The sequence below is a fragment of the Tachypleus tridentatus genome, chromosome 7 (genome assembly GCF_004210375.1).
Source record: "Tachypleus tridentatus isolate NWPU-2018 chromosome 7, ASM421037v1, whole genome shotgun sequence".
Lineage (NCBI taxonomy): Eukaryota > Metazoa > Arthropoda > Merostomata > Xiphosura > Limulidae > Tachypleus > Tachypleus tridentatus.
In genome coordinates, this window is record NC_134831.1 from 145,127,378 (window position 1) to 145,199,466 (window position 72,089).

At 34.0% G+C, this 72,089-nt stretch overlaps 1 long non-coding RNA gene and 1 pseudogene across 1 annotated transcript; one reads left to right on the plus strand and one right to left on the minus strand.

Moving 5' to 3' along the window:
• Nucleotides 1-24,087: 24,087 nt before the first annotated feature.
• Nucleotides 24,088-56,586, plus strand: LOC143258155 (uncharacterized). Its single transcript, XR_013032164.1, has 3 exons — nt 24,088-24,187; nt 41,924-42,037; nt 56,278-56,586. It is a non-coding gene; the product is annotated as an uncharacterized LOC143258155 (long non-coding RNA).
• A 3,242-nt stretch (nt 56,587-59,828) lies between these two features.
• LOC143258292 (U6 spliceosomal RNA) lies at nt 59,829-59,927 on the minus strand (annotated as a pseudogene).
• Between the last annotated feature and the right edge of the window lie 12,162 nt (nt 59,928-72,089).

Consider the following 72,089-nt stretch of genomic DNA (forward strand, 5'->3'; position numbering starts at 1 on the left):
GAGCTACATGTACCAGTGTATGTTGTTTTTTATTTCTTATAGAGCTACATGTACCAGTGTATGTTGTTTTTTATTTCTTATAGAACTACATGTACCAGTGTATGTTGTTTTTTATTCTTATAGAGCTACATGTACTAGTGTATGTTGTTTTTTATTTCTTATAGAACTACATGTACCAGTGTATGTTGTTTTTATTTCTTATAGAGCTACATGTACCAGTGTATGTTGTTTTTTTATTTCTTATAGAACTACATGTACCAGTGTATGTTGTTTTTTTATTTCTTATAGAGCTACATGTACCAGTGTATGTTGTTTATTAATTCTTATAGAGCTACATGTACCAGTGTATGTTGTTTTTTATTTCTTATAGAACTACATGTACCAGTGTATGTTGTTTTTTTTTTATTTCTTATAGAGCTACATGTACCAATGTATGTTGTTTTTTTTTTTTATAGAGCTACATTTACCAGTGTATGTTGTTTTTTTTCTTATAGAGCTACATGTACCAGTGTATGTTGTTTTTTTTTTATTTCTTATAGAACTACATGTACCAGTGTATGTTGTTTTTTTATTTCTTATAAAGCTACATGTACCAGTGTATGTTGTTTTTTATTTCTTATAGAGCTACATGTACCAGTGTATGTTGTTTATTTATTTCTTACAGAGTTACATGTACCAGTGTATGTTGTTTTTATTTCTTATAGAGCTACATGTACCAGTGTATGTTGTTTTTTATTTCTTATAGAGCTACATGTACCAGTGTATGTTGTTTTTTTATTTCTTATAGAGCTACATGTACCAGTGTATGTTGTTTTTTTATTTCTTATAGAGCTACATGTACCAGTGTATGTTGTTTTTTTTTTATTTCTTATAGAACTACATGTACCAGTGTATGTTGTTTTTTATTTCTTATAAAGCTACATGTACCAGTGTATGTTGTTTTTTATTTTTTAGAGAGCTACATTTGCCAGTGTATGTTGTTTTTATTTCTTATAGAGCTACATGTACCAGTGTATGTTGTTTTTTATTTCTTATAGAACTACATGTACAAGTGTATGTTGTTTTTTATTTCTTATAGAGTTACATGTACCAGTGTATGTTGTTTTTTATTTCTTATAGAGCTACATGTACCAGTGTATGTTGTTTATTTATTTCTTACAGAGTTACATGTACCAGTGTATGTTGTTTTTTATTTCTTATAGAGCTACATGTACCAGTGTATGTTGTTTTTATTTCTTATAGAGCTACATGTACCAGTGTATGTTGTTTTTTTATTTCTTATAGAGCTACATGTACCAGTGTATGTTTTTTTTATTTCTTATAGAGCTACATGTACCAGTGTATGTTGTTTTTTTATTTCTTATAGAACTACATGTACCAGTGTATGTTGTTTTTTATTTCTTATAAAGCTACATGTACCAGTGTATGTTGTTTATTAATTCTTATAGAGCTACATGTACCAGTGTATGTTGTTTTTTATTTCTTATAGAGCTACATGTACCAGTGTATGTTGTTTTATTTCTTATAGAGCTACATGTACCAGTGTATGTTGTTTTTATTTCTTATAGAACTACATGTACAAGTGTATGTTGTTTTTATTTCTTATAGAGCTACATGTACCAGTGTATGTTGTTTTAATTTTTATAGAGCTACATTTACCAGTGTATGTTGTTTTTATTTCTTATAGAGCTACATGTACCAGTGTATGTTGTTTTTTTATTTCTTATAGAACTACATGTACAAGTGTATGTTTTTTTTATTCTTGTAGAGTTACATGTACCAGTGTATGTTGTTTTTATTTCTTATAGAGCTACATGTACCAGTGTATGTTGTTTATTTATTTATTACAGAGTTACATGTACCAGTGTATGTTGTTTTTTATTTCTTATAGAGCTACATGTACCAGTGTATGTTGTTTTTATTTCTTATAGAGCTACATGTACCAGTGTATGTTGTTTTATTATTTATAGAGCTACATGTACCAGTGTATGTTGTTTTTATTTCTTATAGAGCTACATGTACCAGTGTATGTTGTTTATTAATTCTTATAGAGCTACATTTGCCAGTGTATGTTGTTTTTTATTTCTTATAGAGCTACATGTACCAGTGTATGTTGTTTTTTATTACTTATAGAGCTACATGTACCAGTGTATGTTGTTTTTTATTACTTATAGAACTACATGTACCAGTGTATGTTGTTTTTTATTTCTTATAGAGCTACATGTACCAGTGTATGTTGTTTATTTATTTCTTACAGAGTTACATGTACCAGTGTATGTTGTTTTTATTTCTTATAGAGCTACATGTACCAGTGTATGTTGTTTTTTTATTTCTTATAGAGCTACATGTACCAGTGTATGTTGTTTTTTATTTCTTATAGAACTACATATACCAGTGCATGTTGTTTTTATTTCTTATAGAGCTACATGTACCAGTGTATGTTGTTTATTTATTTCTTACAGAGTTACATGTACAAGTGTATGTTGTTTTTTATTTCTTGTAGAGCTACGTGTACCAGTGTATGTTGTTTTTTATTTCTTATAGAGCTACATGTACCAGTGTATGTTGTTTTTTATTTCTTATAAAGCTACATGTACCAGTGCATGTTGTTTTTTATTCTTATAGAGCTACATGTACCAGTGTATGTTGTTTTTTTATTTCTTATAGAACTACATGTACCAGTGTATGTTGCCTTTTATTTCTTATAAAGCTACATGTACCAGTGTATGTTGTTTTTAATTTTTAGAGAGCTACATTTGCAAGTGTATGTTGTTTTTTATTTCTTATAGAGCTACATGTACCAGTGTATATTGTTTTTTATTTCTTATAGAGCTACATGTACAAGTGTATGTTGTTTTTTATTTCTTGTAGAGCTACATGTACCAGTGTATGTTGTTTTTAATTTTTAGAGAGCTACATTTGCAAGTGTATGTTGTTTTTTATTTCTTATAGAGCTACATGTACCAGTGTATGTTGTTTTTTATTTCTTATAGAACTACATGTACAAGTGCATGTTGTTTTTTATTTCTTGTAGAGTTACATGTACCAGTGCATGTTGTTTTTATTTCTTATAGAGCTACATGTACCAGTGTATGTTGTTTATTTATTTATTACAGAGTTACATGTACCAGTGTATGTTGTTTTTTATTTCTTATAGAGCTACATGTACCAGTGTATGTTGTTTTATTTCTTATAGAGCTACATGTACCAGTGTATGTTGTTTTTATTTCTTATAGAGCTACATGTACCAGTGTATGTTGTTTTTTATTTCTTATAGAGCTACATGTACCAGTGTATGTTGTTTATTAATTCTTATAGAGCTACATGTACCAGTGTATGTTGTTTTTATTTCTTATAGAACTACATGTACCAGTGTATGTTGTTTTTTATTTCTTATAAGCTACATGTACCAGTGTATGTTGTTTTTTTTATTCAGTGTATTGAGCTACATGTACCAGTGTATGTTGTTGTTTTATTTCTTATAGAGCTACATGTACCAGTGTATGTTGTTTTTTTATTTCTTATAGAGCTACATGTACCAGTGTATGTTGTTTATTAATTCTTATAGAGCTACATGTACCAGTGTATGTTGTTTTTTTATTTCTTATAGAACTACATGTACCAGTGTATGTTGCTTTTTATTTCTTATAAAGCTACATGTACCAGTGCATGTTGTTTTTATTTCTTATAGAGCTACATGTACCAGTGTATGTTGTTTTTTTTATTTCTTATAGAGCTACATGTACCAGTGTATGTTGTTTATTTATTTCTTACAGAGCTACATGTACCAGTGTATGTTGTTTTTATTTCTTATAGAACTACATGTACCAGTGTATGTTGCTTTTTATTTCTTATAAAGCTACATGTACCAGTGCATGTTGTTTTTTATTTCTTATAGAACTACATGTACCAGTGTATGTTGTTTATTTATTTATTACAGAGCTACATGTACCAGTGTATGTTGTTTTTATTTCTTATAGAGCTACATGTACCAGTGTATGTTGTTTATTAATTCTTATAGAGCTACATGTACCAGTGTATGTTGATTTTTATTTCTTATAGAGCTACATGTACCAGTGTATGTTGTTTTTTATTTCTTATAGAGCTACATGTACCAGTGTATGTTGTTTTTTTATTTCTTATAGAACTACATGTACCAGTGTATGTTGTTTTTTATTTCTTATAAAGCTACATGTACCAGTGTATGTTGTTTTTATTTCTTATAGAGCTACATGTACCAGTGTATGTTGTTTTTTATTTCTTATAGAGCTACATGTACCAGTGTATGTTGTTTATTTATTTCTTACAGAGCTACATGTACCAGTGTATGTTGTTTTTATTTCTTATAGAACTACATGTACCAGTGTATGTTGCTTTTTATTTCGTATAAAGCTACATGTACCAGTGCATCTTGTTTTTTATTTCTTATAGAACTACATGTACCAGTGTATGTTGTTTATTTATTTATTACAGAGCTACATGTACCAGTGTATGTTGTTTTTATTTCTTATAGAGCTACATGTACCAGTGTATGTTGTTTATTAATTCTTATAGAGCTACATGTACCAGTGTATGTTGATTTTTATTTCTTATAGAGCTACATGTACCAGTGTATGTTGTTTTTATTTCTTATAGAGCTACATGTACCAGTGTATGTTGTTTTTATTTCTTATAGAACTACATGTACAAGTGTATGTTGTTTTTTATTTCTTATAGAGCTACATGTACCAGTGTATGTTGTTTATTTATTTCTTACAGAGTTACATGTACCAGTGTATGTTGTTTTTTATTTTTTATAGAGCTACATGTACCAGTGTATGTTGTTTATTAATTCTTATAGTGCTACATGTACCAGTGTATGTTGTTTTTTATTTCTTATAGAGCTACATGTACCAGTGTATGTTGTTTTATTTCTTGTAGAACTACATGTACCAGTGTATGTTGTTTTTTAATTCTTATAGAGCTACATGTACCAGTGTATGTTGTTTTTTATCTCGTATAGAGCTACATGTACCAGTGTATGTTGCTTTTTATTTTTTATAAAGCTACATGTACCAGTACATGTTGTTTTTATTTCTTATAGAGCTACATGTACCAGTGTATGTTGTTTTTAATTCTTATAGAGCTACATTTGCCAGTGTATGTTGTTTTTTATTTCTTATAGAGCAACATGTACCAGTGTATGTTGTTTTTTTATTTCTTATAGAACTACATGTACCAGTGTATGTTGCTTTTTATTTCTTATAAAGCTACATGTACCAGTGCATGTTGTTTTTATTTCTTACAGAGTTACATGTACCAGTGTATGTTGTTTTTTATTTCTTATAGAGCTACATGTACCAGTGTATGTTGTTTATTAATTCTTATAGAGCTACATGTACAAGTGTATGTTGTTTTTTATTTCTTATAGAGCTACATGTACCAGTGTATGTTACTTTTCTCCTTATTTGTTTTATAACAAAATGTATCAGCAAAATGTATTTTATTATTTCATGTTTACTGTATCGATACATGTACCAGTAAATATTATTTCCAATTTCGTTTTTTTATTGTACAGCTAAATGTACCAGTGGATATTATTTTTTAATTGTTATTTATTGTACAGCTACATCTACAGGTGGATGCTATTTTCTATTTGTTGTACAGCTACATATACCAGTACATGAGCTTCTACTAAGTTTTAATATCTAACACACACTGAGAACTTCTACTAAGTTTTATTATCTAACATACACTGAGAGCTTCCACTAAGTTTTAATATCTAACACACACTGAGAACTTCTACTAAGTTTTAATATCTAACACACACTGAGAACTTCTACTAAGTTTTAATATCTAACACACACTGAGAACTTTTACTAAGTTTTAATATCTAACACACACTGAGAGCTTCTAATAAGTTTTAATATCTAACACACACTGAGAACTTCTACTAAGCTTTAATATCTAACACACACTGAGAACTTCTACTAAGTTTTAATATCTAACACACACTGAGAACTTCTATCGAGTTTTAATATCTAATACACACTGAGAGCTTGTACTAAGATTTAATATCTGACACACACTGAGAGCTTCTAATAAGTTTTATTATCTAACACACACTGAGAGCTTCTAATAAGTTTTAATATCTAACACACACTGAGAACTTCTACTAAGTTTTAATATCTAATACACACTGAGAACTTTTACTAAGTTTTAATATCTAACTGCCTTTTTGGGCATCAACAAAGTTTTAATATCTAACAGTAATTAAGGGTATATATTAAGTTTTAATATTTACCAGTAATTAAAGGTTACTGCTAAGTTTTAATATCTAACAGTAATTAAGGGTATATATTAAGTTTTAATATTTACCAGTAATTAAAGGTTACTACTAAGTTTTAATATCTAACAGTAATTAAGGGTATCTACTAAGATTTATTATATAACACTCATTTGGAGTTTTTACTATGTTTTAATATCTAACAGTAATTAAGGGTATCTACTAAGTTTTAATATTTAACAGTAGTTAAGGGTATCCACTAAGATTTAATATATAACACTCATTTGGAGATTTTACTATGTTTTAATATCTAACAGTAATTAAGGGTGTCTACTAAGTTTTAATATCTAACAGTAATTAAGGGTATCTACTAAGTTTTAATATCTAACAGTAATTAAGGGTATCTACTAAGTTTTAATACCTCAGTGTAATGTAAGGTATCTACTAGCTTTTCATATTTAATTGTTTTTAAAGGTATCTACTAAGTTTTAGTAATTAACTGATATGAGAAGCAATCACTAAAGTACAAAATGAAACTCACATGTTAAACTAAGTATTTCTCTTAAAGACAAACTAATATTTGGAATGTCTACTAAGTTGTAAGTGCGTCATTGATGTATTAATATCAGACTCTGAAACAGAACTGTCAACTTATTTCTAACATTATACATACAACATACATCATATTGTATAAAATATAATTTTAAACTACAGATTAAATCTCATATCAAATAATAATACACAAACAAAAACCCTCACGGTGTAAATAATTAAGCAGTATCACACCAAAGATAATAAAAGTAAATATATTAATCAAAATAAGAATCTTGCAAGTTAATCTTACAATATGACAGTAATCACAGTGGCTGTTAACTGTGGCTTTTGTATTCTACTGACACCAATCATGGTGGCTGTAAACTGTGGAGTTTGTATTCTACCACCAGTAATCACGGTGGCTGTTAACTGTGGTGTTTGTATTCTACAGCCAGTAATCACAGTGGCTGTTAACTGTGGTGTTTGTATTCTACTGACAGTAATCATGGTGGCTGTTAACTGTGGTTTTTGTATTCTACTGACAGTAATCACGGTGGCTGTTAACTGTGGTGTTTGTATTCTACTGACAGTAATTACAGTGGCTGTTAACTGTGGTTTTTGTATTCTACTGACAGTAATCACGGTGGCTGTTAATTGTAGTGTTTGTATTCTACTGATAGTAATCACAGTGGCTGTTAATTGTAGTGTTTGTATTCTACTGACAGTAATCACAGTGGCTGTTAATTGTAGTGTTTATATTCTACTGACAGTAATCACAGTGGCTGTTAATTGTAGTGTTTGTATTCTACTGACAGTAATCACGGTGGCTGTTAACTGTGGTGTTTGTATTCTACTGACAGTAATCACAGTGGCTGTTAATTGTAGTGTTTGTATTCTACTGACAGTAATCACGGTGGCTTTTAACTGTGGTGCTTGTATTCTACTGACAGTAATTACAGTGGCTGTTAACTGTGGTTTTTGTATTCTACTGACAGTAATCACAGTGGCTGTTAATTGTAGTGTTTGTATTCTACTGACAGTAATCACAGTGGCTGTTAATTGTAGTGTTTGTATTCTACTGACAGTAATCACAGTGGCTGTTAATTGTAGTGTTTGTATTCTACTGATAGTAATCACAGTGGCTGTTAATTGTAGTGTTTGTATTCTACTGACAGTAATCACAGTGGCTGTTAATTGTAGTGTTTGTATTCTACTGACAGTAATCACAGTGGCTGTTAATTGTAGTGTTTGTATTCTACTGACAGTAATCACAGTGGCTGTTAATTGTAGTGTTTGTATTCTACTGACAGTAATCACAGTGGCTGTTAATTGTAGTGTTTGTATTCTACTGACAGTAATCACAGTGGCTGTTAATTGTAGTGTTTGTATTCTACTGACAGTAATCACAGTGGCTGTTAATTGTAGTGTTTGTATTCTACTGACAGTAATCACAGTGGCTGTTAATTGTAGTGTTTGTATTCTACTGACAGTAATCACAGTGGCTGTTAATTGTAGTGTTTGTATTCTACTGACAGTAATCACAGTGGCTGTTAATTGTAGTGTTTGTATTCTACTGACAGTAATCACAGTGGCTGTTAATTGTAGTGTTTGTATTCTACTGACAGTAATCACAGTGGCTGTTAATTGTAGTGTTTGTATTCTACTGATAGTAATCACAGTGGCTGTTAATTGTAGTGTTTGTATTCTACTGACAGTAATCACAGTGGCTGTTAATTGTAGTGTTTGTATTCTACTGATAGTAATCACAGTGGCTGTTAATTGTAGTGTTTGTATTCTACTGACAGTAATCACAGTGGCTGTTAATTGTAGTGTTTGTATTCTACTGACAGTAATCACAGTGGCTGTTAATTGTAGTGTTTGTATTCTACTGATAGTAATCACAGTGGCTGTTAATTGTAGTGTTTGTATTCTACTGACAGTAATCACAGTGGCTGTTAATTGTAGTGTTTGTATTCTACTGACAGTAATCACAGTGGCTGTTAATTGTAGTGTTTGTATTCTACTGACAGTAATCACAGTGGCTGTTAATTGTAGTGTTTGTATTCTACTGACAGTAATCACAGTGGCTGTTAATTGTAGTGTTTGTATTCTACTGACAGTAATCACAGTGGCTGTTAATTGTAGTGTTTGTATTCTACTGACAGTAATCACAGTGGCTGTTAATTGTAGTGTTTGTATTCTACTGACAGTAATCACAGTGGCTGTTAATTGTAGTGTTTGTATTCTACTGATAGTAATCACAGTGGCTGTTAATTGTAGTGTTTGTATTCTACTGACAGTAATCACAGTGGCTGTTAATTGTAGTGTTTGTATTCTACTGACAGTAATCACAGTGGCTGTTAATTGTAGTGTTTGTATTCTACTGACAGTAATCACAGTGGCTGTTAATTGTAGTGTTTGTATTCTACTGATAGTAATCACAGTGGCTGTTAATTGTAGTGTTTGTATTCTACTGACAGTAATCACAGTGGCTGTTAATTGTAGTGTTTGTATTCTACTGATAGTAATCACAGTGGCTGTTAATTGTAGTGTTTGTATTCTACTGACAGTAATCACAGTGGCTGTTAATTGTAGTGTTTATATTCTACTGACAGTAATCACAGTGGCTGTTAATTGTAGTGTTTGTATTCTACTGACAGTAATCACAGTGGCTGTTAATTGTAGTGTTTGTATTCTACTGACAGTAATCACAGTGGCTGTTAATTGTAGTGTTTGTACTCTACTGACAGTAATCACAGTGGCTGTTTATTGTAGTGTTTGTATTCTACTGACTGTATTCATTACTTGGTGCCTATTTTAGATAACAATTTACTCTTCCAACAAGGTTTTCTGCACTTTCTATTACTTCCATTGTCTGTTCTCTGTGGTTCTGATCTTTGTTTTGATTATCTGCAGAGAAATGTACTATCTAACTGTAATGAAATATATCTTTAATTCTTAGTGTGTAGATTGATGAGTGTGTAGAATATTTAATGTTATAATATTATTCTATGATAATATAATAATGTTATTCTATGTTATTTTAACCAAACATAAGGTCAGCCAAACAGTGGAAAATAATTGACAATATAACTAATACACTGACTCAATACAATATTACTAATGCCCTGACTCAATTCAATATAACTAATACCCTGACTCCATGCAATATTACTAATACCCTGACTCCATGCAATATTACTAATACCCTGACTCCATGCAATATTACTAATACCCTGACTCAATACAATATAACTAATACCCCGACTCAATACAATATTACTAATACCCCGACTCAATACAATATTACTAATACCCTGACTCCATGCAATATTACTAATACCCTGACTCAATACAATATTACTAATACCCCGACTCAATACAATATTACTAATACCCTGACTCCATGCAATATTACTAATACCCTGACTCAATACAATATAACTAATACCCCGACTCAATACAATATTACTAATACCCCGACTCAATACAATATTACTAATACCCTGACTCAATACAATATTACTAATACCCTGACTCCATGCAATATTACTAATACCCTGACTCAATACAATATAACTAATACCCTGACTCAATACAATATTACTAATACCCTTACTCAATTCAATATTACTAATACCCTGACTCAATACAATATAACTAATACCCTGACTCAATACAATATTACTAATACCCTGACTCAATACAATATTACTAATACCCTGACTCCATGCAATATTACTAATACCCTGACTCAATACAATATTACTAATACCCTGACTCAATACAATATAACTAATACCCTGACTCAATACAATATTACTAATACCCTGACTCAATACAATATTACTAATACCCTGACTCAATACAATATTACTAATACCCTGACTCAATACATTTTGAACATGTTATTAACCCAGGTAATTAAAATGTAAAACAAACATTTTGGAAGTTGATGTCCCAGACTACTAAAAGTGCATAACTTTATCAATAAGAAAAAACCATAGTTTCCTCAAGAGCTTTTAAAAGGACTAAAACATAGAAATATCATGAGGATAAAATTAACAGATTATGTAAATTTACAAAGGGTGAAGACAATGTTTTTGAATCTTGTGTTTCAGATATTGTTGTAATTTAAAGATAAAGTATTTCTTTTTTAAACTTGTATGAATTGAGGAACTGTAATTAACAACAGTAAAACAATAATTGTATCTCAGTGAGTTGGGGTTGACGTCACACTAGCTTTGAACATAACTTTTACATGCTCATCAACTCGGTAAGTTCTCCTGTTAGCTGGAATTACTGAATGAAACTTATACACCTTGATGAATGTAATTATACACACACTTTTAATTATAATTATGTACACACTTTTCTCTACATTAAAATACTTTTGTTTGTGAGTTTTCAGCCCTCTCATCAGAACCTTCATCAGACAATAAAACAGTTGAAATTTGATTAGGGATTGCAATGTGATGTTTAAAGCATTGAAGAGACTATTTTTACAATATTTTGTTGTTATACAAATTTATTCCAATTTTACTAAATAAGGATAAGTTAATGTGGAAATTCTGTGATCTCAAAAGAAATAGCTTGTTTTGGGACAAAACTGTATTGGGCTATCCAATGTATTCACCACAAGGAATCCAACCCCAAAATGTAGCTGGGGATGCTAAATATATCACAGTATAAAGCACAATATAAAGACATAATTTTAAAAATATACCAATGAGTTAAACTTTGAACAAATTAAACAGACGTTTGCATTTAGGGGTCTTTGTTTCTAGTTCATGATAAATCTCTATATTGTCAAGAATAGCAGAGCTATCAATAACAACATTTTGTGGTGTGAATCACGGTTTGTTTTTACTAATATTTCAAGTTTGTACTATTCTTTCAATTTGCAAGTGGAATATTTGTTTTATTATTACATAAGTTCAGCATAATTTCAATTCATAATATTTTGTAAATCCTATGAAGCACACTTCTTTAAATATTTCTCTGAGGAATACAGTAACAGATGGTGACCAAGAGGTGCTGTTCTGCAATAACATTACAATGAGAAGGAAGACATGTTTAAAAATAATGATAAAATTAACCTACCAGGATAACTTCTGTTTGAAGTGGGAAGAAGATAAGTTCTTCTTCCTATAAGTTCTTATAAGTTGATAAGATGTACTAGTACTACTACAGCTGCTGATGTGGATGACAAGATGTACTAGTACTACTACAGCTGCTGATGTGGATGACAAGATGTACTAGTACTACTACAGCTGCTGATGTGGATGACAAGATGTACTAGTACTACTATAGTTGCTGATGCTGATGACAAGATGTACCAGTACTACTACAACAGCTGATGTTGATGACAAGATGTACTAATACTACTACAGCAGCTGATGTTGATGACAAGATGTACTAATACTACTACAGCAGCTGATGTGGATGACAAGATGTACTAGTACTACTACAGCAGCTGATCGTGATGACAAGATGTACTAGTACTACTACAGCAGCTGATCGTGATGACAAGATGTACTAGTACTACTACAGCAGCTGATCGTGATGACAAGATGTACTAGTACTACTACAGCAGCTGATGTTGATGGCAAGATGTACTACTACTGCTACAGCAGCTGATGTTGATGACAAGATGTGCTAATACTACTACAGCTGCTGATGTTGATGACAAGATGTACTAGTACTACTATAGTTGCTGATGTTGATGGCAAGATGTACTACTACTGCTACAGCAGCTGATGTTGATGACAAGATGTGCTAATACTACTACAGCTGCTGATGTTGATGACAAGATGTACTAATACTACTACAGCTGCTGATGTTGATGACAAGATGTACTAGTACTACTATAGTTGCTGATGTTGATGGCAAGATGTACTACTACTGCTACAGCAGCTGATGTTGATGACAAGATGTGCTAATACTACTACAGCAGCTGATGTTGATGACAAGATGTGCTAATACTACTACAGCTGCTGATGTTGATGACAAGATGTACTAATACTACTACAGCTGCTGATGTTGATGACAAGATGTACTAGTACTACTATAGTTGCTGATGTTGATGGCAAGATGTACTACTACTGCTACAGCAGCTGATGTTGATGACAAGATGTGCTAATACTACTACAACAGCTGATGTTGATGACAAGATGTACTAATACTACTACAGCAGCTGATGTTGATGACAAGATGTACTAATACTACTACAGCAGCTGATGTGGATGACAAGATGTACTAGTACTACTACAGCAGCTGATCGTGATGACAAGATGTACTAGTACTACTACAGCAGCTGATGTTGATGACAAGATGTACTACTACTACTACAGCAGCTGATCGTGATGACAAGATGTACTAATACTACCACAGCTGCTGATGTTGATGGCAAGATGTACGAGTACTACCACAGCTGCTGATGTTGATGGCAAGATGTACGAGTACTACTACAGCAGCTGATGTTGATGACAAGATGTAACAGTACTACAACAACTGCTGATATCAATGACAAGACATACTAGCACTGCTACAGCTACTGATATGAATGACAAGACATACTAGTGTTGCTACAACTACTGACAAATCTACTCATTCCATCAAATAGAGGAATGAGGAAAAAGAATGTTAAGCTGTATGAATTCTTTACAATTCTTTAACTTTACAAAAAAAAAAACTTTATTATTATAAGGACCTTGAGATGGAAGATTATACATGCTAACAAAGGAAAGTAATGAACTACAAAAACCTACTTTTAGTCAGGTAATTTACATTGGAAGCACTTGTAAAATTTGTCTTATCACTTGAAAAGTTGAAAGAAAAAGAAATTCTTTAATAAATCTTCATTTTCTCACATCCAAAACTATAAATAACAAATGTTCTCCTTCATATCATTCTATAATAAAACTGTTCCAGTAGTGCTACAAATAACAGGTCATTATAATAAAACTGTTACAGTAGTGCTACAAATAACAGGTCATTATAACAAAACTGTTATTGTAGTGCTTCAAATAACAGGTCATTATAATAAAACTGTTACAGTAGTGCTACAAATAACAGGTCATTAAATTTTGAGAATAAAAAATGTTCTTGGTCAGCACAAAAGATGCTAGCTTGTTACGATTTTTAAAAGAAAATAAAGCATTTAGACAACATGAAAGATAGAACTTTACATTTATATTTTTAAAAAGAATAGAAAATGCCACATCACGTTATCAGTGTTAAAGTATTTACATACAAAATATATTTAACACAAATACAAGTCAAACACTATCAAATGGAAGGTTTATTAAATCAGTTGCTAGCCCCGTTGCTAGGGACATTTCCCCCAATTCTCCCCTCCCCGATGCTGGGAACATTTCCCCCACTCCTTCCCCCCGTTGCTAGGGAAATTTCTTCCACTGCTTGACACCGTTGCTAGGGACATTTCCCCCACTCCTTGCCACCCGTTGCTAGGGGCATTTCCCCCACTGCTTGCCCCCCGTTGCTAGGGACATTTTACCCACTCCTTCCCCTCGTTGCTATGGAAATTTCCCCCACTTCTTGCCCACCGTTGCTAGGGACTTTCCCCAGTGCTTGCCCCCCCGATGCGAGAGAAACTTCTAACACTGCTTGTCCCCCGTTGCTAATGGCATTTTCCCCACTCCTTCCCCCCGTTGCTAGGGACATTTACCCCACTTTTTCACCCCTATTGCTTAGGAAATTTACCCACTGCTCCCCCCGTTGCTAGAGAAATTTCCGCCACTCCTTCCCCCCGTTCCTGGGGAAATTTCTTCCACTTCTTGCCCCACGTTGCTGGGGACATTTCCCCCCGATGCTAGGAACATTTCTCCCCCGTTGCTAGAGAAATTAATTCCACTGGTTGCCCCCCGTTGCTAGGAACATTTACCCCACTCATTTCCCCACGTTGCAAGGTGTCATTTCCCCACTCCTTCCCCCCGTTGCTAGGAAAATTTCCCCACTGTTTGCCCCCCGTTGCTTGGGAAATTTCTTCCACTGCTTGCCCCTCGTTGCTCGGGAAATTCCTTCCATTGCTTGCCCCCGTTGCTAGGGACATTTTCCCCACTCCTCACCCCCATTGCTAGAGACATTTTACCCACTACTTCCCCCTGTTGCTAGGGAAATTTCCCCCACGTCTTGCTCACCGTTTCTAGGGACTTTCCCCAGTTCTTGCCCTCCGTTGCTAGGGAAATTTCTTCCACTTCTTGCCCACGTTGCTAGGGACTTTACCTAGTGCTTGCCCTCCGTTGCTAGGGAAATTTCTTCCACTGCTTGCCCCCGTTGCTAAGGGCATTTCCCTCATTCCTTCCCCCTGTTGCTAGAGACATTTTACCCACTCCTTCCCCCCGTTGCTAGGGAAATTTCCCTCAGTCGTTGCCCTCCGTTGCTAGGTACATTAACCCCATTCCTTGCCCCACGTTGCTAGGGAAATTTCCCCACTGCTTGCCCCCGTTGCTAGGGACATTCCCCCGATGCTATGAACATTATCCCCCTTCTTTCCCCCTTGTTGCTAGGGTTATTTTCCCCACTTCTTACCCCCCGTTGCTAAGGAAATTTCCATTACTGCTTGCCCCCCGTTGATAGGAAAATTTCTCCCACTCCTTGCCACTCGTTGCTATGGTCATTTCCCCCACTGCTTACCCTCCGTTGCTAGGGACATTTCTCCTAGTCATTCCCCCCGTTGCTGGGGAAATTTCTTCCACTTCTTGCCCCACGTTGCTAGGGAAATTTCCCCAGTGCTTGCCCCTGGTTGCTAAAGACATTTCCCACACTGCTTGCCCCCGTTGCTAGGGCCATTTCCCCCATCCCTTCTCCTCGTTGCTAGGGACATTTCCCCCACTCCTTACTCCCGTTGCTTTAGAAATTTCTTCCACTGCTTGCCCTTCATTGCTAGGAAAATTTCTTCCACTGCTTGCCCCCCGTTGATAGAGAAATTTTCCCCGTTGCTGGGGCTATTTCCCCCACTGCTTGTCCCTCGTTGCTAAGGAAAGTTCTTCCACTGCTAGTCCCCGTTGCTAGGAATATTTCGCACACTCCTTCCTACAAGTTTTGTACACGTAAAATCAGTTGTGTTACTAAAATGTTTGTACTAAAATTATTTCTGTGAGATGCAGAAATCTGTCTGATTCAGATCTATGAGGAGTTGGAGAATGAAGTGATTTTCAGGTGAAGAATTTAAAAATACATCTGTCTATTGCAACTTTCCAAATGCATATATAAATTTTTCAGTATCCCTATATATTGTGTATGGTATTTTCTTTAATACGAACTATTGCAAAATTAGTAATACACAGTAATGCAAGTTAATAACTTGACATCAAATTCATAATACCATGTGTCATGGCATTCTATACAAGGTTGTGGCATACACATTCTCATTACTAGTAATATTTTTCTAATGTGCAGTTCAATCCACATAATGATGATGAATTAATTTATTTATTCAGTAACATTTGCAACAGGCTACATTCACTGGTAGGCCTACCATGACAAATAGCATTTTAACAGAAACTTTTAAATTAATGTTACTTGTAGAGTTTCCTCTAATCAACTGATAATAAATGTAATAAAGTTGCAAACTCACTTACTAATTTTATAAGTAAACTTCAGATGATTAGACTTGATATGTAAGCGTATCATATATTTTCTACCTGCTTTTTTAATAATGTAGAAATTTTAAAAGCATTTCATCTGTTTAATTTCCATGCTGTTTTAGCATAAATACATGACCCGGAAAACCTTTAAGTTAGCCGTTTTTTTGTTCTTTATAGCAGAATTCTTATTTGACTAAGAGGATGTTGTGGTTTACATCACTTAAGTGTAACAAGGGTAAATAATACAATGCTCATTATTGGAACAGTAGATGATGTTCTTTATGTTACAGCCAGTGCATATTATCATAGAAAAACAACCACATGTCCCCAATAATCCCATTTTGTGACATTCACTCACCTACATGCTCTATTGATTTAAAAGTTAATGGTAGTAACTTTTTACAGGTCCAACAGTGGCACAGAGGTGTGTCTGCAGACTCACACCACTAGAAACTGGGTTTTGATACACATGGTGGGCAGATAGCCCATTGTATAGCTTTGTTCTTAATTCCAAACAGTTAGTTAATCAATCTTTATACAGTTCCATTGGAAGATGGATTAAGGGCTGTTCTGTTGGCCATTTTGATTTCAAAGTGTTTACAGCTTCCTATAAGCAAGGCTAATTTAGCATTCTATATGTTACTTCAAAACAAATTCACTAATGAGTTTCTTTGCTAGTTTTTGCTGCCTAGTTAGGAATTATAATGCATGCTTATGATAATTTGGTGAAATAGTCTATCAAAACCATAGTGTATTTATTCCCACTGTTTACTTTGTGGTCAATGTCTAAACCCATCAACAGAAGCTCTCTCAAAAAGATTCTCAGCACCCATTCCAGTAGAAGTGTTCTTTTACTTTCTCTAGTGTTTTCTCAACACTTAATTGTCCAGCATATCAAAAGTTATGGAAATAGCAGAGAGCTAAAAGTAGGCCTTATTTTATAGTGGGATATTTTTATTCACGACATAACAACACCTCTTTTAGGTAAAATAATTTCCACTATGTCAGTAAATCTATTTTTTTGGGCTGTATGGAATGACTGTTTGCCATAAGAGGTTTTTTTTGCACTGTTATTGACTCATTGGATAATTTATTTCAAACTTGTATCTTTTACCTATAAGCCTTCCAGTTAAGCATTAGATCACACTCGTTTTTTATCATTTTGGATATTCCAATTTGGCTATATTATGTTGTACTTTACATCAATCATCTTTACTGTCTCATGATTCCCTATTTTCACAGTGTTTATGTTATTCATTACTAAATAGTTTATAGAATAATTACCAGTGTTTTTATGGTACTGTTCATGGTGATGCACAAAATTAAAGAGTACTCCTTGTGTATCTGGAGCCATCTTGCTATCTGACTTTCTGGTTACAAACCTTTACCAGCTTCTTCAATGTTGCATGATCTGTCTGTAGTGCAAACGTTTGTCCATGTAGATAATAATAAAAAACGACTTACAGCTCAAACAATACTTGGTAATGTTCTCTGTACTTAACTTTTTTTCTTCGGTATTCATTTTGGTAAAATAGAGAACCACGTGCTATTTTCCATGTTGTATTTTTGAGATCAGTTCCAAGAGTTGGGTCTGCCGTCTTCTTAAGTTTGCTAAATGCTTGTTTACAACCAGCAACCCAACAAATATTATTTGATTTTCAAGTAATAGGTGTAGAGAACATACTGTATCAAACTTTGGTATGGTTGTTGTTAAATACAAAGGTACACAACGAGCTCTCTGAGCTATGTTCATCTCAGGTATCAAAAACTGGTTGTTGTTTTTTGTTGTTTTTTAAAAGTTATAAGGCTTCAGACGTTCTGTTAAGCCACTGGGGATGCTATGTGTCAAAGAATAACTTTACATGAATGATGTTAATAAAAGCATACATAATCTATAAAAAAGTCTTGCATCATGTAGGTTCCTAATATTGGTTGTTTCTAAAGAGATTCAGTCTGGAATGGGTCTGTAGATACTACTTCTCTGATGGTTATGTTGATAATTCATCTAATGGTAAAACAATTCACACTTATTGAGATTCAGTTTAAAGTTTCCTTTCTTCAAATGATCAAAAACTTTCCTCAGCCAATCATAAGAATAATCAAGTCGACCGATGTGTGATTATATCATTCAAGTAGATTAGTACGGTGTTAAAGTAGTTCAGAGGGAGAGCACAATCTATTAATCATTAAAATGTAGCAGGTGAATTATGTAATCCAAATAGTAACACAATGAACTGTTACAGTTCATTTCCTCTTTCTTCTCTGAACTTAATTTGCTGACTTGCACTTGCCAATATCCAGTTTTAAGATCCAATGTTCAAAACCATTTTAATCCAGATAAAGCACTTAAAGTAAATTTAATCCTTCATAGCAAGGAGACATTCTTCATTCTAACTTATTTTGCTTTTAATTATTCACAAAGTATCTTGTCGATCAACCAGTTTTCTTCACAACTACAATAGTTGTTATCCATTGAATGATCATTGGTTCTATTACTCCTTTCTTTGTATCTTCTATCTCTTTGAATGTCTTAACCTGTTTTACAAGTGGAAATCTTGTAGTTAATTAACATATTGGAACTGCATTTCCAGTGTAAATCTTATAAAAAGTTTCCATTGTTCAGGTTAAGTCATAAGGTACAGTTCAAAATGTATCTTGATATTCTGTGAGCAAATCATATAAAATGTGGTATGAAACAATTATAAGACCTCCACACCTCTTGTGAGGCAGTGAGCTTTTGTTTTGTGGGGATTTAACATCTGATTTATTTCTACATCTTGTTTTAAAGGTGACAACTTCTGATTTTCTTTGGTGTGGAATAGTATACTGCCTTCACATCTTGGAATATCCCTTTCATACATGACTAATATTTTATAGCTGTTGTATTTATGGTAATAATGGTGACACATTTATTCCTTAGATGCACAAGAGATTTTTTTTTACCACTGATGACCCTTCCAGACATACTGGGGTGTTTTGTTCTAGCTTCTTTCAGTAAAGGTAGCTTCCAACTTTCTTGTCACGACAGCATCCTGCCGAGATTCTTAGCAATAAACTTAAGAGCTTATGGACTGTTCTTTTCGTTGTTTTATAATGAATTTATCATCTCATTTGAACTTTACCCTGTAGTTTAGTTAATCCCAGTTTTTTCTGTATCTGGTTAGTTCTTTATTGTTTCTTTGACCTAGTTTGGTTGAACCTCATCCTTATAGTGCTACTTCCCTGATTTTCTAAAAGCTATTGATTCCTCAGAGTCCAGCTGTAATAGTCCTGTTTCCCACATTTATAACAACCTCTCTTTTCTGAACTCTCATGGAATGCGTTTTTATTCCATACAAACCTTTGTCTGCAATTCTTAGCAATATGTCCTTTCAAGTTACCTTTGAAATTTCTTATTGTCTTAGAATTAATTCTTCTTGTACTCTATAACTAGTTGTACTGCTTATAACTTCAGTTCTTCTAGACTATTGTAAGGGGGGAATTAATATTTAAATACTATTAGATATGATGATCCTATAACTTCTAGAAGGTGCCTTTAGTTGTTTGTCTGTGACTTTAATGAATTAAAATTCTATCACAAACTGGATAGCTTCTTTTAGAAACCTACAGCTACTTTGCTGTAGTCTGATTCTCATAGCATGTTATGGAATATATAAATTTGTCATGTGGCAACAAAATCATTATTTTACTTGGAGCTTTCCAGTAAGATAATTTTGTATGCCTTTACATCGTATATTTGCAAGTTTGCTCCAAAACTTTGATTTGATTGCTTAATATAATTAAACTGTACTTTTAAATGAGCAGTAAGATTAACTGCTTGTTCTTCACTATTCCACCCATTCACTCTGGAAAGTATTTCAAACTGATCCTGATATGTCTCTCATGGTATCTTTTAATCATAGTTCATTGATCTCTCATTTGAGTGATGTTCATAAAATTGCCAAACAAATTATAGTACTAGGTTTAGCAGTAACATAGCTAGAGTAGTCCAGAAAGGTCCAGCAGTTACAGATGGTATAGCAGTGATTGCAGTAACGGGTATAGACCAAATAGTCTGTCCAATTCCATATTGTATAATAAATGACATTTTAGGTTGGAGTTCTTCACCTTTACCAGTAAAAGGTATGGCTGTATGGTTTGATCTCTATTTACTAATTCATCTTCTGAATATTTTAATTTTTCATTGATATCTTTTTCTACTTGGTTGATCTTGCTATTAGAAATTTTCTGTACATCATAAATGTGTTTTGTACACCATTGAAGTTTTTTGCATTTCTTCAGTATTGTTGTTACAGCTTTTTTGTACTTCTTCAATTTATAATCCCTCTATACAACTAATAGTTTCATATATCTCATCTACAGTCATGTTCAGTTTAAGTTTTAATTGCCCAATAAACATTTTGTCTCTTCAACTTATGTCTCTTTCTTTTAGTTCAGACTTTTCTCTTTCTTCTTGATCTCCTTTTAATTTTCTTTTTCTTGATCTTTGGTTAAGGTTCTAGCTTCTTGTGCTTGTTTTCCTTTTCCTTGTTTCATCATCTATTGAACAATGTGATCTCACTTTGTGCTCCGTTATCATTTTAAGTTTAGTCAAAGTCCTGTAATATTTTCACAAAAATTGTGGCTTTATTAGACAAGGAACAGCACCTTTATTAGAGAGAATCTTCCTTTTGTACAGAGGTAGACCTTGATGTAAACTCTTGAAATTTAAATCTCGTAAGACTAAGGAACATTGAGCGATCCGTTTTGTTTATTGTTTGGTAATATATAACGGTGAATCCGTTGTACGTTACAAAAAAAAAAAAAAATTAATTTATTTCTTTAATAACGTTTCCTGTAGGTTACGTCCATTGGCAGGCCTAATTTCATTAGTAAAATTTCAACCGAAACTAATGATCGCCTTACTTGCTTGTAAACATATTTGCAAAATTTTCTCGATGATCGATCTAAAACAAATATTAACTCACTGACTGGCTTTCTAACTGAATTACAACGAATATACACAATATAAATCCCTGTCTGAAGCCCTGAACTAAATAAAAAATGCATTTTATTTCGACTAATTAATCAATTCAATCACTCATATTAGTGTTTTTATACAATCCACTTTTCCCTATACTTTAAAGCTGACCCTGCATGGCCAGGTGGTTGAGGCACTCGAGTCGTAATTCGAGGGTCGCGGGTTCGAATCCCCGTCACACCAAACATGCTCGCTCTTTCAGCCGTGGGGGCGTTATAATGTGACGGTCAGTCTCACTATTCGTTGGTAAAAGAGTAGCCTAAGAATTGAAGGTGGGTGGTGATGACTAGCTGCCTTCCCTCTAGTCTTACACTGCAAAATTAGGGACGGCTAGCGCAGCTTTTGTTTCTTCTTCTAATTAATAACCTTTTTCTTTCTGATAAAAGCGGTAACATTATCAGATTAACATGTCTTTTCTACTCCTCAATCAGTGTTGTAGTCGATAGCGACACCTAGTAATAACTTACACAATGAAAAATAAACCACGAAGAATAAAAGTCGCATACATCAAACAAACGTTATTTAACATCATAACCGCAAATATTTTCAACGTTAACCCCACAGTCTTTGTTTTAACGTATCCTCCTATGAAAAACAAGAAAAATAAAAAGGTCAACAATTAAAGAAAAGCGAAAATGTTGTTTCTTTTAGCAAGGGCTTACAATTTCAGCAAATTCTTTACCATCTTTGAAGTCGCATAGAATCACAGCAGGTCTACTAGACATGTTGAATATCACGGATAATTGCTAACTTTTAACGAACATACGTGCACCGGATAAAGTCCATGTAGACTTGTAGCAAGCCTATGCGTAATACAATGTATAGAATCAACTTTTGAATACCTTGTGTTATTGCTGCGGTAATATATGGCAATTGATGAAGAAAAATAATGGAGGCGCTATAAACACCATCGCAAAGGGGTTTTCCTAGTAAAACATCCTTGGTGCTTTTTCGTGCTGGTGTGAACTGCTGTGTGATCGATATTTAGCGCTTAAAAATCCTGGGTATGTCTAAAAACTAGTAAAATTGTTAATATTAAGTTTTCTTTTTGAAGACATGTAAAACCTCAAACCCTAAGTTATCAAAGAACTTCCAAATAGTGTTTCCAGACGTAAAATACTGCTCTTAGCATAGACGTTCGCAGACATTTTTCGGGCTTGGTTTGTTTGTTTGTTTTTTGATTTCGCACAAAGCTACTCGAGGGCTATCTGCGCTAGCCATTCCTAATTTAGCAGTATAAGACTAGGGGGAAGGCAGCTAGTCATCACCACCCACCGCCAACTCTTGGACTACTCTTTTACCAACGATTAGTGGGATTGACCGTCACATTATAACGCCCCCGTGACTGAAAGGGCGAACATATTTGATGTGACAGGGATTCGAACCCACGACTCTCAGATTACGAGTCGAATGACTTAACCACATGGCCATGCCGGGCCTTTTCCAAGGGACAAGTGTCATCTCCCATGCAAACGTCCATGGTTCTTAGCTTTATATTAATAAACCAATAACGTTACTGACAATCTCTAATTTCAAACTTTGCACGTGGTTACAAGATGAAATTCTGTAAAATAGGTAAATATAATATAAAATGCACTAAAAGCATTTTGTCGTCAACAAAAATTCCTGAAACTAGTAAATTTACTTGCTTTCACATAAGTGTGCATTTCAAAAGTAATCGTGAATGGATATACACATCTACATTTTAAGAACTGGCTCAACGATGTTTGTTTCCCAAGAGACAGACACCTGAAGTTGTGATTGAAATTTTGACTCTTACTCAACTTTTAACTTCTAATTTTATGTAACATATATGTATATTCATATCAAAATTAAATTCTGGACTGAATGCTTAAAAAAACGTTACAACTGCATTGCGGAGAATTGTTTGTTTTGGAATTTCACACAAAGCTACTCGAGGGCTATCTGTGCTAGCCGTCTCTAATTTAGCAGTGTAAGACTAGAGGGAAGGCAGCTAGTCATCACCACCCACCGCCAACTCTTGGGTTACTCTTTTACCAACGAATAGTGGGATTGACCGTCACATTATACGACCCCACGGCTGGGAGGGCAAGCATGTTTAACGCGACGCGGGCGCGAACCCGCGACCCTCGGATTACGAGTCGCACGCCTTACGCGCTTGGCCATGCCAGGCCCCTTGCGGAGAATAAACTGTTCGGTTTACACCCGTCTCCTTCAAACAAATACTTTTATCCAACCCGTATTTCACGAGAGATATTTATACAAGATTGCGTTGTTTGCAAAACAATAAGAAAATAGAATTCAGAATTTCACTAAATATCAAGTGTCACAGAAGAAAAAAAAATCTATATAAGAAATGAACACATTTTTTTGATAAGTTTCAAGCCAGTTAAGGCATTTCTTAAGAAGTCTGTAGCTTGGATTCTTATATTTCATTTCGATTTTGTGAGGCTTGCTTCAGAATAAATATGATTTGGGTGCTTATCATTCTCATCAAATATTATGCATGACGAGCTTTGTATTCCTGCAGAGAAACCTATCGAGCTGCAGTGGAATTGACAGCTTGGTTTGACGTCATCACTTTCGTATTTTACGCAGGCAGGGTATGGCAACGTTAAGAATAAAAAAAACAGGTCAGTTTTGCTGACGTCATATATATAGTTGTCTTGAGGTGAGTTTGTTCGTTAAGTATATCAGACTGGGAATCAGTTTGCCCAATAATACTGAACTACAGCTAGTGCTCAGAGCTAGCTGAGTTGCTCTGTTCCATTTCAGGTAAGGATTTTGCGTTGCTCTTTAGAACATTTTGTATATGATTTGTATTTAATCTCTCTTGCATTGTTTTATAAATATAATGGTCTTATAATCAAATTACGTACCCGAAAATTTCGCATGTATTTGTAAAATAATTGTATATGCACATATATACATTTTACAGTGTTTTCTGCAGTGTACTTTATTAGCACTTCATTCAAAGTTACCTGCTTTAAATAAATAATAATAATTTGAAACTATTAAAGTTTTCCATGCAGTAACCTCTTTTCGTTTAATTGCCTAATTTAAATGGTTTATATTTTGAACACGATTGTCATGAAGTGAATATATAAAGTTATATAATATGTGAGTAGTTACTGAAAGTATCCCATGCCACTGGCACAGCGACATGTCTGCGGACTAAAACGCAAGAAACCAGGTATCGATACCTATGATGGGCAGCGCACCGATAACGGAAAGTGTAGTTTTGCGCTTAACTGTAAACAAGGTCGCGGGTTCGGATCCCCTTCGCACTAAAGATACTTTTCCTTTCAGATATGGGGGCGTTATAATGTGACGGTCAGTCCCTCTATTCTTTGGTAAAAGAGTAGCCCAAGAGATGACTAGCTGTCTTCTCTCTAGTCTTATACTGCTAAATTAAGGACGGCTAGCGCAGATAGCCTTCGTGTAGCTTTGCACAAAATTTAAAACAAACCAAACTTTAAACAAACGAACAACACTAAAAGTAAAAAATAAACGTATTTTAAATATGTAGATCGTTGGTTAGTATAATACTCTTTTTTTGTTTTCTTTCTTTAAAGCGTACAAACGATCTATCAATAAGTAAATGAAATCTACAAAAATGTGAACCAATTCTTAATTCTTTTGCACGTAGTTATACATTTCAGAATACAGCAAATAAAACAACAGCACGTATAAACACCATTATTCCTTTTTGTAAAATCCCAAGATCTCTCAAGTGAAGGGTATTCATAACAAAAGGGTGTACTTACCTGTTTTTACCCACACAACGAACTGCAATGCAAAAAACAAAACAATATTTATGTAAATATCTTTTTTATATTGCAAGTTGTGAGGAAAAGAAAAGGTTTACAAAAACAACAGTATATTTGATTGAAACTAATATTCAGTTGCGAGTATTGTAAGATTAACTGGAAGCTAGACGTCTGTTTTATTACGTGACTATTGATCATTAAAAAATTGACCATCAAATCAAGCAACATTTTTTGTTTCTCTTTATCTTAGCGAGATTCTTGACTAGATTTATTATTAAGTTTTTTGTTGTTATTTGAATAGCGCGCAAAGCTATTCGAGGGCTATCTGTGCTAGACGTCCCTAATTTAGCAGTGTAAGAGGGAAGGCAGCTAGTCATCACCACCCACTGCCAACTCTTGGGCTGCTATTTTACCAACGAATAGTGGGTTTGACCGTTACATTACAACGCCCCCACGGGTGGAAGGGCGAGTATGTTTAGTACGACGGGTATTCGAACCCGCGAGCCTCAAATTACGAATCGAACGCCTTAACCCACCTAGCCATGCCGGGCACCGGATTTGTTATTAAACCTCAAAACCTAGTTCACCATGGGCAGTTGGACCAACACAAATATATCACTCATTCTTAATTTAAAATTTGCCAAAGAATATATCGTGAAGTTCAATTTGTTTTTTCATATCGATGATATAGCTGCCCGTGGTTTCAAATATTGTTGGTAAGGTTGCAGCTACTAATCTGTCAAATGTGAAGAAAACGTGAAATGAAATCTTCATACATACTTTGCCTAGTAACAGTACACATCACATGTGTTTGTATGGAATAGGCTATCTGTGTTCTGCACACCACTAGCCTTGTAACTCCATAGATGTTCTGATGTGCCACAAGGGAAGCGGGAGGGGATGGTGGTGAAAATAGAATGGAATTCGACATTAGAAGTCGGTGTTTTACGCTTCAAATTACATATCAACTTATTGTTTGGGAGAGTGTTTCTGTGCAAGTTAAGGCTTATCTCACGCATTCATGCACTCTCCTCAGAGTTATATTTGGATAACTATCCTGAAGGGCTGAGTGAAATATATGGTTAAAAAAGAAAGTAAACAATTATATCTAGATTCGCGTAGACTGAGTGTGATTGAAATAGCCACTGTGTACAACCAAGTAAATCACTTCAGTGTTAACACTAACCAGTCAATTTGAGTTTCCGCTTTGTTATATTGATTACTTACATGAGCTTGTTTTCATAATGTAGACGCATTTAGAAAATAACTTCAGAAAATATTTAGAGTGTAGTTTAAATCGAGTTCTGTCTCGTGTATCTCTGAGTGTTTGTTGGTACAACGTATTAAAGTACAAATGTAATATGAAAAACTCATAAAGTTCTGTAAAGGTATACTGTGATAATATCCAAAATTTAAACGCAAAGGGTGAAGTGAGAGGCCTCCCAGCGATCAAATAGCACAAACACAAAATATAAATTACGTGAATATTTGGTATCAGCTAAACAAAACCAAAATTCATTACATATGTGTGTAGCTGCAAAATTATAATGTTTTTGCGCAACGCTACACAGTGGGCTGTCTATTTGCGCTCTCCTCACCACGGGAAATCAAATCCCGGTAGTTAGCGTTTTTGAATCCATAAACTTACGGTTAACCTGCTGGGGGACACGAAATTATAATAGGAAGATAAATTCTAAACACTTTTGAATATACGTGTACTTAAGATTATGTACTCTTTAAATAACCTTAATTTAAATCTCGAATTTTAAAAATTCTATGTACAGGTTATTTTCGTTCAAAATTTGCAACAAGAATTAATTTTATTTTCAAACAATTAATTACAAAACTAGGGCGGGGCTTCAACTCACCCAGTCCCATATCTAGTTACGCCCATGACACAATAATTCTTTTAGAATTATCAAGGACAAAATGCAGTGGCATCACTTGAACATGTATAAAGATGTACTGTGATGTATAAAAAGCATGATGTGTTCTTTTGGTATAATCTGAACATGCATGCGTAAAGAGTTACTAACACACTGGTCAGGTGGTTTAAGGCGTTCGACTCTTAATCTGAGGGTTGCGGGTTCAAATTCCCGTCGCACCAAACGTGCTCGCCCTTTCAGCCGTTGAGGCGTTATAATTGATGGTCAATCCCACTATTCGTTGGTAAAAGAGTAGTTCAAGAGTTGGCGGTGGGTGGTGATGACTAGCTGTCTACTCTCTAGTCTTACACTGCTAAATTAGGGACGACTAGCGCAGATAACCTTCGTGTAGCTTTGCGCGAAGTTCAAAACAAACAAAACTAACAGGTATCGTATAAAAGTAAAAAGGCTGCCTGGACGATGTTTTGTAGAGCTTGGTTTTATTCGTCTACAGCTGTATGGTACATGAAGACATGGTACACACTGAGCTTGGAGTTATACAGAAAATATTTATATTGGCGGACAAATATTAAGAGTGGTACTGGTTACTCCTGACCTTCTCTTGATATACAGCTATATTTGTATGCAACACCTAAAATATTGTGTGTTCTGGTACGATATGAAAGTGTGCGTGTATTTGTTTAGGTACACGCATTGTAGACAAGTGAAACCTAGAGTGGTGTTTGGGTGTTAATGACAGTACTAGGTTTTTACTATAAGATGTATTAAATTAAGACTTTTTCAAAACATAAACGTATCTTATACACGTGAAGATATGCCGTTGATGCTTAATAATGTTGTGAGACAATGGTAGTTAGATTCGCTACTTGATGTCAAGCCCCTAACAAGTGCCCCATATATCTTTAATACACAAAGATTCTAATTGCAAGAAGATACATATGACGTAAATAACCTTACCTCTTACATCCCAAGCAACAAAATCCATTTATTACTTCTACATATTCGAATTGACTAAATCTTTATACGTATAACACTTTAAAATATTAAGTTTGTTAGCTTTACTTACTATCAACTAACTACAACTAAAACATTCTAACTCTTTTTCACACACAGTCCTGATAGTTTTATTGCAACATGACCTTAAATAGTTGCTTACCTTAATGAGGGAGCGAATGCCAAATATACAACGATATTATTTCACGTTATAAACTATAGCACATTAATGCCATAGAAACACAGCTAATATAAAAATGTTTTTTATATATACATTTAACATTTTTGTGATGTATCAGTTCAGTTGAAGGTTGTTTGTTTGTTATTTGTTAAGCAAAAAGCTTAACCATGGATATCAAAACCCGGTTTTCAACATTAAACATCTTCAGACTTACCGCTGTGGTACTGGAGAGCACAGCACTCCAGCTATCATCAACATTAGCCAGAAATATAATATAGATAAGAATCTGGTTAAACATCATCCATTAATTATCTTGTTCAATAATTTATTTATCAGAAAGATGAACAACAAACTGTAAGATATTCCACTAAACGCCATTACCATTTAGTGAATTCTATACTTCGAAAGTTCCCACAGATATGAAATTCATGAAGCGTTTTATTAAGATTACCTAAAAAAACACAAATATATATATATGGCGTGTATAAAGTTTACTGTTTACCTTTATTATACATACCTAAACAAAATGTACACATAGTATATACATTTTATATGTTAGAGTTTCAGCACTGACAAAAATATTCATTTTACTTTTGTTCATAACTAATCATTACATATATTATTTCAATAGGACAGAACGTTCAGGTTTTAGGGCTATTCAACAAGACGAGACAGTTGGGTTTGCTTTGTATTTCAGTTTTTAAGTTGTAATTTGCATCATTTCATCCCACGCTACAAAATAAATACCACAATCAGTTGAAAGTACTAGTTGTCCGTATGCTATTCTGTCCAAAAACACACATACAAATTTATTATTCTGATTTTTCCACCATCTCTTTAACTGGAATGATGGGTCGTTAAGTAAAACAAATCAGAGGTGGAACGAAAATAATTATTCGTTTTTTTGATAAAACTGTTGAAGCTGTACAACAAGCAGTGACTATTTCAAGCCCATAAATGAACACAGTTCAGATCTTAAAATTATTTTAATCGTATATCTCACGAAACAAGTAATTATGATACATACGAATTCAAGTGAGCTTTTGATTTCGTAGCTACCCTTAGTATGTGACTGTGAAAATAATGCGGTTCTTTTACTTTCATGTGTCTAGAAAAATACTCGTTGTAAAACTATATATAACATGAATATTATTGAAACTTTTTAGAATAGATGGCAACTGCCTGCTCTGGAGACGCAAGTTTCGAAAGTCTTCCGCGTTTCGTCTTCAGGTCTGAGGATCAAAGACGGAAGACATTCGAAACGTCGTCCTCTGCACTTGTGTCTCCTCAACAGGCAGTTGCCGTCCATTCTACAAACTTTCATCATGAATAATCTGCCTAAACAATCTATCAAAGAATGAATATTTTTGGAGAAACCTTTATTTTTCTCCCATCACTCCATTAAGAATATGGCTGCACTGAGAATTAATTGCACTTTCTGAGAATGACTTGCTTCTGCTAATACAGTGTCTCGCCACGGTCAGCACGTTTAACAACTATATATTTAGATCACACCGTATTCCCAGTCATATGATAGTGTAGTTGTGTTCCTGGAAAATTAGGAATGGAGAGCTATGTCAAAGTTTTTGTGCAAAAACGAGATAAGACACAAACAAATTTGTATAGCAACGTACGAAGGAGATACAAACTTTGGCTCACCAGTCATGACTACCTTATAAAATATATCAATGCATCCGGAACTTGGAGTTGAGAACTCGGAGACAGAAAAAAATCATACGTAGTACAAAAAGCTGAAAGATCCGATTGAAATGTACTGTTATTTATGCTATCACAGTAGCATCTGCATTATTTGTTAGAAGCGCTGTTGATTTATGTTGTTGTTTTGAATTAAGCACAATGGGCTATCTATGCTATGCCCACCACGGTATCAAGAGCCGGTTTCTAACAGTATAAGTTCGTAGATATACCGCTGTGCCACTGGGAGGGGGCTGCTGATTGATCTTATGGGCCAACTCTGGTGATTAAATATGTAATTTATACCAGCACTTGTGTTTGACCTAGTTCTCACATGGGTAATAACAGGATGTTAGTCCGTACTAAAGAATCCAAACCACTCATGTTAGGTGCAAGCAGTGGCAAAACTTCAAGAGGAAACGCTAAAATTGGAGGCAACAAGCCCATAAGAAGATTGGATGAGATCTTCAATGAACTTATTTTGACAAGTGTGCTGCAGAACAATAAAGAGAGTTTACTATGCGTTATAACTCTCAGTTGTGTCCTTAGAAAGTATCAAACAAAATACGTTGCGTCGTCATTTTGAAACCCAACGTGAATCGCAAGAAGAAAATGGAGCATAAAAATTAAATTACAAAAAAGAAATGTCTGTACCAAAATTTGCATGAAAAGCCTCATTCGAAGCAAGCATCCGCATATATTACAGTACGAAAAACTTCAAACATCTGGAGAACAGTGGTTTTTGCCAATTCTCGCTGATATAGTCACAATTTTGTTTGGTAAAGCAGAGGCAAACAAATTAGAAGTTATTACGCTTTAAAATAACATAAGAATGAATACTAGTAGAGCGCCTTCGTACAACTGAGGCTTTTACACTTCAAGCAGACGTTAGCACAGAAGATTTGAGGTCCATTTAATGGCTTAAGTATGTCGTATATGGAAGAATGACATAATCGAAGACATTTTGTTCTGTTTCCTTCTTTATAGCCAGTAAACAGAAGAGGAGATTTTTGATGTACTGAATTGGTTTATAATATTCCATGGAATCGTCTTGCAATATTTTTCACTCTTGGAGCTCCATCAAGAGAGTGTTACAAACCTTGATTGAAAAAAACAAACTGGTACCATCTGCCTGCGAATATTGTATGATTCACAAGAAACAGTTGGCTGTAAAGGAGCTGGGCTCTGAGCTTCATGACATTTTACAGAATGTGACGTTCCTTATGAACTACCTCAAAGTTCCTCAGCTTTGTGCACACATGGTTCTAAAGCTGTTAATAAAGAAGAATTAAGTAGCATGTGGTTTTGTTTATAAAGAGGTAACATGGCCTTTGTAAGGAAAGGGGCTTGAAAGACTGTTTACCCTGCGAGAGGAACTGTTTGCTATATGTTTCAGATTGTACAAGCAATACAGATTTTGGGTATTTTCTGTGTGACATACGTAAGGTGTTACTTCTTGCCTATCTCAAGGATATTTTTACAAAGTTAACTGCACTGTTTGTTTCATTACATAGAAAAAACTTTGAGAGCATGATGCTGAATGACTTCGTTATTGGGTTTGTAAGGAATATTTCATTCTGGAAGGGGAAAAAATGATGGAATTTCGAGATGTTCCTTTGCCTTAAATACTTTTGTCCAAATATTAATATTGAATCTCCCATCCATATTATTAAAAGTTATCTGAGACCAGTTTGTGAAAAGTTTTACTTCCTTTTTCCCGAACCTTGACCCCACGCAGCATGAGTTGGCCAGAAATTGATTCTACATCCAGGCTAATGAGATCAGCTTGTTTAATACTGAGGTGCAGCAACTGATCCATCTGTCATTGGATGATAGTGGTAGACTTTATTTGGACTGACAGAGTACTGATTGAAAGTGATGAAAGCGGAAATGTATACAGCAGTACCGTGACGATCACTAAACATGGTGGCGCCCTTTACAGCAATCTTATCCTTAGACTTGAGATGCACCGTTTAAACTATTTTATCAAAATTTGGTAAAAACACCTAGGCCAGTGGTTCTTAACCTTGTTGGAGGTACTGAACCCCGGAAGTTTCGTATTTGCATTCACTGAACCCTTCGTAATTTGGAAACAATAAAATATGATTTTTTTTTTCGAATTCAAAACATAAGTAGATATTTTATTAGTGCACAAAATGAACCATGCATCAGTTTCACACAATATCACTGTGTTCAAAGAACAAAACCAACATAACATGAATTTCACACAAAATCAAAAACATAACTCAATGAATATTTACTGTAAATCAATGCGACTTTTGCTGTTGCCTTTCAGAGACAAGTTCAAAAATGCGCGGCTTCACCTTGGCAAGTGCCACACTCATATCATTTTCGCAACAAAGTCTGTTCCTTTTCTTCGTTTTTATGTCTACCATCTTCGTAAAGGATTGCTCACAAAAATACGTTGTAACAAACGGTATGAGTATCTCAAGGGCTTTCTTAGCAATAAGAGGGTACGCTACGATTTGGTGACACCAAAACGTTAAGAGCGTTGTTGTTTTGAAAAGTTGCTATTAAATCTGGCTCTGCTGAAGTTTAATGATTTCGTCGAGGTATTCATCATTGACATCTGGTGTCTTAACACTAAACGTGAACGGCTGTCTCACCCATGCTGGATATGACTCACTGGTGGAGAAGCATCCGTCGAGAGACTTTGCGAGCTCATCTAAGTGCATGGCAATTGCTTGCTTCAGTTCCCCGGGAACAGAATTGTCTCCGATTTCAGATACATCTTCGATCTTACTTACACAGTCGTCCAGCAGGGGAAAGTTTGCGAAGTTATCATTCTCTGTTCGTCGTTTCCATAACAGTAGCTTTTTTTGAAAAGCCTTCAGGTTTTCTTCTGCTTCGATGATGTTGACTCCACTGCCCTGCATCTGTTGATTGAAATGATTGATTGAGAGCATTGAAGATATCGGCCATGTTTACCCCAAAATGAGAATGAACTCAGATTTTTCGAAGTAATCTGCATGACAATGTTGGTGCTCTCGCAAAAAAAGAGCTAATTTCACATGCAATGCAAAAACACGATTCAGCACCTTTTTCCAGGATAACCACCAAACGTTAGAATGGTACAGAAGTACCTCGAATTCAGAGCCCATTTCATCACACAGCTCTTTGAAAATGCGGTGCTTAAGGGCACAATTTCGCACAAAGTTCACACGCTCCACTACAATTTTTAATACTTCTACCAGTTTTGAAGGCAAGGTTTTTGTTGCCAACGAATGCCTGTGCAGAACACAGTGCGTTACAATGATGTGTGGCTTTCACCAGTGCACCAAAACCAGAGTTTCGTCCCAGCATGACTGGAGCTCCGTCCAAACAAACTGCAGAAACCATATCCCACGAAAGATCGTTGTCGCTGAAGAAGTCATCCACAAGTTTCTTCACGTCGGCTGCCCTAGTTGTTGTTGTAAGAGGCTTACAAAATAAAAAATCTTCTTTTATCTCGTCGTTCTTCACATACCGCACGAATACAACAAGCTGGTTTAGATTGGAAACGTCGGTGGTCTCGTCGAGATGAAGGCTGAATTTTGCTGGGTTTGAAATCAGATCTGCAACTACTTGAGTCAAGATGTCATCGCTTATGTCATCTACTCTGCTGCTGATGGTGTCATTTGAAAGAGGAATTTGAGATCACTTATTTTCAGCAGCTTTTCCCAGCATGATATTCGCGAACTTCAACGCAGCTGGTTTTACGAGTGCTTCACCAATGGTGTGTGGTTTGTCCTGCTTTGCAATCAAGTACGATACTGTGAGGATTGGTTTGTCGATTGGTACAAAGCCGAGAACAGGCAAAGTAGCCTTTTCATTGAACCTGGCTCTCTTTACCTTGAATTCAGCAAACGTTGTGTTCTTGTATTTCCCATCTCCATGCAGCTTCAGGGAGTGTTCTCTTAGTTTTGCTGGTGTTAGACTAAAATTGCTCATCTTGGCACTGCAAATCATGCACTGAGGACGCTGACTTTCATCATGTTTCGTTATACACGTGAATCCGTGTTGTACGTATTCGTCCGACCTCTTTATGTTTTTGCTCGACATAGTTAGTATGAAGGGATGGAAAGATTAGGAAAAAACTCACAAATGACGCACGATTACTACAGTCACAAGTCGACTGCTAAGCGCACGAAGTTCCCTGCAGCACAGATATTAAGGCCAAGTGATGTGACGTGATCAGCCAATGATGGCCAAGTGGAGCATGACGTCAGGAATCATACGAGTGGGGTGAACGGAACGGACACACACACAGTGTTTGTGTCTTGACCTCTGCTGAACTCCTGAGACTGACTCACCGAACCCCTGGGGTTCGATTGAACCCAGGTTAAGAACCTCTGACCTAGGCTCACATGTCACATTAAATAGTGTAATATTGACGGACTAACTTGTTTTCTTAATAATAGAAGTACACTTTCTTAAGTTGATAAGATCGCATGAGAATCTGTTAAACAATATGCAAGTGATGGCGTTTTACTGCATTACTTCATTCAAACAAAATCACTAATTTAGCAGTGTAAGACTAGAGGGAAGACAGCTAGCCATCACCACCCACCACCAACTCTTGGGTTACTTTTTTACCAACGAATAGTTAAATTGAGCGTCACATTATAACGCCTCCATGGCTGAAAGGGCGAGCATGTTTGAGCTGACGGGGATTCGAACCCGCGATCCTCAGATTACGAGTCAAGTTCCTTAACCACCTGCCCATGCCGGGCCCACAGTGTGGTAAAGTTTTTCATTGCAAGTGAAAAAGTTTCATACTTTAAATGGTAAATTTTAGGAATACAAAGGCTGGAAGATTTAAGTTATTTTTGTTTTATCACACAACTACCATAATTTAAGTTCTACAAATTAAAGCTTTGAAATACAAAGTTTCTTAATATATTTGTTCTCTTTTTCAACAAGCCATTATTTTCAGTTAGGCCTATAACTAAAAACGGTTAAATCTACCTGTATGTTCCAAAATAAAATAATACAGGATTTAGAAACATGCGTGCCAATATTTTATTCATGAATTAGAGCCTTAGTCTATGAATATTATAATACTTTCTGGGTATATTATAACTAAACGTTTTTATTGATTTGTTCTATTATTGTTGTTTTTGTCTTTCTCATCAGTATGAGTAAGTAAATTAGATTTTAAAAGTGTATTCAGATTTCCCAAAGGAACAAAACCCGCTGTGAATCTCACCCTGTGCCTTACATTTAGATAAGATAGGATTCTAAACAGTTCATCTAGTTCTGTATAAACGTAAGTTTAACGATATACTTTATTCAATTGATAAGTTTATCGTGTTGCGAAAGACAGAAAATTCGAAATTTACCTTTGTTCTTATCTCTGAGGAGGGATTACAGGGCTGTGTTTTGTTTTAAGGTAAACAGTAGCGCTTCTGTAGAACTTAAGTATAAGGTTTCTCTGGGCCGCTGTTTAATCTCTAGACTCATCTTCAAAAGTCAGAGGTTACAGGATTATATTAAAATGCTGTCTAGCATTACTATAGAAGAAATTATATACCTGCACGATTCTAAAGGTTAAAGTAAACAAACAATCGTATTATGCAAAAATAAAAGAACAAATAAATTCATCAACATGAAAATACTTTTATTTGGGAATAAATAGAATTAGTATTGAAATTGTATACCGGATTTCTGTGTACCAGTTGACATCTGAGCAGTTTAAAGAGATTATGTCACTACAATGGTTTTCTTTAGTTACTGCCTTCTTTTACGACTTTAAAAGATTTGCTTCCAAACAATCAAATTATAAAAGTCGTAGTTTTGCACCTAATTACTTTCTTTTTAGTGAACCTTGCGCAAGAATACCAACTAATGTTTGTGTAACTAGTTTTACTAAGGGCCTGGCATGGCCAAGCGCGTAAGGCGTGCGACTCGTAATCCGAGGGTCGCGGGTTCGCGCCCGCGTCGCGCTAAAACATGCTCGCCCTCCCAGCCGTGGGGGCGTATAATGTGACGGTCAATCCCACTATTCGTTGGTAAAAGAGTAGCCCAAGAGTTGGCGGTGGGTGGTGATGACTAGCTGCCTTCCCTCTAGTCTTACACTGCTAAATTAGGGACGGCTAGCACAGATAGCCCTCGAGTAGCTTTGTGCGAAATTCAAAACAAACAAACAAACCAAACAAACTAGTTTTACATAAAATGTTGTGCCCCGGTGGAACGAAGATAGGTTTACGAACGTACAACGTTAAGATCCGGAATTTGATTCTATGTAGTGGATATAAAAGATAGTTCAGCGTGTCTTTGCTAAAAAGAAATAAACATACGTAAAGTGTTTATGCTTCGACAGTAAAACCGAGTTAAGACTTTTTTTCGCCCAGTCGCATTACGCATGCGTGAAGTAACGTGTTTTCTTTATCATTCATGCTGTAAGAGATTAAGTCAGAAAAAAATATCGAATTTCCACATATAGTGAAAACGAATTTTTATTCTTTTAAAGAAGGTCGAATCACCACAACTGAAAATCTATCACTATTTAGTAATAGTGTCTTAACAAACTACATAGTTAACTTTAAAATATCCTCAAACAGTTTGAAATGACAGAATTATTGTCAGCTTACATGTTGAGCTTCAGTTATACAACAGTATGTATGCGGACTTACAACGCTAGAAACCGGTTTTCGATACCTATGGTGAACAGAGTATAGATGGTCAAATGTACAGCTTTATGCTTAATTCAAAACAACAACCTACAATATATATAATGATTATAATGATATCCCACATTATATATAAGTTTAATGCTTGAGTAATAATGTATGATGGGATTGTACTAAGCCAACTAAAAAAAAAAAAGACATGTTTCTTTTACTTCCGAAGTCTTAAAACAATTGGGACTTGCTGTGGGCATTTTTTTTTCTTTTAAAGTTACCTTTCATTACTCAGCTTAATATTGGGTATAAAAGTACTCTACAAGAAGGGTGTTTATTTCAATCTGCCAACTTTATAGTGTAAAAATGACGGATTCACGAAACAATGAATACGAAACGAAAACAACACTTATTTTCGGTAGTTGTTATTAGATGAATCAAGCCCTTCCATGTCTGGAGTAAAAACTGACCGAGACTTGTTCAAAGGATTTACGACTGACTTACTTGTCGTAAGGAACTAGATCTCTTCTTGGGCTTTTAACTTGAACCATAAATACATAACAGTTTTATTACAATAAAAAGTATAGTACGAATAACACACAAAGCCATACAATGTTTAACACACCAATCCAATCTCAGCACAGAGTTTGAACAAGAATTGACAGGCTAAAACTTGGAGCAAATTAAAAGGCTTTTTTAAAACCTAAAACGATATACTTTCATCTTGTTTTAATCATCTCATGTAATGATGTGTAGATATTCTGCGACACTTATAGACAGCTATAATCGTTTGTTGTTTTTTAACATATAACTAGGCATCCCTTGAACTGCAATATTTATGCTCAGAAACCTTTCACTTACCTTAAAAATATTTAAAGATATGAGTAATACATCGAGTTAATAACAACGATGGTAAAGATGAGCTTGTTAAAAATTATGTCATTCGGTACGTTTATTTAGGGTTTGAACCACGTGACAGTGAAACGTGTTTTGCAAATAAACAAAGGAAGGGGTTGTTTTTATTTATTTATTACCATTTTAAAAGTATTATTATAATGAAGATGCACTTTTTAGGATAGCCTAATATCCGCGTTGAGAAAAGGGTGACATCAAAAACTTGTTAATCTAGAGGGTAATTTATTCAAAGTTACATTTAAACAGGTGTGAGGGGCTATTTGACCATCACTTGAATGCAACACCTTCAATATTGACATCTTTCTAATGTTATCATATTTTTCTAACTTGTAACTATTTTCTATGTAGCCTCTTCTTTTCAGTTTTTTATATTTTAGTATTCGAATTGAGCGTATTAGGTCTTAGGCATAAGAAATTGTACTCAAATATTAGTCTAAGTTATAGAAGATGTTTCACATATTTTCTATCAATTTGAATGGCGAATATAAAACACTGTAAGGTGATTTTCATAACGTTTTTAGACTTCCTGTTAAAGTATATGTGATAGGTACACTGTCGACTTGTCACCACTGAGTCAGCGCTATGCCTATCGGTATACAACGTTAAATTCTATGGTTAGATTTCCTGCTGCAGAGCTGGCAGCTTGTCTCCACTATCACTTATTTTTAAGATGCTGATCCAGTTCAATAATTACATTTATAATACAACTATAGTTATCTAGAAATAAAATTCTCTCACCACAATGTTTTCCTTTCATCTATACATTGTTGTTATATCTACAAACCTTTTAAATAGGAGCAAAGATAGGAGGTCATCAATAGTCAAGTAATGTTACTTTTATCTTAACTTATATTTATTTGGGAATAACGAAATTAATCTATATAGTAATCTATATTGTATTAATTTATTCAGACCATTAGTAGTATACACATATGTGTATATGTGTGTGTGTGGAGGTGTGTGTTGTGTATGCACTAAACTATGTATTCATCCAAAATGACTTCCTTAATGTGGTTACCACAATATAAAAATATGTATTTTTTTATTAATTTGGTTGGCTTTTCACCAGAGTACAAGTCATTGTAGCAGAGATACATATGTTACATATAAATATGCAGATTAAGCATACATTTACTCATAAAAGTTACACAAGACAGGAAAACAAACGTTACCATTATAACAAACAGTAAAAAATCTACTTTAGTAGGGAATTGTTCACAAATATACACATATGCTAAGAATTTGAAGACTACGTGGGTCACAAACTATTCCTATGGAAACTTTAACTGTATATAGCTAACATTTATCATTCGAGTTATTTAATATGATAATAATACCAAGAAGCAGAAATGTGAGTTGTAAAATAGTTCTTGTTACGTAGTTTGATCTTAATATAAGCAAGTTTAGGTTGTACTTTTTCTAACATTTAGAAAAAACTTTGATAATCAAACTAACTTTTAATTGCCACAGCTAGATGAACCGACAAATTAGGGGATTTATAAGTGATTTGCAAACTGCCATTGAACCAAATCAAAATGCGTTCCGTGTAATAGTACTTCCGAATTGTGTGTTTCTGAAACTAGCAACAAAAGCAGTTACTAAAAATAATTTATTTTATTAAGAATATCAATGACTGTCAAGCAGCTCCATCTAACGCCAATAACCGTGAATTATAGTTAATCAAACAGAAGCCAAATAAAGGGTCTACTTTCAAGTTGGAAATCATTAAAAATATACTTGATCTCGACGTGTTGTTGTACACAACCTGAGACGCAATAATTCTCTGAAACAAAGAAGCGATTAAAAACATTAAAGAAAAATTAATCTTAAAACCCTGAACTTTTATACTATCTCACGAATTTTGGCCTTGAAAAAAATTCAAAATTTTGTCCACAGATATTCACAAAATTGTTATTGTTTCATAAAACAAAAACAGGTATTCTGTGGTTGGTGAAACCGAATTATGTTATTCTCATACAATGCAATTTTTGGAAAGTCTGTTATGCTTGGACACCATTGGACAATAGAGTTAATAGATGGAATGAGGATCTAAGTTCTAAAAGAAGCACTGGAAAACCTAGCGTAAGTGCATGAAAGAATTGTCGCTTCAGTAACTGCATCGCCAGCATGCTGGAGGACTTTGGTTTCCTCACTTGACAAGTGATGCATCGCCAGCATGCTGGAGGACTTTGCTTTCCTCACTTGACAAGTGATGCATCGCCAGCATGCTGGAGGACTTTGCTTTCCTCACTTGACAAGTGATGCATCGCCAGCATGCTGGAGGACTTTGTTTTTCCTCACTTGACAAGTGATGCATCGCCAGCATGCTGGAGGACTTTGGTTTCCTCACTTGACAAGTGATGCATCGCCAGCATGCTGGAGGACTTTGGTTTCCTCACTTGACAAGTGATGCATCGCCAGCATGCTGGAGGACTTTGGTTTCCTCACTTGACAAGTGATGCATCGCCAGCATGCTGGAGGACTTTGGTTTCCTCACTTGACAAGTGATGCATCGCCAGCATGCTGGAGGACTTTGCTTTCCTCACTTGACAAGTGATGCATCGCCAGCATGCTGGAGGACTTTGGTTTCCTCACTTGACAAGTGATGCATCGCCAGCATGCTGGAGGACTTTGGTTTCCTCACTTGACAAGTGATGCATCGCCAGCATGCTGGAGGACTTTGCTTTCCTCACTTGACAAGTGATTCTTCTATAAAACGGAACACATTCTCCTTTTAATTTTGTATTTTTGGGATACTGCACAGTATCTTGCGGAACTACTGAACTGTCTTTATCTGGTCATTATTGTGGTTGCTAAACTCCACACTCTGAGCTTTTAGTTGTAGAGATACAACAAATCTGCATTTACACTCAGTGTTCAGCTCTTCAGGCAGATCTGAAGATCATAACAAGGAAAGACCTGCTGCAATTTCAGAGCGCGTGCTATCAATCTGTTTAAAAATAGACAAGGACTCTTGCAGACATATATTGACACTGAAGTTCTTGGAGATCAAGTAAACGTGTTGTACATCTGATATTATGATAATATATTATATTATGATATTATGCAAACTAAAAAGCATTTCACCATATGAGGCTATCTTTCATCATTTAAAATTCATTATGTGAAATAATATATGAAAGCATTTATAGATGCCATATATATATATAGTTACAACTGAAACTATTTTTAGTGTTCACCAACTCTTAAAGATTTTGTAATCAAACGGTATGTTATTCCACAGAAAATGGTTCTGTCAATAGCAATAGACACAACAACAAAAATTACCTCTGTTTATCTTCTAGATAATAATAGTACATGAAAGCATAATTTTAAACGCATACGAGTATACAGAGTATACCAAACGTGTTTATCCAAAAATAAAATTTCACCTAGTTGTAACTAATGGTTTCGAGTTTCTCATTACCAGATGCACGTCAACCGCATCAGTAACAAAATGGCGTCGACGTAAATTATAAAACAATTATAGTGCTAAGTTTGAAAGGATATGCGTGTTCCGCAGCCAAGATTTTTTTCTGTACTCGCAGCATGGAGTGGAGCTGTAATTTTGTACACCGTAACTCAATAACGTTAGTTAAGGCTGTGCAAAGATTTGACGCCATTGCTTTAATCCTTCTTCTTCTATGCCCTATTATTCTTGGATGAATAACAATGCTATGTAAAAATCACAATAAATTCAGAAAACTTGATTCTTAAAGCAACTCAATGACAATAGTTTTACGCTGTATTAAGTTTTTATAACATATCAAAAAGGGATGATTAAAGGAACTGTTGCTACACAGCTAACACTGTAACAATATACATTGAGTTCAACGTTTTGTTTGCCTTTGTGTCTTTTATTTAATATGTAAATATGTGACAAATTAGGACGTTCAAGAATTAACTATGTGAAATCCCTAGTGTCAATACCATTATTTTGCAATTCTGTTTGAAAAAAAAACTTCTGAAGTATTTCAGAAGTAATTAAAGAGAACTTATTACCATTTTTTACCTCAAACGTTTCAATGTAAACTTTTCTCAGGAGTAGAATCATCACTGTACTGTTAGCAATATAAATGTGTAACAGCTTGGAACTAGTTGTTATTTTTACTTGTTGCAAAATGCTCCATAAGAAAGATTTTTAAAAACAATACTTTCATTCATCTTAATTTTAAAACTTAATCAGTTATGTTTAACTTTTTGATAGGAATAAAGCGCTTAAACGACGTTGGTTACTTAATGTTCTGCATTCGTTCTTGTTGTTTTAACACAAAGCCACACAATGAACCAACTACGCTTTACACACCACGAGAAATCGGACTACGTATTTTATCGATATAAGCCTTAAAATGTACCGTTGGGCCACCATTAGCCAAAATCAGTCTAATGATATTATATACTGTTTATTCAGAGGTTAGTAAATGACTCCCATCTTTTTTCATTTGCAGACCAGGATTTCTGCATGGGAAGAACACAAACTAAATATATTGGAAAATCAGTAACTATGTTCAACACTCTTTCAAGATGTGGTAAATGAGGCCAGTTTTTTCTTCACTTATAAAGTTAGTTGTTGTTCTGATGAAAATACTTTTCAAATTATGTTTTATGCATTAGGAAAATTTTCAATTCTGGTTTATTCCGAAAAAATATATCCTTCTAAAGTTACGCAAATGAACAGATAATAATTTCCTTATTGAGATATTTGTTTTGTGCTATTCAAGGATGTAACTTTTGGTATACAACTTTCTTTCATCGAAACTGTTTATAAAATACCTTCGAAAATTTAACAAACTATTACCATTTTTAAAAGGTTTTAACCCTAATACTAATAGAGTCGTTTAGAGATAATTTTACCTTAAATTTACCTAATTTACCTTGTCGCTAAATGGGCTAAATGGTCAGAGCAGAAATCCCTAGAATTCGCGTATATTAACCACAGGAAAGTAGCTAGCAACATTAGCCATTACAACAAAAATGTCATGGATTGACCGTAACTTTCATAAAGAGCTCCTAGCTGAAAACGTGGAGCGAATTTAGTGGCACCACGTCTCTAACCCATAATCAGACACACTAACCACTTGACCAACCCATCCCTCTGAATCCATTGCTTAACATTTTCATTTTGAATTTCAATTTAATTTAATGTTAGTCACCAGAGTTACAAAGAAGTGATAGACACAATGACTACAAATATTCCACATTTGGTCAACGATAAGTGAAAGACTGTGACAATGGACTTTCGACAAATCTATATGTTATTCTGGATTATGTATAGATCACTATACGGCTTATTTCCAACAAACTATACTGTCAACAACAAACTATCAGTACGTTACACAGGTCATCCGATATCTCAATGTACGTATGACTTGTTATTGTTTTTTGAATTAAGCACAATGCTACACAATGGGCTATCTGTGCTCTGCCCACCACGGGTATCGAAACCTGGTTTTTAGCCTTGTAAGTCCGCAGATATACCGCTGAGCCACTGGGGGACACGTATTACTTATGATAGTTTTTGTCGGTCTATTTAAAATAGACTGTGCCACTTTGTATGGCTGTATTTAAGATGAATTGTCCTATTGTTTAATATATATAAACGATAGTGCCGACTGATCTTGTCAAAGTTTTGGGCAAGTTTCTTAATTATTGTGTAACTGATTACGATAATGTGTCCATTACGTATATGAATGATTTTATCAGTTGACTCGGTATCAACTGTCTTAATTTCTATAATGTGTTGGAATGACTGATAGCTTAATTTACAGTAAACTGTTCAATGTTTTTTGTGTGTGTGCAATGGCTGCATCGGTTGGTCTACGACAAAATATTAAATTACACAAAATATTGATCAATGGCAATATTAATAAGTGTTTGGTAAACTGTCTTCTTGATCAATGACTGTACAAGTAGATTTAAGATTATACATCGCTCAAGTTGTGTATGAATAATTATTCCACTGAATGAAACTTATAATGAACTACTCTGTGGTTCAGTGTGAGTAAAAAATTACCCGCTGATTTACAATAAACTGTCCAACGTTTGTATGAATAAGTGGCTGCGTTAGTTAAGTTAAATAAATTATCATATTTTCCAATGAATCTACGAATGACTGTACCAGCTAATTTACAATAAACTGTCCTGTTATTTGTTTTGTGTGAGTGTATGAATGAACGTAACAATTTATTATCGTTTTTTTTCAGTATGCGTTATGTGTGGACGACTTCATCAACTGATATATGATAAACTTGTTTATTTAACTAATTTATTATCAACTGTTCGTTTATTCAGTTACAACATCAGTTTTTCTGTTAATTTTGTATTAACTGACTTATGATAAACTCTGTATTTATTCAGTAAGTATATAAGTTACAACATCAGTTTTCTGTTAGTTAAGGACGAAGGTTATGCTTTTACCGCTGTATGCTTTCTTGTTTGTTTGTGTATTTGTCAGCAAAATTTCTAGTAAACGGCGAAATGTATTTAGACGAAAGTTAGTATACATTTGGACTACGACCAAATTTAGAAGTGATTACTTTTTGGAGGGTCAAAGTCACAAAAATAAAAACTCTTATCTGATAACTTGGGGAATGAGTTTTTCTCATTATTTTCCTCTATAACTTAATGAAAAATGATCGGATTTTGAGGAAACATGGTGGACATACGGACGCATTTTCCTATTATCTGAGAGCCGAATATCATCAGTGCTACAGAGTGTCCCTCTAGTTATAAACTAAGTGTGTTCATTCAGTAGATATATAAGTTACTACACCAGTTTTTCTGATAAGTTGTATCAACTGATTTATGATAAACTGTTTTTATTCAGAATACGTATCTGTAATTTTATCACTTGACTATGACATGATATCATACTGTTATATATATATAGAGAGGGATAGATAATGAGGTAGAATTTACTTTGCTGCAAATGTAATATAGTTAATGTTATAAGGTTGGTACTAATACTATTTAAAACAGTACAAGGATAAATGAAATACTTTAAATAATTCTTTGTTTCAGAGCAAGACGTTAGAAGTTAAACTTATTTGAAACAGTATAAGAAATTTAACGGTAAAATAGCCAATTTCTTAGTGTTTAAAGTTGGCTTTCGAGTAAGGTGTCTCTTGTGTATAAAAGATCGTTTTATTTAACTCCGACAAAACTACCTTAACGTTCGGTCTCTATACGAAGGAATCTATTAATAGATTTAAAATAAACTGTCATATTGTTTAACTAGCTGGAGTTCCTGTCTCCTGGACGGAAGTTATGTAACTTCGTGATTAATGAAAGGTTATCTTAGAACATGAAAAGCGCTTCTCTTATATGTATCTGTAAAATATAAAAAAGCATAAACGCTCATAAACCTGCAAAATACAAAATGATAAACTTCGATCTCCGCATGGATCCAACAAAGTTTCATGCCAAATTTGGTGCAGGTTCATGAAAAGGGGGTGAGGTAGGGGTAAAAACCGCAAAATGCAAAATTGAAAATTCATAGGTGGATTCGACATAGGTATGTTTCGGTGGATTCGACGAACCTTCACACCAAATTTGGCGAAAATATATCAGTAGGGGGCGAACTAGTGATAAAAAAATGCAAACATGTCCACATGGGCCTAATAAACCTACTTACCAATTTTGGTGAAGATTCAATTTCACCCTGTCAAGTAGTTATATGAACAGACAACAAACTGTACTATTATATTTATATAAACACCTATAATGGCGATATTTCTTGAGTTACGAGTTGCCGAATATCTTAGTTTGTGTCTATACATGAAAAACTCTATCATTCTGTTTAGCATAAACTGTTCAAGATGTTTAGAAATAATTGTGGCTGTTAATTCTGATACTCTTAACGTTTAGCTGCTACTTGAACGTTTCTTCCGTATGATACTATAAGCTATCAAACTGCCCGTGTGCATGAATGACTCGAAAAGTAAATTTACGTTAAACTAAACTATCCAGTTGTACAATACGGGTATGTGTGTATGTACTGATAAACTATTATATCGTTCATTGTGAGTAAGAATTATACTAGTAAATTTCTGATAAGCCGTTCTACTGTTGAGTGCACATATGAATGACAGTAGAAGTACATAGTTGGCTCAGCATGGCCAGGTGGTTAAGGTACTCTACTCGCACTCTGAAAGTCGCGGGTTCGAATCTCCGTCGCATCAAACATGTCCGCCCTTTCAGCCGTGAGACGTTATAATGTTTCGGTCAATCCCTCTGTTCGTTGGTAAAAGAGTAGCCCAAGAGTTGGCGGTGGGTGGTGATGACTAGCTGCCTTCCCTCTTGTCTTACACTGCGCGAAATTTAAAAAAAAACAAACAAACAAGTACATATTTAACTATTAAATTATGAAATGACTGTATAAGGTGACTTGCAGATAAGTGTTCCATTGCTTCTTTAGATTATGAATGACTGTATTGCTTAACTTGGAATAGTGTTTATTTCTCCATTGTGCATGCGTGTGTAAATTACCCTATACTACTCCATTGTTTACTGTGTGTATAAATTACCATATTAGTTTATTATGAAACACTGTCCTATTGTTCGATGTACATGAATAGCTGTATCGGTTAATCTGCTAATTAAACAATTATTTTATTGCGCGTGCAAATGACTGTATTAACAAGTTTTAGATGAATCGTTCTAGTTCTAAAAGTACGAATAAATAACAAACCAACTAGTTAGTTGTATATTACTAATACACAGTGTAAACCAGAAATACTGCCGTTAATCAGAATAAAATGGCCGATTTTTAGTGCTTATATGAATTGCCTAATTAGTAATTTACAATAAGCTGTTCTGTTCAGTCAAGAGTGTTTGAATTACAGCTTTATTTTATTTACGATACACTTTGATCAAAAGATAATTTACAAATAACTGCCGTATCGACGAGTGTGTAGCAATAACTGGACCAGTGGTTTCTAACAATCTATCTTATCATTCACGGTATACGTTTAAGAACGACATACAATTTGTAATAAACAGCCTAACATTCTAATGTGTTTATGAACGATTGTCTCGGTAACTTTACTGCAAACTTTCCATCTCTCATTGTGTGTATATTTAAGGCTGTATCATATAAGTTAGGAAAATCCGCCCTGTAATTCGTATGTGCATAAATAATTTATAATCGTTAGATATTTAGCAAACTGTTCTACTTTTTTCGGTGTGTATTAATGACAGATAACACTATGCAACACAAATTTTGTTTCTGGATAGTATGTGTTATTTCTTAATTGCTTATGTTGTAAAAATATAGCAAATGGCCATTATTCCCTTCAAACTTTGCTTTTGTGATCTGGATAATGAAATTTAAAAATTAACCCCTATTTTCTATGCAAAAACGGGCAAATTTGCACATTTTCATTTACATAAGGTCTGAATAAAACAACATATGAATCAAGATTTACATGTATTTATACTGAAGTTATACAAAAATGAACAAAAATGTTTAAAAGTGAGTAGTTTTTCGAGAGTTGCGACTGTAATGTAAACCAATTTCACGTATCAGCCCCCAAATATAGTCTCGGCATTCAACTTTGTTAAATCAAGATCTCTGGTCAAGTCATTGAGGTCTCTTTGGTTGGGGTAGTATGGGTTTCTCTCACCAGCTGCACTTCTGAAATTCAACCTGGATCTTCAACGTCTACTTTCTCTTCTGATTTGCTGCTCTCTTCTGAGATGACTGCTTTCTCTCTGGCAGAGTGGGTACAGGGAGATCAGGGCAGTGTGGCACTGGGGCAATGGATGCTGGAAGGCCCGGATACATGATAGCAGATGCATTCTTGCCAGCCCGACATTTGGAAGGTTCCACCATGTAGAAGTAGCAATTGCTTGAGTGATAAGTGAGTTTACGCCAGATTCTTGGAATAGTGAACTTCATGGCTCTCTTTTCCTCTCTGTACCATCCTGCAAAAGAGCAAAATAAAATTGTTATTATGAAGAATAAATTTATTTTATCCACAACCAATTTGTAAGAGGTTCATGCAAAATATTTTATATTTGATATTTTTTTATATTATTGAAAATTAAAAAAGATAAATTTTAAAAGGTCTAAAATTTGTATAATATAAAATCTTACTGTTCAAGCAATCAAAAATTGTCCGTCTTACCTTCTAGAGTTTTTTGCAGTTCTCGCAGGTAAAATGAGGTATCCAGGGTTTGTATTAATCCCCGACAGACATGGCGAAATATGCCTTGTAGGCTTTACATATTTTAGCAGATACTGTCACAGAGTGAGTGCTTTTTTGCTCTTTTCTTGATAAATTGGCCACATGCGTCTGGAGAATGCTTGCAGCTTCTTGATGCCATCTATGATAAAATCAGATAGGTCTATGTGTTCACTTAGGCAGCTAGAACTAAACTAAAGTGGTGAGCCCTTGTGTATATATTACTATGGAAAGTTCTAGAAAATTCTAAAAGGTGCTTGAAAATTCTCGTAAGTTGTACAACATTCTAGAAAGTTCTTAAAAATTCTCTATCAGCTATTCTGCACTGAATCTACCTGAAATGTTCTGGAAAATGGGTAAATTTAAAAATTTCATTGTCTAGGTCACAAAAGCAAAGTTTGAAGAGAAAAATAGGCCTTTTCCATTTACTTTAGACATAAGCAATTGGGAAATAACATTTTCTGCCCAGGAACAAGTAAAAGTAAAAATTTTCTTACATAGTATAATCAATTGATTCCAACAAATGTATCGTTCATCGTGAGAAATAGCAACAGATTTACAGTAAACTGTTTAATTTTTTCAATGTCTATTAATAAATTAATAACTGATAATCATTTTTTTTAAAAACATTGTGTTATTCACCGTGTGTATCAGCAACAGATTTACAGTAAACTGTTTAATTTGTTCAGTGTGTATAAATAATTGTATCAAAAGATTTATGATATCAACTGTTCAATCTCCAATGTTTACATGAGAGTGTACCATTTGATTCTAACAAATTAATCTAATGTTTAATGTACACGTGTACGAACGTATTAGTAGACTTACTATAAATTATAATTTTCTGTATGTGTACGTGTTTCTGTGTATATGAATAACCATATAATTTATTTTCCCAACTATCTTATTATTCTACACGTATGTATAATGGTCTGTATAATCTAATTCCGACATACATTCCTATTGTTCGAAAAGTAAAAAAAAGAATATATTAATAGATGTACAAAAATTTCACATTATTTATTGCATATACGAATTACTATATCAACTAAGTTAAGTTGAAGTTCGTTTGTATAGATGCCCATACTAGTTAAATACGACAAATTATCCAGTTGTTCATTATGCGTCTGAACGATTTCGATAAACGTTTCTTAATGCATTTGCAAGTGCAAAAATGAATTAGTTACTAAATTAGTTGATTTACAATAAAGAACCATATTGTTTATTAGGCTCAGTAATTCCATTGTGAGTAAAATTTACTGTTTACCGTCCTATTTTTCAGTGTGTGTAGGCCCAGCATGGCCAGATGGTTAAGGCGCTCAACTCGTAATCTGAGGGTCGAGGGTTTGAATGCCCGTCACACCATATATGGTCGCCTTTTTCGTCGTGGGAGCTTTATAATGTGACGGTCAATCCCACTCTTCGTTGGTAATAGAGTAGCCCAAGAGGTGACAGTGGGTAGTGATGACTAGCTGCCTTTCCTCTAGTCTTACGCTGCTAAATCAGAGGGCTAGCGCAGATAGCGCTTGTGTAGCTTTGCGTGAAATTCAAAATCAAAAACCAAGAAAAAAAATCGTATGTGTGACAAGGATTACATCATTTCATTATGAGAAACTGTTACATCATACAGTGTGTACATGAACAACTGTATCAGTTAAATAAATTATCCAATCGTATGAAGTGCGTGTTAACTATATCACTCGACTTACGATAAACTGGTCTAATGATAATTATCTTTTTTACATGATTGCATCAATAAATTTACGATAAACTATATTACATTTGCATGTTATTTCATGATTTGTCTTTAGGTTTACGGTAATTTAGCTCATTGTTTGTTATCTTTATAAATGACAATATAAGTAGGTTTATGATAAGCTAGCCATATTCCCAGTTTGTGTGTATAAATTATAAGTAATAGACTGATGTGTTTAATGTGACTAATAATGCTAACCTGTGTCGATGTGCGTTCTTGATAAGTAATGATTACCTCTTTCGTGTTCTTCAGGATACATTACCATGTCACTAGATTTACGTATATACGAATTAGTGCGTGAGAAACACTCCACTTCTTTAATATCGGTATGAATAATTTTATGTATTGATTTACAACGAATTGTCTTATTCAGTGTGTATATAATTGTATCAGTATCAGAAGATCTACGACAACTCTCGGTCTGCCTTATATGTGTGTATAAATGACAGTATTAATACATTTAGTATAGACTTTTCCATTGTCCAATGTCTGCATGAACCACTGCATTAGTAGATTTGTGAAAACTGTTCTATTACTTAGAACATACATAGATGTCTGTCTAAAAAGATTTACAGCAAATTGGTCTGCTGTTTAGTGTGTGTGTGTGTGGATGAATGGCTATATCAGCAAATTTATGAAAACTGTCACGTTGTTTAATGTGTGCACAAAAGCTTATCTCAGTAGATTTACAACAGATTACCCTGTCGCTTCATGAATGTATGCATGGTTGTCTTAGCAGGTTCGTGACAAGCTGCCCTATTTCTCATGGTATAAATGAGCTGCTGTATCGGTATATTCATGATAGACTGTTCTGTTTATTAGTGTGTGCATAGAAGACTGTTTCGGAAAATTTATGACAGAGTCAAAGTGTCCTGTGTATGAATGGCTGTACCACAAAACTTATGAAAAATATCCTTCTGTTTACTGTGTGCATAAGTGGCTGAATCAGTACATTTAAGATAAATTAGCCTGTTTATAGTGTGTGCACGAATAGCTGTATAAGTAGATTTATGACAGTTTGTTTTTGAATTTCGCGCAAAGCTACATGAGAGTTATCTGCGCTAGCCGTCCCTAATTTAGCTGTGTAAGACTAGAGGGAACGCAGTTAGTTATTACCACCCACTGCCAACTCTTGGGCTACTCTTTTGTCAACGAACAGTGGGATTAACCGTCTCATTATAATGCCCTCACGGCTGAAATGGCAAGCATGTTTGGTGTGACGGGGATTCGAACTTGCAACTCTCAGATCAAAAGTTCAGCGCCTTAACCACCTGGCTATGCCGAGTTATATTTATGACAAACTGTCCAGTTTCGTGGTGTGTGGATGAACAGTTCTATTACTGAACTAACAACTATCGCACTCTTCTGCTACCAATATACATTTCTGTTCTTGGTTTAAAACAAGCTAACCTCTGTTTTCTATCGGTGAAAGAATAACCTTTTCTACTTCATTCAAATGTCTATATCCTGAAGAGAAATAAGTGGTTTTATTTTGCTATACGTGTATGACAAAGGATTGTTGATTTTCCTGAATTTCCCATAGGCTATTCGAAGGGTATCAGCACAAGTTGTCCCTAACTTAGAAGTGATAAACTAGAAACAGAGCATCTAGTCAACAATACCCACCGACAACGTTTGTGCTACTTTTAACTAACGAAAAGAGTTTACTTATAACGCTCTCATATGAGACTGAGAAGACAAATACGTTTAGACGGGATTTGATCTTGAGGCTCGGAAATTGCTAGAGTGCCATAACCACCAAACTTTGCGAAGCCATTTGGTAAAGAAATATCTCGATTACTGGGCTTACAAAAACTTTTGTTGTACAATAGTTGTTAGTGTAAATATCTGTAATTGTGGATTTTCCACAACCTGTTCTAATCCAGCTTACTTAAATGCTTGTGTTCATTGTTTACTAATATTATCACCAAAACTGAAGTGATCCAAAAGGTAAAGCAGGCATTAGTAATTCGTTAGATTATGTTATCAGTGGATATATTTTTTTTTCTATGACAGATGGCTAGAAGACAACAGGATATTCAGCATTAATTTACTTAGTTAAATTAAAACACGTAACTTGCATTTACAATAATTAGATAAATTCTTTGAAAGATTATGTTTTTCTGCGCATCACAAAATCTAACAATAAACGAAAATGTAAAGTATCTAAACCATATTAATTTATTCTTTCATAAACAAAGTGGTTAGACTGCACAAGTAAAAAAATAACCAAACAAGTTTGTCTGTGAAAGTAACCTAACTTACATGCTTTGACGTCACATGCTTTAAAACCTTATTGATTTCGACTGTACATGTTCTGTGTAGATTGTTGACAACATACACGTACTTTCCAAAGAGTCCACTGGCTTTTGAAAACAGAATAAAATTGATGACGTCAATCAGCTCTTAAAGGTTATAGGTGGAACAATGAAAATAGAGATAATACAGTTATATGCACTTTTATATAAGTACACCCTATAAACTTATCTTGCTTGCATTAAACTTCAAATTCATTACAGAAATGAATACTTAAAACACCGAAAGGAATAATTTTACCAATAAATAGATTACCTCTATACATCATTAAAAATAGCAGATAAATTTATAAATCAAGCTCACAATTCTTAATTGAAACTAATTTGATTTTTAATAAATGGACAAAAACCAGGTGTATGTAAACATATTGAACTGTTACTAACGTGTATCGGTTGTCCACAAAAATGTTAAAAAGATTTTTAGGACCTTTGCTTACATGCTGCAGGCCCTATTTGTGATTTCGAATTGTGTTAAGTATTTTTCTACTCATTTAAACTGTGATTCTTAAACATTATTATTTGATCTTGCACGATCGACAGAAATGGATTATGTAGTCACGCCTGAATTTCAAATGCTCTGTTATGAGGACCAAACTATCCTCATATTGAATGTTACTTTGTAGAGTCATGAGGTTATATAGGATGTAACACAAGTGTATGTTGTACTACTTTGTAGTGTCATAATTTTTCTTGCTTGCGCATATTTTATTGCGTGAGGTGAAATACGATGTCACACTGGTGACCTTAAGACTTGGAACTGCGAGTCAATATATCATTGCAACTACTTAGGTATTTTCTCGTTTTATTATATCACAGTTCTGAAAACGACTGAGGTGAACAAATTTTGTTACACAAATTATAATTGTATATCAGAACAACTCGTTTGGGTATTAATACTTTTATTGATAAGCAGGGAACAACGTTTCGTCCTTTCTAGGTCATCTTCAGGTTAACAATTTATAATTATTTTGATGTGAAGTTTAAAGCTTATTTTAATAATAGTACTGCATATATTTAATGTACTGAAACTATTAGCAGTTTAGTCTGGGTTTAATAATGTTCTACAGTGGATCAGCGGTAAATCATTGAGTTTACGGCACTAAAACCTGGTATTTGATTCTCCGCTCTAGGTAGCTCACCTATTGTGCAATTGTACTCTAAAAACATGAACAATATTTCATTTTATCTGCAATTCTCCCACACGTCTTTTTTAAAGGAATAATTTATCAACAGAAAAGATTAAAACTGTTTATGTTTTACAAATTAAAAACAAATGTTTAGAAAGTAGAAAAGGGGAGAAAAAATGTACGTTAAAAGTGTGATAATAATAATAAGAATTGATCATTTTTGTACATAACGTAAGTTTCTCCACTTTGCTTACCCTTGTCTACTAAACTTAGTTCAATTTACAATGGACAAATCCACTCAATTTAGCAAAATCAGACGTCATTTTTCTCTCTCTCTCTGTATATATATATATATATATAAATTTGCCGAAACTGAGGTGTCTTTATGAAATTCCAGTCTAAATAAAGAAAAAAATTGTCCAATGCCACTCCCTGTCATTATTTATTAAGTCCTAATGGAAAATGTCTTTCAGTATAGTATCCAAAAACGTTGAGGATGTTCCATCTATCAGACATGATTCAAATGCAAATATCAAACAAGGAGCAGCTACGAAAGATCAAATTTGATGTTAGGAGTTGACTGCTTTGACCCACAATGTCCTATTCCCTACTGTCTTTCGCTATCTGCAGCCAGATGGGGGAAGGAGTCACATGTAATAATTTGATATAAAAGGCATTTGTTAAAATAACCTTATAGAAGAAACAAACCACCCTGTTTGTCTACATTGCTATAACTCCCAGCTTCCACCACTTAAATAGTTGTTACAAAATGATGGTAAATGGAACTATAAACCTTTACCTTGATAGTTTACTAATAATTAACTTAAAAACACAGCTTAGACCTTACTTATGTTTTTAAGACGTTTTATCGTCAAACAGTTTATTTGATTGATTATAAGTATCTTTGCTTCACAACTAAACTACCTATGTTGTTTTCCAAGAGCTGGAAATAGGCAGTCATATATTCAAAAAACATATACGAAGTGAAATACAAGTGAAAAGTGTATTACAAGTTTTTTACATAAATAATTATGTTTAGGGACCTCAAAGTTTAGTATAATGTCCCTCAGCAAGGTAGGCGTCATTTTGCTTGTATGTCATCAGTTTCGGTTAATATGCTCAAGCATGGACATTATATACAGTTTTATTGGTATACATATTATAGGTTCGAATGTTATTTAGTTTACCTTTATATAAACGCTATTTCATTTAAATTTGCAAGTTGTTTCGATTTTCTGGGTACTTTTTAACTGATAAACATTGTTTATTAACAAAGTAGTAAAATTTAAATAATACTAAAACAATACCGTTAACTCACATACTATGACATACTTGCTTGGCTCTATAGAAACACCAAACCTTCCACAAGGTGTGTTTGCTTGTTTCGAATATTCACGTAAAACCACATAAGGACAATTTACTTTTAGGCTGATGAAGAAAATAAGCTACTCAATAACATTTAATTTAAGCTCTTAGGCTAATCGAATAGTAGATTTGACATTCACGGTTCTAAACTGTCGATTGCGATTTCGCGACAACGGGCGGTAATGCTGGATCCTTGGACACTCAGTTTAGCAGGCTAATAACGTAACACGCTCGGTTCACAAACAGAGGACAGACCAATAAATTTTATTATCCAAGTCATCAGTAAAGCATGTCCAAGTACAAAAAGGATTAATTATACTTGTCATATAAAAATTAGTATTGTGGCTGTAATATTCCTTACCTAGTCTCTTAGATATCTTTAAGGATTAGAAGAGTGTCTGATAATAGCTTTCCAACCATAGTACTTTCGCTATATTCATTACCGACGATGTGTTTTGTTGAAATACAAAACTCATCAGGCCAGTAGGAACACAACAAATCCAGTCGTTTTGGAACGCTATTTATATAGACCATTTGTTACAACAACAGTTGTTATGGTATGGTCGCCTTTATCCAGGCTGATAAAACAATTATAATAAACTTTACATACTATAGGACATTGTACTGGCTGGGACACAAAAATTATATCTATTGTTGAAATAAGAAATGACTTATACAGAGTTCTGATCACTGTTGAGTTTATTTTGTCCCAGCAGACCTGATGAGCTATGGATTGAACAAAACGCGCCGTCGACAATGGATATGGCAAACATAATGTGATTGGAATACTATTATTATTTACTCTTTTCATTTAAAATAAATTCCTAACGGTCTAGATAGAGAATGTACTGTCAAAACAATATAAGAGGCCTAATACTAATGTCGTATTAATTTTCATCATGGTTCGCCATCTTGAATAAAGGCGTTTGCATATTTAAATGTCATTCTTTACAGATATATGAATTTTGTCTTGTGGTTGTCAGTAGTAAAGAATAATTCATATGTCATATTTGTGTGTGTGTATATATAATATACAGGTGAATGTCAATTATTATTATTCATCATTTAATTTTTTCAACAACTTTTTGTTTATATCTTTTCCTCACTATACAGACACATACATAGATATGCTTATATATACTCATTGCAATTCCCAATACTAATTATTTTTATTGTCGAAATTAATAAAATGTGCAATTATAAGTATGGTAAAATAAAACTGCCTCCTGTAATGCAATTACAGCACTTTTATCATGATGGTATATGGAGAGTTATGCGCCCTTGTTTTGCGTAGGTTCAGTGTTTTTAAATGCATGTATATACTAATCAAAAAATTTACATTTTAGCTGAAGAAAGAAAATAAATAAGTCATTAGTTGTGGTTTTTACCAGAACTAACTACAAAGAATATGCTAAAACAATATACTTTTTTGAAACTCAGAACAAGCTATTATAAAGTTAAACCGTGATTTTAACTATCAAATTTCAAGTTTTAGAGCAACTTATTGTCAAAGGAAACATACTGTATAGTTTTAGAAGTGAGAAAATGTCAATGTGAACGTACTGTATAATATTAGAAGAGAGGTAATGTTAATGTGAACGTACTGTATAATTTTAGAAGTGAGGTAATGTTAATGTGAACGTACTATATAATTTTAAAAGTGAGGTAATATCATTGTGAACGTACTATATAATTTTAGAAGTGAGGTAATGTTAATGTAAACGTACTATATAATTTTAAAAGTAAGGTAATATCATTGTGAACGTACTACATAATTTTAGAAGTGAGGTAATGTTAATGTGAACGTACTATATAATTTTAAAAGTGAAGTAATATCATTGTGAACGTACTATATAATTTTAGAAGTGAGGTAATGTTAATGTAAACGTACTATATAATTTTAAAAGTGAGGTAATATCATTGTGAACGTACTATATAATTTTAGAAGTGATGTAATGTTAATGTGAACGTATTCTATAATTTTAGAAGTAAGATAATCTCAATGAAAACGTAGCTTATAATTATAAAGCATTTCCCTCTTTCATTCACTTGTAGAACATTTATTTGAACACAAACGGACTGAGCTTGAAAAGTGAGTGTTAATGAAAACTTGTAAAATAGAAACATCTTTTCTTGACCGGCTGTTCAAGACATCTGTCACCGGAATCTATCGACATGGAAATTGAAGATAACTACTACTTCCACCAGTCAAAACTTATGTTGCCAGATGCTAGTGACAAATCAACAGAAAAGACAATTGGAAAAGCTTGTAAAACGTAAATAGAAAAACAAGAATGAATCCTCAATAGCCGAGGCACTTGGAATTCTTTTACACAGGAAAAGTAAAATAATTTATGAAACTTTTTTCCCTATTTTATTAGCTATTTCTTTCTGCGTCAGCAACACCAAGCACAGGAGGTGCGTGAAGCTGATTCGATTTTAATACTCTTCACAATCTCTACCATCCTCCCCTCAAATTGAAATCCTTTTAGATAGGACTGAAGTAATGAATCTACAAGCCATTAGGTGTGGCCAAATAAAACTGGCCCGGCATGGTCAGGTGGTTAAGGCACTCTGCTCGAAATCCGATGGTCGCGGGTTCGAATTCCCGTCACGCCAAACAGGCTCACCCTTTCAGCGGCGTTATAATGTTACGACCAATCCCACTATTCGTTGGTAAAAGAGTAGCCCAAGAGTTGGCGGTGGTTGGTGTTGACTAGCTGCCTTCCCTCTCGTATTACACTGCTAAATTAGGGATGGCTAGCACAGATAGCCTCGTGTAGCTTTGCGAGAGATTTAAAACAAAACCAAAACCAAATAAAACTGTAGCTGTATCACAAATCGGTCAAGAAGTGATGGAGTTATGAGCTAAATGTTTGTACATGAAAAAAAACAGAGTTGTTCTATGAGCCTCTTGGCTCTTTGGTAAATTTTACCGTGGTTAAAAAGTGTTAAAATTGGCTGAATCCTGCAAAAAGTGTTAAGTTTTAACTATCTTTAACTTCACCAAGAATAACACTTGAAAATAGAAGAAGTTAGCCAATTACCCCAACAGTTTGTTTTCTCTTTGATGTAAATAGAAAAGCATGGGTATGGCAATGCTCAGAGCACAATCCGTTGACAGTAAATTATCAGGACCGTATTACGTGGTCTTACGAGTCACGCTTCATCCTTTCTTTTCTGTACTGACAGGTCCCTCCCTGGGACAGCAGTAAGTCTACGGATTTACAACGCTAAAATCATGGGTTCGATTTCTTTGGTTGACACATTGGATACCCCGATGTGGCTTTGTTATAAGAGAAAACACATTCTGTTTTAAGTAAAGTCAAAATAAGGACTATAACCTACTTGTGGTGTTCTGACAGCGCAATTTGCTGAAGGTATAGAATGTTCAGGTGAAAAAGGTTGAGTTCTTCGAGTCTTTAAGAAGGACTAATTACAACAATACAGCTATGATCAACACGCGAACGTATCAGTGGTTTAAAGTCATCTCCTTTAACCAACGTAGCCATGGGATGTCGGCTCGATTGAGCATCTACCGAAACATCACATTCGTCAAAGTAATTCTCTACTACTATATGTGACTCGATTACAGACACTACTCCTTGATAAATGGGTTAAAGGCACTATGCTGCATTTGAACTGTTATCGCAGTATGATTTCAGGTGAGGGCTGATCACTGAGCACTATCAAAGTCAAATAATAACTTGAAACAATATTGTTAACATATTTAACCAAATAGAATCCAAGTAACGTTTTAAAACTATTTAAACCTAATAATATTTTGTAAAAAAAAAACTTTAAATTTTCTAATCTCGTCATTGTGAAAACAGAAATAAAATTACATAGAAATCATTCGAAATCGTTCCTAAGTGGAGAGTATTTTCCGAAAGATAATAATTTCTATTTATTATATAAAGTGGCAGTTCAAGTAGAGATAATATATTGAAGCTCTTTCCACGGACAGAGATGAGGTAAGTCTGTGAACATTAATAAAGCATACGATAGCGACTGAAGCTTTGTCCTCAGGCTTGTCTCATGTCATCACGGTCCGTAGTTGAGTAACGTTTATTATATTCGAAGATATTTTTGTCATAGAAGACATGATGAAGTTATTTTCGTTACATCGACTTAGCCTTCAACTCCAAATTTGTCTCAAGACATCACTGTACCTTAAAAAGATTCGATAAAGTAACTTCTGATAATTCCAATATAATATATTTTTAACCTATGTCATTATTTTTTCTTGATATAAAGCAAATAAGATCATAAATATCTAACGACTGAAATTTGTCGTTATGACACTACAAACATCAATGAATTCTTTCTTATTAATAGGCTTAATGATAATATTTGTATATTTTGTGTAAATATTATATAAATATTTTAGTGATATATGCAACTAAAAATACTGAACCAGTGGTAAATATTTTGACATAGCTAACTCATATGCAAGCTAATTAAGCAGTTAAATTTTCAAACCAATATTCTCCTAAGTAATTTGATAATTATGGAATATACTTACGGTCTAAATGGGTTGTTTTCCAATATGATTTCCTTGCTATACGGAAACAAGATATGCATATAGCAAAAAGTAAATAGATTATGCCTGATGTTAACTTGGGTAAATTTCTTATGTGACTAATCAAGTTGAATATAAATAAAAGGTGTACTGCTATTGATTTTATGCCCTAAAATATTACCTTTCCAATTGAAACATGAAATTATCAAATTATTCATCTGTAAAAACACAAATACAGGTATGATAAACTATAAAAAGATACGTTATATGTAATTTTTGAAACATACTGTATAGTTATAAAAGAGAGTTAGCGTCAGTTGAAACGTATTGTTCAAAACAAACTGACTGTGAATTTGAACGTATAAAATAGTTGTAGAACCGAGTTAGTGTCAGTGTAAAAATTAAACATGCTAAACAATTTAAGAAGCTTAATAGTTTTAGAAGCCAGTTAATGTCAATGTAAACGTACTATATAATTGTAGAAACAAGTTAGTGTCAGTGTAAAAATTAAGCATGCTAAGTAATTTGAGAAGCAAGAAAGTGTTAGTTTACTTAATTGTTTTAGAAGTATGTTAGTGTCAGTGTAATTGTACTATAAAATTGTAGAAGCGAGTTAGTGTCAATGTAAACGTACTAAACAGTTTCAGAAGTGAGTTAGTGTCAACGTTTGTTTGTTTTTTTAATATCGCGCAAAGATACACGGGGGCTATCTGCACTAGCCGTCCCTAATTTAGCAGTGTAAGTCTAGAGCGAAGACAGCTCGTAATCACCGCCCACCGTCAACTCTTGAGCTACTCTTTTACCAACGAATAGTGGGATTCACCGTCACATTATAACGCTCCCATGACTAAAAGAGCTAGTATGTTCGGTATGACGGGGATTCGAACCCACATCCTCAGATTGCAAGTCGAATGACTTAACCACCTGGCCATTCTGGAACCATAAAATAATAAAAAATGTGGAACGCTTTATGATTTTGCTTATCACCCTAGTATGTTCGGTGTGACGGGGATTCGAACCCGCATCCTCAGATTGCGAGTCGAATGACTTAACCACCTAGCCATTCTGGGACCATAAAATAATGAAAAATGTGGAAAGCTTCACGATTTTGCTTATCACCCTTGCGCAGGGGCTATGCTCATCTTTATTTCAAGTTTAGTATATGTACTGCCTAAGCAAGTACTAGTTTCAACGTAAACGTACTAAATAGTTTAAGAAGCGAGTTAGTGTCAATGTAAATGCACTATTTTAATTTTTAATGTGAACGTTATAAATAACTTTTGAAGAGAGTAAGTGCCAATATTAAAATATAGGATAATTTTAGACCGGGTGTTTGTTATTAAGCACAAAGCAACATAACGGGCTACTTGTAATGAGTCTGTCACAGATATCGAAATACAGTTTTTAGCGTTATAAGCTTTCAGACTCACTGCTAAGCTACTGTTTTATAAGCAAGCGTATCATTAAATCGAGTGCATACAGTCTTGTATGAATTTTAAAAATATATATATTTAATTAGCTAGACATATTATAGTATTGACCTTAAGTTCTTATTTCTGTAGGTGGCTTGCTCCGACCAGAAGTTAATATTAATAATTCTATTACGAATTAATCTTGGAGCTTTCTGCATTTACCGACATATAAATCAGTACTCACAAAAGAAAAACCCGCTTACAGTAGAAACTGTTGTGTCAGAGGTCTTGCAATTTAACCGATCTTGCAGAAAAGGTTGGGGGGGGGGATATAATGACAAATACTTCGTTGGCTTACGCTCCTCTTAGATCAACCATGATTGGTGCAGTTGTAAGTAACGACGCGAGTCGTGATGGAACACTTGCGTCATTGTGACGTCAAAGCTAGGAATATAGAAACCTAACAGAGACTAGTTCTTGCAGAAACAAGGGTGGTCTGAGCTAATCATTATGATCCAGGGAGGTAGGGTAAGCTCATGTTTCAGGAGGAAGTTGTCTGGGGCAAAAACAACTCTGATCTGACCTCATAAGCTCTGAATTATTAAATGATATTCTATTTTATTCATAAACACGATTTTTAATTCTGTATAAAATATCTTATTTCATGAAATGGACAAAAAACGGGTAATAATACCTTTTTATGTTTCACTGCTATAAGAGCGTGTAGTGCCAAGTAACCAGTTTTACAGGCGTACGTTAGATATCGAGAAAATGTTAATTGCACGTTCTAGATAAAACGGTTTCATACTTGAAATCTGTTATAAAATACTGGATAAAACATAGATCTAGCCTGGAACTTTATACTGAAGCAAAACATAAACTTTCGACTTTATATGATAGAAATACTGTGAATAAATTATCTTGTATATTTTTCAAGTGAATTTACAACTTAAAGCAATGTCTTAAAGATAGGAATCGTTATCTTCTAACTTTGCAAACTTCTTAAATTGCAATTTTCTGAATAATAAATATTTTTTGCATGTTTTGTTGCAAATAATTTTACACTGATCTTTTGACTCTTTTAGTTGCACTGGATTTTCGCTACAAAGTAAAGCAGTTTCTGACTTTTCTGTTGAGAACTGCGCATGTTCCTGTGATATATGTATATGACAAGCATTGTAATGAAAACTTCCTTTCTAGGAAGAAGTCAGAAATACTTGTATAGACTTTTCCGATTCGAGAATTCAGTAAGTGTTCATCTGAATCAAATGAGAACTTGTTGAATTGGGTTGGTGGCAGCTGTATATTTACTTATTTTTGTATTAATCGTGTTGGAATTGGAGATCTGTTATGTATCTTTATATTTGGTTCACGGCTAATTCTGACTATTCGGTAAGTCAATGTTATAACGAATAGCTTTACGGTTGTAAAAATTGTCACAACCTCTTTCAAAAATGAAATGTATACAGCGAGGTTATTAAATGACGTAAAACCAAAAACAACCTATTTCATAAAAGAGAATCTTCAAAGTTCTTCATGAGAGACAAAAATACGCAACATGGCGTTTGAAACCATACTCAGAGTCAAACCGCAGCTTATAGTTATTGTTGCAATAGGGGATTCACAGATCAGAAAGTCAGTGACATTGAGCTAGATCATATCTATTGACACCATTAACAAGATATTAAACAAGTGACGAAATCTTACTAGCTAACAGCTTCCAAGCTTCTAGTTACTCCCTAAAGCCAACTTCTTTTTTCATAAAAAAGATGACTGAAAAAAAAACTGTAATCACAACAATACTGTGAGCCAAGTTCCCCAATAAAGCTAATGGAAACTCCGTTGGCATGGCCATCAGATTGAACACGACTGACAAAGGAAGAAATAGTTTAAAGGGCAGCAAAGGACCTGAGCTTCGTCCTTTTAAAGTGTGAACAGCCTTCTATACATTTATGATTGTCAGTTGCACAGCCTCTTTTTAACTTTAAAGCATACTTCAGATTCAACTTCAACCTCCTTATGCGCAGTCTATTTTTTATAATTCATATAAACAACACATTTGTAAACATTTTAAAGAAAAACATGGACATTATTGAGATCTTAGATGTTGTTCACACAAATCACAAACATCAGTATGATCTGATATAACGCAGTCACACTCATCAATATACACCTGAGTATTATTTAATGCAGTAAAATGTATAAAACTGACTTTTATCGAAGCATAGCAGGTGTAACATTGTAAAACTAACCACTTTTCAGAGTAATCGCAAAGATTAGAATAAGAATTAGCACAATTTTATTTATTACCCAGATCAAGCATCCAGGATCAGCATAATTTTATTTATTATCCAGATCAAACATCCATAATTAGCATAATTTTTATTATTACCCAGAACAATCACCAAGAATTAGCATAATTTTAGTTAATACCCAGAACAATAACCAAGGATTAACATAATCATAGTTATTACCCAGATCAATAATCAAAGATTAACATAATCGTAGTTATTAGCCATATAAATTACCAAGGATTAACATAATCGGAGTTATTACCCAGATCAATTACCAAGGATTAAAATAGCTTTAATTATTACCTAAAGCAATCACAAAGATTAGAATAGCTTTAGTTATTACCTAAATCAATCACGAGGATCAACATAATCTTAGTTATCACCTAAAGCAATCACAAGGATTAGCATAATCTTAGTTATCACTAGATACAGCATCCAGGATTAACATGATTTAAGTTATTGCTCAGATTATGCACAAATATTACTATGGCATAAAAAAAACTGTTTAGATTATCATAGTTGTATTGGCATTGTGTAGAACCTTCACTCTGCCCTCAAAAGTCGTTTAGGTTTGCCATACTAAGTATATATTCTCATTTATTGTACAAGTTGATTACAAACTTTGAACTGTACACGTATAATCCTGAAATTAAACCACAAATATTAGAATATGTTTACATATTAATTAAATCAATTATGGAAATAGTGTACTGCTATTGTTACTCTTTATTTGTGTTTTACTACACCGACATACAGAGTTGATTTCATAAGCGAGTTCATACTTCTGATCCTGCTATATGTACTAACCGTACATAATTTTAAACAGATATAGACTATAAGAAAGGTAACCGGTAAATAATGCCCACTATCAGCTCTTGGGGTACTTTTATAAAATTGGATCTTCATTCTTATAACGCACCCATGGCCCTAATGTTCGGAACTTAGTTTGATTTCTAACTGGACGTGGACGCTGGACCTCACTCATCCCTTACCTTTTTAAGGACACCACAGCTCGGTTTACTCGTCAGGTCCATGTGGTAGATTAAGTTGAATTTGTTTAATAAAACATTTTCTGAAATGTGTAAGCTTTCAGCCATTACTAGCTTCTCAGTTCTCCTGAAACTAAAAGCTGTTTAATAATTTGTTATTTGTGTAATAAATGTACAAATTAATTGAATATAAAGATTTAACTGTGAAGAGAAATGTCATTAACTGATTTAAAAGCCATCCATACACCAGTTGGCGTTTTAGTGAAATACTAAATATTCCAGAAAAGAGTTTTTCATTATTTTGTTTCTTAAGCCACATCGTTCTAGCCCCAGTGTGTTAATGACAAACTCACGCGCTCTCAACGCTAAAATTCGTTCCCCTCGGAAGACAGAACTCTGATACAACACGTGTAGCTTAGCGCTAATACAACAATGACAACATCACGGAGCCATGCATCTGATAACACGGTATTTGTTGAAAAGACCAGATATTATTTATTTGTCTTTGCTGAAATATACAGTTTATCAAAACAGATTTTAGTTCTCACTTCTTTGGCTTCTTTTTCTTTCCTTCTTCTTCTGAAAGAGAGAATTGAACAGGTGTTTGCAGTCACTGATTAGTGACAAGTGAAATGGAACACGACTGTTTGACTGGTTTGCTGTGGTTGAACGTAGTGTTCAACTTGTAGAATCGAAACTATGTTCCCGAGTTTGAAGAATCTTGGAACTATGCTGCTAACAACAAGTGTTTAAACTTGTAAAGCTGAAAATTAGTTAAAAAACAGAACTATTTTTATTTAACTCTTACATCAAACTATTAAGATTATGTCCAACCATCTCTGATTTTGTCTTACTAACAAGGAGAAGGCATGCCATTAGTCAGCAAAACTCTACTACACGTCATCCATACGAACAGATTGATTTCTACCTCTATAGAATTAGGTACGGCTAGCGCAAATAGTCCTCGTGCATCTTTGCGCAAAATTTAAAAAACAAACAAATCCCACTATTCGTTGGTAAAAGAGCAGCCCAAGAGTTTGCGGTGGTTGGTGATGACTAGCTGCCTTTTCTCTCGTCTTACACTCCTAAATTAGGGACGGCTAGCGTATATAGCCATCAAGTAGCTTTGCGCGACATTCAAAACAAAACAAAAATCCATCCTTATGGTGCTTACAGTGCGTGGAATAGCTTGTAGTATTGCATAGATTGAAACCGGGCAAGCCAGCTTGGAGAGTCCAGTACTCTACCATAGTGCCAAACCACGCCCATAAGGACGCGCAAATCAAATTGGAAAGTATTACGCGTAACAGTGCAAAGTCAATAATTACAGTTAAAAAACAACTTTTTTTTAAGATTTACTTCAACTTCTGTTAACGTGAATTTTTTTTCATATTGTTTCCAAGTTGCTAAACAGTTACAACCAAAACGGTTATCTCAACAAAATAATACCCATAAGCGTTACGGGGTAAATTTGTAGATTGTTTGTTCTGAATTTGCGCTAGTCGTCCCTAATTTAGCGGTATAAAACAAGGAAGAAGGCAGCTAGTTATCACCACCCATCGCCAACTCTTGGGCTACTCTTTCACCAACAAATAGTAGGATTGACCTTCGCATTATAACGCCCCCATGGCTGAAAGAACGACCATGTTTTGCGTGACAGGAATTCGAACACAAGACCCTCAGATCACGAGTCGAGTGTCTTAACCACCTGGCCATGCCGGGCCAAATTTGTTGAGGGAAAGTAAAAAAAAAAGGAATTCCCAAACTACAACGTTTTTACTCACAACTGTTATCTGAAAACACTAATTATTAAAATATTCGATGTAAATGAAAAAAGTATACCGAATTTGTGCAAACTAAAAGATCTGTTTCAGTTTATGTATAGAAAACACATTAATACTGGAAATAAACTACTTTATAACATCAAAATGTTTTTATCTAACTAAACACCCAGTGTTTCGCTGTACAGCTTTTTTTGAAATGTTTACTAAAATACAAACCGAACCTGACAGTACGAAGTTTCAAATGGTTTAAACAATGTGTTTAAGTAATTAAAAACAATATTTTGGTGTTATAAGGTTGTTTATTTTTAGTATTAATATGCCTTAATTTTTTTGTTTTTAATTAATTATGAATCAGTCGTAAATTACAAAGTATTTTCATGAATACCTAAGTTCTTGTTGTCAAATATGTGTGTGCGTTTTCTTATAGCAAAGCCACATCGGAGTATCTGCTGAGTCCGCAAAATGGAATCGAACCGTTGATTTTAGTGCTGTAAATCCATAGACTTACCGCTGTACCAGCCGGGGACCTACATCTAAATGAACACTTATATAGGTTAGTCATCTAAATCATATAGCCAGATGGTTAGGTCGTTCGACTTGTAATCTGAGTTGCATGGATTTTAATCCCCCTTTTAGCCCTAAGGGCATTATAAACTGATGATCAATCCCAATATTTGTTCGTAAAAGATAGCACAAGAGTTGGCGGTAGATGTTGATGACTAGCTGCTTTCCCTCTCGTCTTTCTCAGTGCTAAATTAGGGATGGTTAGTGCAGATAACCCTCGTGTAGCTTTGCGCGAAATTTGAATCAAAGCAAACTTTTAAGCTAAAAATACGGAGGTGAATTATGATAATGCTGTTGGTTATGTATATTAATTTAGTCGTTTGTAGCAATTTTGATTTAGAAAAGGTTTGACGTCACTCAATATTTGGAATCTTCTGGCCGGCATATAAAACAGTTTGTGCAATATAAAATCGCTAGTTACACAGCAGTAGGTTATTGATCAATAAGTTTGTTACAATGTTTATTTGATTATTGAGTTTGCGAGCTTACTAGTCGATTTCTCTGTTAATTCACTTTTGTAAATATTGACTTTGTGTTTCAACGAAATACTAGACTTATGGCTACCAGCAAACACTAGTTAAGGTAAGAGTTGTAGAACAGGAAGTACAATAGATAAAACACTTTCATTATCATTAAGTTGGCTGAACTTTGCATTATTCCTGTTAGCAAATAATTCCAAACGAGCCTATCCAACATTATAAACTGTTACAACAATATTTACTACGGTTTTTCTCTCCTTATCCTATGCTTAAATGAATGTTGTTATATATTTGAAGGTAGTTATTTATATTTTCACGTTTGCCGTTGATTGGATTCGACTTGTCCGCCAGTACTTGATTTGCAATATTTAGGTCTTCAATTGTTTGTTTTGGTGTGTGTGTTTCTTTTTCATACAGGAAATGAATAGATATTCAGAAAACAATATTTATTGTTACCATTAAAATCTTTCTTACTAACTAGCTTCGTAATGGATTCTTAGACTCGGTTGATAGACATCAACTGATTTAAACAGCTGAGTCTATAACCAGTAATCGAGCATCTATTCGGCTTAGATTAGCAGTGCAGACCGAAGATAAGATTTTTTAAAAGACCTCAGGCACGCGCTTAGAAAAAAAACAACATAGTTTCCGGAAAGCTTCATACAGTTTCAGCTTTATAATACAATCTGTAATGGTCTTCACCATAAGAATAAAACACCTGCTTCCATGGTATTATTTGTTGTTGGGAAATATTACGGGGAGACTTGTTTTCTTCACGATTTAATCATTTAGAGACTCTAGTGTAACAATAAAAAAACAGTACTTTTTATGACAAAAAATCATAAGAAAGAGTTACGATTACAGTTTTTAATCCGTATAAACATTGTTTATGTGTTAATTTGCACAGGAACAAAATAGTGGGTAATGGTATTCTCGCTATATTAATGTCACGTATCGTTCTCGAAATATTCCGGGAAGAAAACACTGTTTTCTAAGTTTACAATTATTAATTTGCGTGAAAATTTTACCACTGATTTTGAAACTATTGCAATTTCAATATTTTGAAACATATTTCCTTTGAAATTAGATTATAAACAACTTATTTCACGTATCATTTGAACAGGAATTAGTAAAGTGAAATCCAGACAATTACCTAGATTTAATATCGTTTAGATAAATAATGATTTATAAGTAGGTGACGCAACTTAGTATAATTTCATATGCATATGCATTTTAAAGACGTTTAAAAGGAATAATAGAAATTCGGATATAAATTACCCAGAAATTGAGCATCTAACAACGTGAGTAGCACGAGACTTGAGCTGACATCATATTTCATAATTGAAAAGTAAGAGCCGGCAATTTTTAAACTGGGAGCTTTCTCGTGCTTTGCTAAAACACTGCTCAACATTTTGGGTTTTCGTTATAACAATGTGTTTGCATTAATATTAGAAACGCGTATAAATATTTTCCATTTTCAATCCATAGAATGTCTATCCATAAATAACGTTTACCCCCTTGTAATGTACCATTCTATGGGGGAGAAACGACTAATTTTCAGTGAATAAGTTCAGAGGTTTGTGGCACGTAAAGTGAACGTATGTATATTGAATTATAGTGCACAAAACCTGTCAAGCACACTAATCATTCAAATACTTTATTTACATGCTAACAACAGTAATAAAAAATGAGATTCCGAACATTGTTCTCCACATGTTAAAGTATTCATTGGCGTCTTTAACCAACTTTACTCAAAAAACTTCCATCTGTGTTTTGGTAAGTAACAAAAAGATTTTCAACTTTTGTACTAAAAGGCCTAAAAGAACCAAACGTGAGGGAGAATGTATGAGAATGTTATGTTTTCAGAAGATACTTTGAACCAAACGTGAGGGAGAATGTATGAGAATGTTATGTTTTCAGAAGATACTTTACATTTAAGAGGAACAACTCGTACGTGGAAAAAGTGTTGTATCACAGCTTCAAAGGTTCTCTTTCTATCCTAGACTCCATGTTTAAAGCAGTATACGGAAACAGAAAGAGTCTTGTTACAAAATAATATCAAGAAATGTCACATGTGTAACTATTTCGTCAGTAATCTATCAGTATGTATACTATTCTATGTTGAATTATCAATATCACTTTGATCATGAAATTCTATATAAATCATTTATTTCACTGTGAATTTTGTATAACTGATATATAGCGTACAAATTATGAATTTCTCTTTGGTTAATCAGTATACATGAAAAACATTAATTCTGATTTAGTGCTACTACTTTCATCACATATGATTTCAAGCCTCATATGTTTAATTGCAAAATAAAACATTTTTCACTTTCATGTGTAACAACGAAGGGAACTCGATGCCTCTAACATTTAGATAGGGTAGCGCTAGCCATTTAAATTTTAACAACAAGAGTTGAGGTTATAAAATACAGTTATTAGACGCAATTAGAACTTTAATGTTTGTATTAACATCTGAATGTGTTTCCCATTAAAATTAAGGTAGGAACTTGCTTTTATAGTCAACAGGTTGGTTCAGGATTTAGTTTTAAGTAATGTAATAACATGTTCTATTTGTTTTTAAGACTTTAGCTATGTGTATGTGAAAGTACAATGATAATATAATAGATAGCAGCTTTAAATTCCCATATAAATTTACGTTCAGCCATATGACTGGCTGGCTATATATACGTGTGTGTGTATTAAATGTGGGTATTGCTGAGACTCGTAGTATAACGAATCAGATTATTTTATTGGAGCTGATATTAGTGAAGCCTAATCACCAGCAGCAGAAGCCATGTTGTTTGCCATTGAAACGTTTACAAGCCTTACAAACAGCCCTTCGTCGTTACCAAAACCTTGCTTGCGGATTAATCCTGGTTTACAAGATTTATTTATGTTTAAGAGTAGAATATTGAATTTATTGGCACTGAAAAATAACAATAAAAAACCACGAAACCGATAGACTCGGCCTTCCACTAGTTCCTAAATCTAATGAGATCGAGAAGCGCTGTTATAGCACTTTAGTAAGTGTACTTAAAACATCAAGCTTTTGTTTTATCGTCTGAAGTTTATTAAAACTTTTTCGAAACAAGATATTTCTCGTGTTTTATTTTTTGGAACAATTCACCGCATAACTTGACGAATTCATCATCAGAGAAAATAAAACTTCAGTAAGACTGATAACCGTTATTTTATCTATCCATGGCCACTTTCAACTAACATAACGGCGTATGCACAAGAAAGCAGCTTAGTTTCGTCACGTCAGACAACTCGCTTGTTTAAATGTCTATATTAAGTAATATTCTTAATATATTTGCCATGTGTCAGTAATGTCGTCTTCACAATATATTGTTTCTACCAATCTACTCACACCGATATACAATCTATAAAACGCGTTATTCACAACACTCCGTACCTGTTTAGTGTCTATACAAAATATTACCTTGTATTACAAGGTACTATTTCTTATGTACAATTTTGTTACGATAGTAGCGTCTACACAAGTAATGTTTCTACCATTATACTTACATCTTTATAGTCATTACAATGTATTATTTTTATATAAATTTTCTTATGCTAGTAACAACTGTACAAATATTATTTATGTAACATTTCTTACATCTATACGGTTCTTACAACATATTATTCGCAAAAACATTTTACTTACATTCTATTTGTTTTTTGGTTTTTGAATTTCGTGCAATGCTATACGAGAGTTAATTGCGCTAGCAATCCCTAATTTAGAAGTGTTAGACTAGTAGAAAGGCAGCTTGTCATCACCATCCACCGCCAACTCTTGGGCTACTCTCTTACCGTCACATAATAACGGCCCCACGGCAGAAAAGGTGAGCATGTTTGGTGTGACGGGATTCGAACCCGCTACCCTCAGATTACGAGTCGAGCGCCTTAACCACCTGGCCATGCCGGGCCATTTATATCCATATAGTCATCATAAGGTGCCGTTTCAAATATACATTTCCATATGTTAACAGCATCTATATAGGTAATATAATTTTGCTTACATTTGTAAATACAAAGTATTGTTCCAGATAACAGATTTCCTTTCGTTAACAGTGTCTGTAAATCAACATTTATTTTACTGTACTTACATATATATACATACATTACAAAATTCTATTCTAAATAATCATAAACTCCTGTGTTAGGTATACATTTCCTCATATTAATGTCGTCTGTAGATTTGATATTTCTTTAATTTTACTTACATTTGTACGATCACCACAAGATACATTTAATAGCATCTATACAAGAACCATTAATTACGTTTGTTTAGCCACCTCAAGATACTATTACGAATGATACATTTCCTTAAGTTAACAGCGTCTTTAAAAGTAATATTTTTATAACTTTACTTACATTTGTACAGTCGTTACAAGGTTCTATTTCAAATATACATTCCTTTATTTTAACATTGCCTGTAAATCACTATTTCTCCTGCTCTACTTACATCTGTATAAATAAATTACAAAGTACTACTCCAAATGTCCTTACATCTGTATAAATAAATTACAAAGTACTACTCCAAGTGTCCTTACATCTGTAGAAATAAATTACAAAGTACTACCCCAAATGTCCTTACATCAACAGCTTCTCTACATATTATATTTCTCCTACTATACTTACACCTGTACAGTCATTACAAGATACAATTTCCAACATATATTTCATAATGTTAATGGTGTCTGTAAATTAATATTTCTCCTACTATACTTACATCTGTACAGTCATCACAAGGTCCAGCTTTAGATATACATACTTACATATTTTAGTGTCTATAAAGATAGTATTTCTGGCGTTGCATTAAACTTTTGCAGTTAATAAACAAGGTGATATTTCTAACACTTCCCTATCATATTTAATGTGTTTTAAAGGTAGTGTTACTTGCATTACTCTCAAATCTTTATAGTTTATAGGCAAGGTGATATTTCTAATACTTCCCAGACATATTTTAGTGTCTATAAAGATAGTATTTCTGGCGTTGCATTAAACTTTTACAGTTAATAAACAAGGTGATATTTCTAACACTTCCCAGACATATTTTTAGTGATTACACAAAATCGCATGTATAACATTGTAGCCATGCGATGAAACTGTTAATGCGTGGTATTTCATTCCTTTGTTTAAAGAGTCTGTACAAGGTTGTATTCCTCTTACTGGTATACATGCTTTAAGTGTGCATATAAAAGAATATTCTTATTGCAGTGTAATGTTTCTTTTACTTTTATGAAAGCTTCAAGTGTGTATAGAAGGTAACAATTATACTACAAGATACTGTTCTTATAAAGTTTTGTGTGTTACACATGAACTATCTGCTCCTTGCCCTTGAGTTTCGAAACCCAGTGTTTAACGTAATCAGGTTTCAAACTTATATATATAAAGGATTCAATTGTGTGTTTAGATGATTCAAGCGTGTGTACAATATAATCTTTCTATGAGTTTTCCCTATATATTCAAACAATGTAAGTGAGGTAACTCTGAACATTACGTTTATATTGTTTTAATTCCTTATACAAGACGATACTCCTATAACTTGTGTACATACATATATGATCCAAGTGTGTTTTTAACTGATTCAAGCACATGTACAACATAATATCTTCGGTGAAGAAAATTCGAACTCTCGACCCTCAAACTGTGAGCCGAACACCTTAATCACCAGGCCTTCCCATACCTATTTTTTGAGTTTTAATATTTCTCATACGGTTGTCATAAGTATATTGTCCATGTAAACAATGAAGAAACATTTCATCCCTATTGCGAGTTTGCTATAAATCCTTCTTCTATACATACATAACA